We start from the raw sequence: 72,089 nt of genomic DNA, 5'->3' as shown, positions 1-72,089 counted from the left end.
CTAGCCTGTATAAAGCTGAACTTATGTCAGCAAGACTCGGAGGATCCACCCAAGAATATTCTCACAGCTGGACATCAGGATATTTTCCTGGAGGGAGAGATGTTGGAAGGAAAAAAATGCTAATTGTAACCAAGAAATTATGAGGAAAAAAAAAACAAAACAAAACAAAAAAAACAAAACAAAACAAAACAAAACAAAACAAAACAAAACAAAAAACAAAAAACAAACAAACAAAAAAAAAAAAAAAAACAAACCACACCTCTTTCTTGGCAAGTGATGCTCAAACCCCTTTGATGACTGTAAAAACTGCCATTTCTCCTCACACTTCACACTGACATCAGGTGGGGACCTGGGGCAGGGGGTAGCCTCTCCCCCAGTGTGATGGCCGTTGGCTTTGGGAAAGTGGTGCCGGGTGCCAGGCGCTGCGGTGCTGGCTCCGGGTGACAGAGCAAGTCCAGGGGGGAGCACACACCTGCACACAGCAGGATGCCCTTCTCCCCCCCCAGCCCACATCCCCCTGATGCCGGTGGGAGTCTCCCCCTCCTGCGGCCAGGGGAACAGCCAGGGTTTGCTGCTCTGCTCCTTCTCTGGCTCCTGCCTTAGCACCAGGGACTCCGCAGCACAAAAGCAGCTCCGACACACGTGGATGCCACCCTGCTTCCCTCGGCCGTTTTGGCTGCCTCTCTTTCTACAGTCCTGTGAGTTCTGTGATACCATATGTCCTCAAATGTGTGCCCTTCACAGCATCCAAAGGCCTCTGCAGGGGTAGATTTTGGTAGCCATGGGGAGAGTTTCCCTAAAATCGCAAAAGACACCTCAGTTTCACATCTCCAGAGGTTTAGCCTGTGGGAGAGAAAAGCATTTTACCCTCACTTCTTGGAAGAAGTGATTCTGAAGGTTTTTTAAAAGAGATTTAGAAAGTGAGGAGAAATATCTGCTTAAAAATAGCAAAAACACCCTATAAAAATTTTTCCAGTTTTCAGATGCCCCATTCTCACCCTAAGGACAGGCTTTTAGCAGCAGAGAGGGTATTAAAGAACGATAATTAAAGCTGTGGTTGTGCTCTCTATATTTGGGACCATTTGGGAACCAAAGTATTTCTGTCTTTCAAAGATGAGCCTCATACATGAAAGTCCACTCCAGTACTTCTGCCCTGGAAAAGCAACCCTTAATGAGCCCTCTTAAATGCCACAAAGAGGCACAAAGAGACATTAGTGCAAAAAGACTCCATGATTTCTTAGCAATTCCTAATGATGTAATTCTTTTGCCTTGCAGCACTGTTACTCCTGGGTTGTTCGGCTAGAGTCACTTGGGAAGCTTCAAAAAACTTTGGAAAACAGCACTACAGAAAATAGAGGTCTCTCATATCTGCAAGGATAAATACATTCACAGCTCAATTAGTTACTGTGGAGTTAAAATGCTGTCCAGGAAATATGAGGGGTGGAGAACATGGACATTTTTGGAACCAGAAAAGAGATATTTGGAAAATTTTTAAATAGAAACCCTATAGAAAACAGGTCACATGAGACAGAGAAAGGATATCCTCATTTTTCATTATTAAAAAGAAACAACAGTGTAATTAAAAGCAGATTCCAAAATACTCATCTGTTTATTTTCTATAGATGGACAGAATTAGCAATTGGTTAGAAAACACACACACAAAAGGATAAAAAATACAAATACATAAGACTGTAGTTTTCCTTTTAGATTTCCATATCCAAATGCAGACATGTTTTTTCATCTAAGACTGCACGGTCTCTTCTTTTCTGCAGTGAGCTAGTTAAACAGCCCCCCTGCCTCAGCTGGGAGCAGGGCACGGCTGTGATGGTCTTTGCAGCTCTCTGGGCTTGTTACCACTCCAACTTCTGCCGCATCGCACGATTTTCCAAATTCCTTGCTGCTCTTCGCATTACATTTGTACCTTCATTTCCAAGCGCCGAAGGCTGAGCTGGGGGGGCTGGGTGAGGATGGAGAGGGGGACCCAGCCTCTGGCAGGGGGGTGTCTCCCATCCCTGGGCAGTGGAGTTCCAGAGGCGCTTGTCGCCGGCAGCGGCAAGGAAAGCGTTAGCACTCCTCTCCTCCCCTTCCCGCTCCATTTTCCACTCACGCCATCTGGCCGAGTGCGCGGGCTGCTGTCCCCGTGGCCTGGCTGAAGCCACGCCACCCCACCGGCCAGTTCTGGGCTGCTCCCCACCGCCGCTGCAGCACCTTCCCTCCACCCACAGTGCGCCTTTACCCAGGCACCAAGCTTTGCTAGGAGAGCACCAGGGTAGGAAGGAGCAGAGTTTCCAAGTCCTTTCTCCCGGTACGATGCCCCAGCAGCCAGGCTGGGCAGCCTCCATCTCTCCCACAGAGAGGGATGCTGAGAGCCACGACACCATGGGAAGAGACGTGAGGTTGTAGCTTCTTCTGCTTGAGGCACTCTTATAAAAACCTAGAATGAAGACTCATAGACTCTGATCTCTGTTTCTTTAATCCAGTGAAAAATGTCCTGCAAACTTAAATCAAATCCCACTACCCAGGCAAGCTTGTGCCCTCCCTGTCTCGGCAAGCGATTGCAATATCACTGCCTCCAGCCATGTTCTTGGAAACTGGACCATGCCACGAACTGCAGCATCTTGTACAGAGCAGCATATGCCACTGCCATGTGCTGTGGGCTTGCCAGCCTGCAGAGAAGAAGGTGGTGACACCAGTGGATGGCAACACATTCAGCCACACGTGTCTGACCTGCTACCTGTTATGGGTGGGCATCTCCAGGGCCGGTGGCCACAGCCCCACATGTGCCACATCCCTCCTGATGCAGGGAGTCCCTCCAACCCTGCTCCCTGCTGTGGTCCTTTGCACCGCCTTTGATGCGCTTTGGGTCCTCCAGTGACTCTTTCAGCTTGTTAATTTGGCAGAAGAAAGAGCTAACTTCTTGCTGGGTGAGTATGTGCCAGGTTAATGAGCTCAATCTGCCCATGGATGTGTCCAGTGAGTGGGAGGACCAGCAGCAGGAGCACACAGCTTAGCAGGGCAGGGTGCTGAGGGGCAGACACCCCATTTTGGCAACACAGAACTTCTAGATAAGCTCAGCCTGTCTTTTGGGTTGCACCCTGCAATAGCTGGTTCCCCAATGCCTGTATATTTGAAAAGCAAATATTCATAGGCCCGGTGACCTCATCCCCAGCCTTCTGTTAGTAACAATACTCAGTGGCACAAAGGTAGCAGTAGGTCTCCACCGTGGCAGCACACCTTGGAAATTTAGGATGAGCATTAAAACCTTCAGCTGTGCCTGCTGAAGTCCCTAACTTAAATTCCTAACCTTCCTGATACAGCTCTGAATGCATGAAAGAAAGGCTTTTCTGCTAATAAAAATCATCGTTCCAGCTTTTTAAGATAAATTGCTCATTCTGGTCAGTGCTGCTATGCTACCTCAGCAGGTTTAAGTAGTCAAGCTAATTGTGACAGCAGTGATTTGTTTGTTTTGAAACAGACATTTCACTTCAGAAAGTTACCAGCTATATTTTGTTACCATTAGTGCCAGAGAACTTGTACAGGTCAGGAAATGTGCATAGCCAACAGCCTACTCACTTGGAAAGGCATCCATAGACAGTAAAGTTTTATGAACAGAAATTTAATGGCATAGATCTTTCCAGTCTTTCCAAAGAGGCTGAGCTTAAGTGATTATTTCTGATGCTAAGTCCTCATAGTTAGGTATCTGCTGGTAACACAGGCTGCGTCCTGCTCCTCTGCTGTACAACAGTGCCATCTGTAATTAATTGAGCTTCAGCCTCCCTCCATTTGTTTTGTCTTAGCTTTGGGGGATGGTGTCAATTAACAGTTAAAAGAATCTTCTTTCCGATAAATTAAAGAGCATTTTAAAAAATAAATGCCACCCTCTGATAGCAGTTTAGCAGCCGGAAGGACAGTCTATCAGCCAGCCAGAGAAGGAACAGCAGAAATGAATATACATGCATATCCATATGTGGTGTTTGGTTTTCTTGAGCAATTGCCATTTTATCCTGGAGTAACCCTCGAATCATTTGCAAAAGGGTGTCAGATAATGCTTTCTTCAAACCCAAGCCAGCTGTATGTGCAGTCAGGGAGAACCATATGGTGCCTCCTGCGTGAGGCTGATATTTGCTGGGTTATGAAGATAGCTTTAAAGACGGTCTGGCTGACTCATGGTGTGAACCCCGAGCCGCACCCAGCAGCTGCCCTTTCTGCCTGAGAGGTGCACAGACCAAGAGCCACTTTGGGTAGGTTAGAAGGCAGGACATTTTCTGAACTGTGTAGAAAAACTGACCCTCTCCAGGTAAGGGACTTTTTCAGTTTCTCCATTCATACAAAACACTCTCATCAGATAAAGCAAGTGTATTTTTTTAATGCTCTTGTCTTCTTGGTTATGCACTGCATGAATTCAGTACAATTCCTATCCTTCCTTCAGTACAATTCATATCCTAGCCTTTTCTTATCCAATTCTCCTTTACTGTAGTGACTAATTGCTAGAATTCATTGTGAGTTTTGAGAATGGGTGACTGGGCTGAGATTCATCCAAGTGCCATATTTCTATCTGGACAGGACTGCCAACATTTCAGCACAAATTGTCATGCATGTACACTTAAAAAATCACTTTTTCTGTGTTTTAATTGCTTTTACAGTGAGTTTCTTCAACTATGCTCAAAGCCAATAGTTCTTGAAACACTTTCATAAATGCCATTTTTGGGAGGTTTATGATGTTCTCTGTACCTCCTTTATTTTGAAGAACTGTCTCCTTGTAAAATATTATTAGAATAGATGCACCCCTCCACATCCAAGGGCTTGATGGCCTTTTATAAATAGTATTTTTCCAGGGGAGTTTTATACCCAGGTTGAGAGCTACCCTGTGCCTAAGGGAGTTCAAGTCTAGACCTCTTGCTGATCAAGAGGGTGCCCTGACTTCCAGGCTATGGGCTCCTCTGCCCAGAGGACATCCTCTACCCCTCTGCTGAAGCTGTGCCATGCTGCAGAGAAGTTGTGAAACCAAGAGTCACTGTACAAATGGGACCTTTATTTGATCTTTATCCCTGTGATTAGGGCCCTCGTTTGGAAAGGGTAGATATCCTTTCCCACCTGTGCTTCTAGAGCTGCTTTGGTGACCATTCCTAGCGCTAACAACATTAGTGTTAAAATGAACATAGCACTCACCCCTGTATTTGTTCAGAAGTTTGGCACTGGGAATGTGGCATGCCCTGAACACTCATGGGGACGAGCCTTTCATGAGAAGCAGGCAGAGGTATGATTGCCTGACATAGCTAGTAGGAAGGCAAATCTGAACGTGTAGATAGGCACAGCAGAGTGGGCACACTCTGCAGAACCTCGCCTGAAAGCTGTGATTAAACTCCTAACCCAGTATCAGCTTATCCATCTAATTTTTTTTCACCCTCTTCACATTCCTGGGCAAAAGTGAGGATGGAATAGTCAAAAGTAATAGGTTACAGGGAATTAAACAAGGAAAATACGGAGTTGATAAGATAATCAGAAAGAAACTGGAGAGACCACCAGTAGAGGTTAGATCACTGTGAGAAATAGGAATATTAACTGATTTGTACCGGAGTGATGGGATCACATAAGTTTATTATTTTTCCCAAAAAGATTTATCAAAATACTGTAATATGCTCGTAATTTGTCAGCAGTTGTAAAGTCCAGGCTCCTCAGGCAACTTTTCAAATTCTGCATAATCTTCAATGTCTCTGGGAAATACAATGAAATATACCCTGTTCTTAATTGAATCCTTTTGCGCCACATTTTTCACGCAGGCTTGGCTGTTGGCCTTTCTTTGCTAAGTGAGGGTTTCAACAAGTGGTGAAGATGGATGGCCAAACCAATCAACTACAGAATATGCAAAAGGTCAAAACACTCATCTAGCACATTGCGACTGCTTCCAGATAAACCAAGCATAATGAATCGGATAACTTTCTCCTTGAACAAACAAAATAAGGAAACTAAAAAGTAGTTCAAGCTGATAGTGTTTTCTTTATGACTTGAAGTGCTACATGCATAGCCCTGTTGAGTATGAAACAGGATAAAAGTCATTTCCTGCCCAATCCTGTTGAAATAGAAGAGAGAAAAAAAAAGTAGTTTGCATCTATGATGCTGAATAGATTTGTGTCAACAGCTAAGGTAAATTAAGACTGATACATGCAAGCAGAGAAATGCTGTTATCCTCTGTGTATGGCTACAGCTTTCTTCTTCATCAGGGTTTTGGATGAGGGGCTTGTGGCAACGTGACCCCTCTAACGTAGCCTTTAGTCCTGGGTAATGGGCACAGCAAAGCTGAAGGAAGGCAGGAGTGCTTGTGTACTGCTGCTGCCCTGTTCGCTCTTCGTGGTCTCCAGTGCCAGCCTGTCTGCGTTGTAATAACTGAATTAAAGCCTAGGATTTAATGTTTTGGTGGGTGGTGCTGAGGGATTCCTGCCCACCGCATGGCAGTAGCACCAGAACTGTGGGGACTCCACTGGTGTCGGCAGAGCACGGGGGAGGACACCGTGTGCTGCGAGGCAGAGGTGCCCGGCCGCTGGCACTGCTTGCCTTCTCACCTGTACAGACTCAATCCACCTAGGAAGGGAAAACTGTTCAGAATGCTCCAAGGAAGTTTTTTTGTTTCCCAATCCTCCCAAATCTGTATGTGTGATAATTTTAAATGGGTCTCCATTACTTTCAGACTTATCTGCAGTTGCTGCTTGATTGCACTCAGCAGTAGAGAAATAAATATAAGCCGTTATTATTATACTATCTTGAATACCAAGTCTATTTTCATTCCATCTAGCTAATACAAATAGAATATAAACTGGCAGGTTATTTCCTCTTTCTTTTCCAAAATAAAGGAGAGTGATAAGCTGATACTTCATGGAGAGGAAGCTGTGGTGCCTCTGGAGGGTACATCTGTAAAGCCACCTACGAGATGAAGACAATAATCCCCCTGAAGGGGATGTGAACTGGAAGATGTGGATTTTATTTCCATTTTCATCATAGACCATTTGTGTGGATTTGGAAAAATAAAAACCTGGATATTGAAGTGAACCGTCTCTAATGTCTGTGAAGGGGCTTCACCTCAGCCTATGTGAGGTCCTAGTTCCCATTCAAGGTAATATGGAGGTAGACCTTGTTTTGTTAACTTTGGGGAAGGACCTGTGCCCAGTGAGATTAACTTTCTGAGAAACACAAATGTCCAGCTTCTGGAGAAGAGATACTATGATCTGCATTTGGTACAATGGTCATTCTTTCTGCTTTGTGAAAACAGTCTAACTGAGAGAAAATGGGATAGAATGTTTAGACAAATCATTGCTTTTTGCAGATATTATCAGCTTACAACAGCCCCCACTCATTTCAGGAGCCCTGTAAATCTCACTAGGTTCCCAGTGATGGCCTGAGGCATCAAAACATCTTTGCAAGTCTGGGCTCTGGTGTTTAAGACTCCTGCTGGAATACTGTGCTGTTGAAGGAAAAGGGAGGGGGAAAAACAGCAGAAAATAAGCCTCCTTCATCATGTGGAGATGTAGGCAGATGCGGTGAAACGCCAACTAAAATTTTGATTGCAAATGTATAGTGGAGGCAATGGAGCTGCAATGCTTTGCCCCATTAAGACTCCAAACCCTAACACTGGGGTGATTTGACTCACTGGAGGGTGAGGAATGTAATGTGCTGTACTGCTTGCCACAAATAGCATTTGATTTCAAAATGGTAAGTATAGCAGAGTTGTTCCAAGCTGTTCCAAGCAGATAAGATTTAAATCCTGCATGCTAGTTTTACATTGGTGACTAATGATTGAATAGAAGTGCAGAGCAGAGCTGTCTTTAGTTAGGTAATCTCATTGGGTAAATGAGATTTAGACTGTGTTTTCTAGCAAATTTAGGCTTAGAATAAATTATACTCATTTGAAAGGTCACAGACCCTGTAGGAACTGCACTTTGCATCTCACATAGATACAAAATGCAACTGAAGTTAATTCATTGGTACCCAGATGCCTCCCTGAGGTGTGTGCCCCCCACACACACACCTGCAGAGTCATCTGGACATGAGCTGTTCAACATTGATATGTTGCCATCCTGCAGCCATTCACTTGTTGGGCATCTCCAGATAAGTGCACCAACTGGGAGTCATGAAAGCAGCACCCCAGCACCCCTCAAAAGCAAGTCGCCCATCCCTCCCTATTCTGTTCCCTTAAGAGTGTTACCTGAATTTACTGACGTTTTCACACTGATCTCTTTCTTAGCTGCTTCTGTGTTATCACTTTGGGAATACTTTATGAGATCTTCTACTGGCCATGCTGTAAATGCCAAGAGCTAGCTATTAGAAAGAAAACACATTAAAAAAAAACAAAACAAAACAAAAAAAAAAAAAAAACCAAACAAAAAAAAAAACAGAAAACAACCAACTGAACAACAACAATCAAAATAACACCACTAAGCAAAAACTTCCCTGTGTTTTGACATCATATTTCCATGTAAAAACTGATTTATCTCTCATTTAGGGCCACTGGACAATGACATATCTCTGTTTACCTGGATGAAGCCAGTCTTCCTTCACACTACTCTGTGTGAGGGGAGAATTAGGTTTCTGGCTTTTAGCAGTTTTGTGACCTGCTGGAGTGCACTGTGCCATGTAAACCTGCTCATTCTCTCAATATTGAAGCAAGATGAATCCTCAGCAGTTACATTCACATCTTGGCAACTGAACTGAGTATTATCTGGATGTAAATGCATTCAGCCATAACATAGGAAAATCCCAAATCCCAGCATCAAAGGATACTTCTCTTTTTAATGTCACAAAGTCGTAATTCCTTCCTGCCAGCAAATCAACTTCTTAGTGGTTCCCTGCAGATGAAGGATTTTGTTTGATTCCTGTTTCAGATACTTGTGTTGGAAACACCCTTGATACTTATTAGAACCTGCTGAATCTTAAAACACTTTGGTCAGGGAAAAACTTAAAGATATCACCAGGAAGAAGTCTCAGCTGCTTGCCACATGAGAGGATTAAAGATCGCAATTTGTCAAGGGTGTGACAACTATATATCTTAGAGCACATTTACTATTATGCATCTATTACATGGATTCAGGTTTTTTGTCTTCAAGATGCAACAATCTGTTATGCAACAAATATCCACACGTACAGGACCATATGTCACAGGTGAGGCACAGATTCACATGCCACAGATCCACAGGTGAGGCAAGAGGATTTTCTTCTCCTTTGAGATTTCTCCAAGATGAATGATTCCATTTTTCCTAACCCCTACACTGGTTGCAGTGTTGTACCTGTGAGGACATGAATGCCAACTAGCAGTTTCTGGTTCAGCTGCTGCAGCTAGCAGCTTGATTCTACCACAGCTGTGTCTAGACAAAGCCAAAAGCAGGAAAATCAATGTTCTGGTGAAGTACTGAAATGTGAAATAGTTGCCTAGAATTGTAACTTTAGAGGGATTAAAAATGAGCCTATCACAGGCACCAGTGAGCAACCCTATAAAAATATAATCTTTCTTCAAAAAAAAATAAGAACCCGTGTTTTCTGTTGAACACAAACCTCCAAGGCTTGCAGAGCACTTTGCAGTTTCTCCTCCACTTTTACTCTTGCCTCCCACCACTGATCTGGAAAGCCCAGGAAACAAATGAAATGGGTTCAACTCCTCCCTTTTAAGATTCTTGTTATGTTGGAGCTTACGTCCCTTTCCCTCTGACAAAGCTTTAATCGCATCTTCCTCTTTAAGCCTCCTTCCCTATAACATAAGAGCCGAACTGCCAGCTGGTGTTTTAACTTTGTGTTGTAAACCACAGAAAACTATTCAGGTAGTCTCAGAGGGCATAAAACATTAAAAGCTCAGAAAAAAAATATTTAATTTTAATTTTTGATGCTATAAAATTACTGTGATTAATATTATTTACTACTTCACCAATGGCTATTTAGTCATTAGTTTCATTCCTATGACACAGGTAAATAAATGGAAATGAGGAAGACTCAGTCCAGACCTAGGTATGAATCAGTGGCAGAACTCAGGTTCATAATTCATGTCAGTCTTGTCCACAGACCATTAGAAATCATGTTGTTTTTTTCCCATGAGACAGGGCAACATCCCTTGCTTCCTCCAGACAAGCTCATCAGGAAGAGGTAATACCATCTCATGCTTTTCTAAAAAGGAGCAGAAAGAGATAAACTGAGAGAATGAGGGCAACAATCTCTGGATGATCTTTAAAAGTTCTACTTAATTCCCAGAATCATGCAAATACAAGATTTTAGAGGTGCCAGTACCTAAAAGTATATGCCTAATGCCTGATCACTAAGTGAATATTAAGATAACAGAAATCACTTAGGGATCTTTAAGTAACATGATAGGATGATATTTGTACTTTCACTGTTGCTTACCTGTAACCAAGTTCACCAGCAGATTCACAGAGTAAAATACAAATACTCTGATAGCTATACTTTGGAGAAAAATTCATATACTGAAGTTTTCACAGTACTGTATGATTCTGTAACAGTCTTCTATACCCCAGTTACTACAATTTAGTACTGGAATGAAACTCCATTAGAAATTAAAAAAAAAAAAAAAAAAAAAATTTGGTTTTCCTTAAACCCTTTCATCTGTCATTGACAGCAGTACTGTATCTATATTTATTGAATGCACAGGAGCCTGTTTTTCAATTCTCAGTTTAAAATATTAAATTCTTAATTTTTCAGTGTCATGTAAATGAGAACATTCAAATTAACAGGAACTTTTTATAGCTATTTCACAAGTGGCATTCTGACATTGATTTGTTTTGTCATAGAAGATTTATTTTCTCTTAGGGGCATCAAACACCTTTGAAAATTTCAGTCTAATGATTCAATCTTCACTTACATTAGTTTTGCAGGAAAATATGGCTGACAAAGCCAAAGTCACTTAATAACAACTACGATAAAGCTTTATCACCTTAGTATCAGCAGATCAGTTGGATGCATTTCCAAAAGTACTGAGTTGTTTGGTGCGTAGTCCAAGGTAGACTTTTCAGGACCCTCATTTTTAAACAAAAGTTTGTTACGGTACTAATGTGGAAGCTCAGAGACTGAAACTTCCTAAATCACAATAATGTTTTATAATTTGGCTTTTTTATTTGCTTGATTTTAGCTACTCTGCAGAGGAAACTCATATTTGCAAAAGGGGCCTTTTTCTGTCAATTCATGAATACACACTACATGTGTCAACTGTAACTGATTGAAGTAAATTCTTTGGAAAAAGGAGGAATTTGACATGGGGACAGGCAATTCTCCTGTATGAACAACATTTTGCATGCTCCACTATCTTAATTTGAGCAAAGCAGAACAGAGCCATCCCCAGTAAGTGGATGTCTTTGAAAACCATGCCTCTGGTACTTAAAGCTTGCCAGTGTCTCAGAAGATAGGATCATTGCCATGGGTGTCTTTCGAAACTGTCCAAAATGACAAGTTTGAAACTGTCCAAGAAGTTTGGGGTTGTGCTCAGACATGATCCTCAGCTCGGGTGTGCCAAGCACCCCGTGAGAGGGGCACCCCGCACCTCGCTAGCAGAGGAAGCCCACGAGAAAGCCCCTGGACCTGTCCCCAAAGCCTCAAACCAAGGCGTAGTGCCTCTAAAAATACTGGGAATGTCTCAGCCCTTTTGGGGACCATGCTCCTTTGGGAGCTCTGAGCGCTTTAGGTATTTGACACTGTTGTGTCTTCCTCCACTTTGAGGCAGATACTGCTCCTCCCAAATCCCACGCTGAGGGGACTACATGCCAGAAGAAGCATGATTTTTTCCTCTTTGTGTCTTTACCAAGAAAGAGACAACTTAGCCTTCATGTTTTCCAAAGATGATATAACATTACCTTGGGGAGGCTATGTCCCAGGTCCGGTTAGGACTCTGTCATACCGCTTCAGTCTGGAGCACAAGCTTGCTCCTTGCTCTGTGCTATACATTGAGCTCCTTCCAGCAGGAGTTTTACAGCAAGCTCACAGTTGCTTTAAATTAGAAAGGTTGGCAAGCAGCCGAGGAAAGGAGTGGGAGCTTATTTAGCTGAGACAGACAGTTACAAAACTCAATACAAGAGCATCAAGCTTCAAAAAAGTTTTCATGAAGTACATTATTTGTCATCGCTGCATTTAAATTTGTTTTAAAGGATTTCAAATCACCAACAATTACCTGTTGGCTTGAATTTACAACCCTTACACTACCCAGAAGGAGCATGTTGCTTTCCCTGAAAAATCCAATGTCATCTGCTCAAGCGTGAAGGTAAGTTGTAACTGATTCTACTTTCCTATTCTGACTTGTCTGAAATTTATTTGAAGAAGAGAATGTAATAGAGAGACCTTTCAGAAAAATGCAGATTTTTGTCAGGATATGTGTGATTCCATTCGAAATTGACTGTAGTAAGGCTTCAGTGAAATCTGTTTATGTATCTTGTCTTGTAAGAGAAGAGTAATAAACTTGGACATTTACGCACATAAGATTCCTGTCAGAAAGTTGCCAGACAAATTGTTTTAAAATCAAGGACTCAATTTTCTGGCAAAATAATGGTTTTAAATGTCTACCTTTCACAGGGTTTAGGGTGATTAGATTGCCTAAAATCTTCTGAAATATTTCTCTCTAGTTAGCTTTAATCTTACATTCCATCAACCCAAAACAGAGATTATTGGTTTTTTCCCTCGTGAATGATTCCAACATCATTCCAAATCTTTACTTTAACCTTTGTTGCTATGGTTTCATAGAAATTTGTTTTGAAAAAAAAAAAAAAAAATCTGTAAATACCAAATAAATCATTTTGGTTTGGGTTGTGATCTTGCAGAGTTAAGCTCCTGCATTTAACTTATTAAATTCTCACAAATATATCTATTTGTTATTTTGCTGGGGTGTTCCTTCTCTTTGGTTGTTTTTTTTTCAAGGTCATTTAAACTTTTGTGCTTGCACTGCTACCAGCAGTATGCTTCGTACCTGTGTGCAGAATGGGGAGAGAATGTGTGTTGTTAAATATAAATGAAATGCTGAGCATAACTGATTAAACACAACCTTGGTCTGAGTAGGGAAGAGTTTAAGTGGATTAGCAGTTTATTGCTCCCTTTTTTCCCCTGGGTCTCTGGTTACCATTATCTGGGCAAGGCTGAGGCAAGGTTTGCCTGCATGCCAGCTGCCCAAAACCTGATACTCACAATGGTGGCTAATTTCTCTAACTCACTCACTTTCAAGGAAATGATGAAGATTTCAGGCTGAAGTTTTAGGAAAATATGGGTGTGAGCACAACATTATCCACTGCCCTTGGAGATGTGCAAGCTATGGAAATTTGCTAACAGCAACCTGCTTCAGAAATCACACAACTATCATGTTATATAGACTGCTGCATAAAAGAGGCAGAAAATCTCTTCTTCCTGTAGTGCTTGATCCCGGTTTTCCCTGGCCTGGGACAACCTCAATTGTGCTACTGGAGCAGATTTTCCCTGGTGGGAATGGAGGTCTGTCAGTTCCCCTGATGCTGTGTCCCAGTGGGCCACACTCTGCTTAAGAAATGTATTTAAGAGTAGAGAAACATGGAGCAGAGGGGGAAGGGGAAAGGGTGTAGAAAAGCAAAACTGGAAGTGGGAGAGCGGATATGCCTGCCTACTGTCACAATGAAAATCCTGAAAATGTGGTTCCTTTTGAAGCTGTCCCTGGGTTAAGTTTTGTGCCAGGTAGGAAGCCCACCATCACCATCCTCACTGAGCTCTGGAGTGATAGAGCCTAGGGACATTTTCATCAGGTGTCACCTGGCTGAGGACTACATGGCATGGGGACGGTGAAGCATATTCCCCTCTCTTGGTGGTTGCCTATTCTTTGTCCTTCCTCCACAATACCCCACTGATCTGACGAGTATGTGAGAGTGAAGGTGGTGAAGGCTGGTCCTGCTCCAGGATGGCTTCTGAAATTGAGAATCTCAGCCACAGGGAATGCTTCTGTCTCAGAAGCAATAAAAGGGAATGATGCAAACGAAGAACAGAGTATTATTTCACCCCCTCCGTCATCTCCACACTTCACCATTGCACTTATTTATGGTTCAGTCACAGTGGCAAGGTGAGAAGGTAGATGGAAATCCACATATAAGCAGTGTCCTGAAGGCTGGGTTTGAATGTCTGCAGCAGAAGATCTCTGTCCCATTCTCTGTGATAGATCTGACTTATCTTCTTTATCCTCCATCCATTCACAGGTCTGTCCCAGGCACTAGTAAACCTAATTTTCAGAGTCCTTAAACAGATGCTACATTACTCATATTGCCATTGCATGATCAAATACCATCCATGTTACCAAAGACACACATTGCAGATGATAAAATGACAACTTAGATCGACCAGAAAAACTTAACCTCACAGGAGAGTGAAAATCCTAGGACTGAAACCTTTTATTCAAGTAAGAGGAGGTAAAAAAAAAATACAGTGTTTATGATTCCTAGAGGTTGCTTGTCACAGAGACAAGACAGGCCAAACTCCATTTTTTCTGTCGAAGTGGATTCTTTGTTAGTTGAGAAGACAGCAGAGTAATTATGTTATTGCCTTGGCAGAGAAATCTAAGGGTTTTGCATGCTCGTCTTCGTGATCATACCAGGAAAATAAAGACTGCAAGTGAGATAATTACTGGACAGATTTACATTTTAGTTACAGGCATCAAGCTGAAACTGTCAGCAGAATGTATCAATTTCTGCTCGCAGTCTCTCTAAAGTAAAAGGTGCAGATCAGTAGGGTAGTTTCTCTGTTGGTTGAAGAAGAAATCCAGATTACTCTGATTTCTTATTGCTGAAATAAATTGTTCAGGATCTTCATAAATTAGGATTCAGTTTCCATTTTGGTAAAGCAGTGTGGATCTATTCCTGGGTGTCTAGCCTCACACCCCACCTGATGTCAGATGCAAATGGGAAAGCTCAAAGTAATGAATGCAGAACTGAAGAGGACCTGACTTAAGCCTTCAAAGATACTTTATGGTTCCACTAAACCTTGGGATGGGGAGGAGGGGATAGGACTGTACGATCACAGTCTACGCGTCTCTGTGAAGTGTATGAGTTGGGAAGGGGAGAACTGTTTAGTATAAAACCAATCCTTATCAGAGAGGATAATGGGGACCATTTTAAAAGCGCATAATGGGAAAAAGATCCTGGCAGTGAGAAGTATACCGTAATAAAATCATCCAGAGGGAAAAAGTCTCACTGGCTGCGATGTTTCACATAGTCTGGGCAAACCTAGAAGAAATCTGTGGGGAGCAATCTTTCCTAGGCTGAGAGATGTGAGAGTCCATATGTTGTGCTGGCTTAAATCTATTGGCTCATCTTCATTCTATCTACTGGATTTGTCTTCCTCGTCTTTGTGAGTATCGCATCTCTCAGACCCGAATGGGGTGCAGCCTACAGAAGTGGAGGCCAAATCTCAAATAAGATTTAATGGAGATAGTTGACTGTGTTTGGACACCATCAGGCCACCCATCCTATTTTCAGCTTACACTCTCCCCTCCCCATTTGGAGAGACCCCAAACCCAAAATCAGACACCCTGCAACAAACAGGAACATCTGGCAAGAGTCCAAGGTTAAAGCTGGGGAAGGAAGGGAAATGTTCAGTAAGGGGATAGTTTTTTCAGATGTATTGTAATTCATATGCTCTGTTTTATTTCTCTCACTTTTTGCTACATTCTTTCAATAAAGATATTTTTCTTTCAGAAAAAAAATGAGAGTGGAAAGGGTATTAATAATGGAGGTGGGACCTGAAATGTAGCTTAAAAAATGTGCAATAAAAACAGGGAGTGACAATGCTGTAAAAACAAGGAGGGCTCGAGGGGCAGAGCTGAGGAGGTGTGTATCCAGCCTGCTCACCCCACCTCTGTTGGTCCGGTGGGCTTCGTGGCTGGGTCCAGGCTAGCCTGGGAGTCCCATCACCGCAGCTCTGGGGGATTTGATCTGTGAGCTGCTGAGAGAGGGACCTCCCTTTTATTTTTACCCTTTGGAAAAAAAAAGGAGTCTAAACTTTTTCTGGATTTGTCCAGGAAAACTCTCCCTTTTCTTGGAGGGAGACACTCCTTGTGCTGGAACACGCATCTGCTATTCTCGCTAGCAGTTACGACTCAGGACCAAGAGTCTTTTCCCTTTTCAGCAGTCTATAAAAACTTGATGTTACGCCAGCCTTGATAGCCCCACACTGATGTTCCTGCACAGCGCCAGTCTGCTGTGTTTCAGTGCACCTGGGGATCAAGCCCACCACCCCAACGCATCCCAGACTGCTGTTCCAGTCCTTTTTCACTGTCACTAAACAGTGGAAGTGGATCTTTGGGCACTAAGCAGAGAAACACCTAGGTTACTATTTTCATCCATTGCTTATTCTAGACAGCATGTCAGTATTTTTTTTACAGAGCAATTGGCTCCTTTGAGTCTTTATGAGCTCCAGCTCTGCATGGATGTGCTCTGGAAGTTATCTTCCATAGCCAGTACTTTTTTGGTCCCAAAACATAAGAACAGCCCTTGATCACAGCCATGCATTAGCAACCCTCCCAGTCCCACACATCTCTACTTGTCTCCAACTTCCCTTCAGTTCCTCTACCCTTTTCCTCCTATAAATTACCAATCAGGTATTCTCTTTCTCATAATCCTTTCATTTTCCTGGCATGTATGTGTGTTTACCCAGGGGGTCCTCCTTTAGCACCCCTCACAAAGGACTTCTGGGGGGGCCCTGCTGGCAGCTATTCCTCCCCAAAGTGATGGCAGCTGATGGGCCATCCTGTAACCCCTGCTCAAATAACGTGGGAAGGCACTCTACAGCTTCCTGAGAGCTGATTTCCCTGTGGGTGGTGGAAGATCAAGGCTGCTTTGGCTTCTCTTGAGTTGCTGTTTCTGATATGCAGTGTAGACATTCCTGATAGCAAGTGGCAGCACGTATCTGCAGGTGACTTCTGAACACTAGCTTTGAGGTGGGACAGTGAGAAATTATTCCAGGGAGAGCTAGTGATTTTGGAGGTAGGAACAGGATGATCTGCACTCCAGAAAAGCAGTTAGCATAAAGGCCTGGCATCCAGGTCACAGCTCCCACTCCTCTCCTGGAATAAGGAAATTTTCACTTATCTCCCCATCTTAGCTAAAGAGAAAAAAAAAAAATAAAAAAAATTGTTCCTGATTCAACTTCAGCAGCAGCAGCTTCATCATGTTTCTGAGTGCCTCTCATGGGAATGCAAAGATCAAGTAACACTGACAGTCAGGAAGAAGGAAACAGCTTAGACAGGAGGAACAGGGTCTGTGGTTCTGACTAGCTGTGAAACGGGTTCTCCTGCCACATCTCCCCTCCCTCCTGCACGCCCAGAGACACCAGGTCCTCCCTGTCCACAGCTGGCCCCCAGGTCTCAGACGGGCTCTGCTGTACACACAGGTCCATGGGTTTGCAGTGTGTACTTTTTGATTTCTCTAGAGGAGGGACTGAATTTTACTGTAATTTAAGATTTACAGCTGGATTATGCTGCTTTACGTTGTAATGGGGCTTGGGAGTCTGCACTGGAGGTTGCCTCTAGCTTTTTAAGAAGAACTGAGTTTCCTCTGCAGGACTGCCTAGGATGGCTCCCCGAATGCTGATGGGCCATGCACTTCAGTTCTGATTTTGTAGTCTGTTTCAGGCAGAACTGCCATTCAAAATTTCTGTGCGTGGAGATTCTCAGACAGAAATACACATACTTTGCACTCCATCACACCTGAACGGTGCCTCCTGCACTACTGGGATGTGTCCAACTTGTAGGACCTGTACTGTACAGCCAGTTTGAGGGCATGCACTGAACCTGTCTGGGGTTTCTTGCTGACAGATCCAATACATTATTGGAAAATCTTGGTTAAATGCACATAATTCTCAAACTCACCTCAAGAAAATATCCAGGCAGGAAAAGAAAGCATCTTAGGAATGGGAGCCGTTAGAAACCACCCAACATCTATGTTTTTCCCTTTCTGCAGGCATGCTCTGTCCTTGAGCTGCTATCTGAGAGTTTTGATTGCCAAAGGCTGAAAAAAAAAATCTGACCAATGTGTGTAAAACATCTGTTTCTGTAGGACAATAGGGCATATATTAAAACCCTGCAGTGAGATCCGGGCCACACCGAAGTCAAAACAATTCTCGCAGTTCCCTTCAGTGGATGACATAAGGGGATGAACACACTGAGCCCGTCGTGGGTGCATCTCCCTGGATGTCCAGGGTATATCTGGATTGCTGCATCTGGCAGGACTTAGCCCCAGCTTTCCACTCGTGCAGATAATGGCTTGTAGCCAGGAAGGTTGTTTTCAAACCTCATGCATGAGGTGAAAGGCCATGTGAAGTGCTTTGACATGGTGTGTCTCCTGGCCATTCCCAACCTGCCTTGGCAATTGGGAAGTTGTATCACCTCTGCAGGGATACACCAGGCTTGTAAAACATCTCCGTTCCCTCACTTAGCACCATTTTCTTCATCAGAAGTGTGGCTGGGCCGCTTACTGCCATCATTGCTCACGCTTGAGTGAACTCTGTAGTGACTCTGGAATGAGGTTTGGATTCCTTGACATTAAGACTTGATGAATCCATAGCAGAAACAGTTTTGTTTGTGCAGAAGAACTGCCAAGACACCCTTAAAAGGAAGTCTCTGCCGAGTGCACGCCACTGGAGATGCTCATCACTGCTCCGACCTCCCCAGAAACCATCCTGAGCAAGCCCAGGAGCAGCCGTGCACCTCCCCTGCCCCACTGAGCCCCTGTGCGAGGGGAGAGGCCCCGATCCTTTCGGATCCCATGGCCAGAGGTTGGTAGGATTGTGCCCTGGTACAGAATCCCCCCCAGCATCGGAGCAGCCCAGCCGGCCGCTTTGCTGTACGTGCCTCCTTCCCAGTGTGTCAGCGGAAGCAGATGTTTCTAATTTATCACTAAAAACAAACAACTTAATCCCCCAAATATGCAGCAGTGGGGGGTGAGGAGGGGCCCTTCCACTTAAAGCTGATTTATAAATTGGATAATTAAGGTTAATTTGTCCATGAATGAAGCAAACATGTTCAGATACTGTTTCCAGCGCTTCCTCCCTCTAATTTTTGCAAGCCTTAAACATCCAAAGCCTTTTCAACCTGAGGCAGCGGGACACGTTCCTGTTCCACTGGCCAAAAGCGGCTGGCACCACTTCCTTTCATCAGCTCAAATATTTATCTATTTAGGCCTTCAGAACATCATTTATGTGCAATAGATGTTGCAGCCCACCATTGCAGGGGTGCCAAAGGCAGGCCTCAGTAGTAGCTCCAACACACCCTTTTTTGAAGATGTTATTCCACCCCTGGCTGCCCGAGAGCGAAGGCTGGTGTGCGGTGTGGTGCTTGGACAAGGCCACACTCAAAACCCCTGGCAGGGCTCCGCTGAAAGCTTTCAGAGACCCCATTCTCTTCACTCAGCAAAATGGCTGGAGGCATTGATATGAAGAAGCCCAAGTCCAAACCCATTTCAGATAAGACGAAGAAAATTATTGGGTTTACCTATGTTGTGTCAGTGCTGGAGGCCACAGCTAACCTTGCAGCATCTGTATTTCAGCACATGCACATACATTGAACCATCCAGCCTACCAACAATATATGTACCATACTGCTGCCAACACCTACTTCAGACTACCAGTTCCTACTGCTTACAGCTTGTGTTATTGTTCATTAAAAAAGGCTCTTGCCTGGGCAGCTTGGCACCCAGCCACAGCACGTCTGCCATGTACAGGCAGCACTGAAGTAACAGTAGCCTTAAAAAGATCTTAACAGTTCCTGGAGATACGGCAGCAACACTGGCCCAGTCCTGCAGAAAAGCAGAAAATGGGGACTGCCACCGGAGGTCTCTGGCCCTTGGGTGTTCATGAAAGCTGATGGGAAAAAGCAACCCCTACCAGCAGTAGGATGGTTAAAATGCCTGGGCATCCACAAAAGAAAAGCATCTGGTGTGGGAAAGGAGAGAGATCCTCGTGCAGCCGGTGGACCCCCGCCCCAGAGCACCAGCCTGGGGATGCCAGGGCTCAGTGGGGCTGGCCCCAGATGCTGTGGGTCACTCTGTGGCCAGCAGTAGGGTGCTCAGGGAAGCAGGGCTCACTAGCACCATGTTACCTGAACCCCAAGGGTTCACACGTTTATTACCTAAGGGGTAAAATACAAAGAATACTGAGCTCGATCTGCAAATTGCTGTGCTAAACCTAGCCCTGTTTTGCAGTAAATGGACAGCTGTATCAATTTCTTCAACTATACCTTTAAAAATAGGATTTAATTAGATGTCCTCTCCTGGTAAACTGCAGTGCTCCTCGTTTCTCATATGCCGGTGCCTCTCCTGCAGAAAGAGACCCAATGACACAGGCTGTCCCTCCTGGGTGTCTTACACACAAGAATAATCCCCTGCAACCCCAGGCATGTGAGTGCACATATGATATGCATCCATGGCATAGCATGTTGATTTTGGATGTTTGGGGTTTTGGATTTAATTGCATCAGCTTCATGGGTTGTAAGAAAATGCAAAATAACCTCATATCCAACTTTCTACTGGGTCACTGGAAATTAAGCCTTACACTGGAATGGTGATAAGGCTGTGGAATGCTGTTTCAATGACCAGTGCTCCTCTCCTCAGTAGCGTCTTCTGCTGCAAGGAGCATCTCCCGGAGCTGGAGCAGACAGGAAATCCTTCTCCATTTTTTTTTATTAAACAGTAGTATTAGACAATATACCAGGATTGCAAGGAACTTTTCATCAAGCCCAAATGTCGGGTAGGCTAAAGGAAAGAGTGAAAGGAGAATAGAAGAACAGAAGAATAACAGAAGGAAAGCAGGATTGGAGTCAACAGCAGCACTAAGAGCCATCAGTGCTCAGCTCCAGCTACTACACTCCCATCCCTCCAATACATGATAGCCATAAAGTGATCTGGGAAAACAGTGAGTTTGAGAAGAAAACTGAATACAACTGGAACAACACTGGGCTTGAACAAAGGTGAAGAAATTCTATTTTTGGACTAAAGGAAAAACAAACCAAACAAACCAACAACATTTTTTTAACTCAATCCAGACAAGCCTGTATTGCTTAAGCCGTTTTAAGCTACATGCAATGAGAGCACCAGCACCAGTTTATTCTGCAAAGCTGCAATCTGCTTTTCAGTTTTGAAGCCTTCTCCTGAATGAAGAAACCATATTCCATTAGTTTGTATCAGTGATGCAGCCCTTTACTTCTTGCAAATGGGGCTGCAGTTCAAATGGTGATATACACTGTAAGTATATCTTCTCAACCTAGTTAAAGAGGTGTCTTCCCTCATTCTGTACCCATGAGGAAGGGTCAGAAATGCCCTTGTGTCAGAAAGCCTTGTACTTACAGGAAGGAGACTGGTTGCAGCTCATTGTAAGAAAAGAGCATTTTTTCTTTGATGTTTTCAATAGCTTGGTCTGAAATAGCCTCAACCTCACTCCAGACATGATGAAAAGACTGACAGATTTGAAGGAGGAAAGCTGTCTCAAATTTCCAGATATATCTTGAATGTGATATTTTGGGGCACTGATTTCTGTTTCTGTTTTTTCCAAGGTAATAGAGAAGAAAGGGCTACTTATGGGGGATTTGATCTGTTGCAAAAAGGACCATTTTCTTAAACTGTCAAAAGATTAAACATACTGGTTTACCATCATGTTAAAGGTACATGAGCAGCAGATTTTTGATGGGAAAGTGACACAAGCTACTGACAGAAAGCACGATTTCTAATTCCCAGGGTGTGTATTTTGCCTTCCTAACTCCAATGAAGTAGCAGGAGTTGCAATGAGTTTTGCTTTTGACTGAAGACACACCCCCACAATGGAAGAGAGAAAATGTCCTTGCTTTAAAGCATCTCCAGGCTTCATTCATTTTGCCTGGCATCGAAGAGACAAGACAGTTCATTGAAAAAACCTTTCTGACCCTTAAATGGAAGATCACACAGCTCCTCAAGTGCAGACGCAGGACAATTGTATCTGAGTGTGGGATTTGCTTTTGATGGGTTTTAATGGTATGTGTTGTTGATGTTCCTAAGTTATATAGCTCAGTGAAGCATTCAAAAACAAATGTTCAGCCTCCATGGGGTACGGTAAAAAGCCTAAGGATAAGCTTTGATGTGGATATAGAGCCATGGTAGCTGTCAGGTCCTGAGTCATCTTCCAGTGGCACCCACATAACCAGAAAAGGAATATATATGCTTCTGCACATTTTTGAGCCAGAACTTCAGCTGGTGTAAATTAGTTATGCTGCCTTTGCAATCAGTGCAGTAGTACTGATTTATATCAGCTCAAGATCTGGCCATTCAGATTTCAAGACTGAGAAGTTATATGGACAAGATATTACACACCACAGGTTTAAAAAGGAGATTTGTTTTTTACATATTAATGATACATGACAATTAAAATAAATTACAAATAAAACTTCAGAATTCTTTTTTTAATGTGCAATTAGAAACATCAACAGGAATTTGCAGGTCCTGAGTTCTTGCCCACTGTTCACTAGTCCCTATACTAGCTGAGACCACGTGAACAACTGCTGTTAGCATCTCACCTTAAGTGAGATACTGCTGCATTCCTAATTTGTCTGGCTTGGTAAATCTGAGCAGGTACGAAGCACAGTGTCCAGGACAGGAGTTGGCAGTATGGGATATCCACATATGGGTTGCAAAGAAGCTTAAATGGATCACTGCAGGAAGCAGAACAAGTCTAGAATAGATCTGTGACCCCTGCTATATTCTTTTTGTTTTTCTCAAAAGTAAAAGATCATTTCCTAGCTATGTGCCATTTACATATATACATATTGGTGGAACCATGTATAAAACAGTATTACTGACCAAAAGCTGGATGTGAGATCGAAGTGTGAGGGCCATGCATATAAGCCACTTGTTTAAACATTTTCATTTTCATTTTCATTTTTGTCTTTCAAGACGAGACTGTCTTGGCTTTCAATTCTTCCCAAGCCCTTCTTATGTATGAATTGAATTTCAAAACAAAAATTGATTCCAGATGTCTTAAGTATGTTTTTCCAGGTCTGCAATTTAAACAAGCTACAGCAATACTCACCTTCAGATAGTTTTTGATCATTGCAATATGCATTCTCACTGACAGCAGTGGAGATCACGGGGACCTTTCCTGGTTTCCCAAATCAGATTTTATTAATTTGGATTACATTCCAGATTGTCAGAAGGGCTGTGTTTTAAGGAGAATCATTCATCTGATGATCCCTAGTACAGCCGCCCACCGCATGTACAGCAGCAGCATTAACACTTTTTAATTTTCCCCCACTTTCAGCTCCAGCACTGGAACCCATTACATAGCTGGCATCTCACAAGTGCTGTTACTTTGCCCCTTGCCTCAAAAAATGATCTGTAATAACAGGGTGGCTATTAATAACTAATAGCTAACTAATAGCAGGGATACACAGAGTGATGACAGCAGGTAGGATGCCAGCCCTGAGAGATGTCCATTCAATTTCTTACTCTGAAGAGACTATGTGGTTTCTGGCAAATAATGTCATCCTTGTGCCCTAGATCCACATCTGTAAAAGGAGATATTATTTTTTTGGCTTCCATGCCAGGTAAGTATAATTAAATGACTGGGTGATCAGATGCTGCAGTTAGCTGGGATAAGGGATGCAAAATGATAATCACTGAGTCAGTTCCTTCCTCTTGGGGATAATGGAGGTCAGGTGTGCTGTATGGAGTGGAAAGCCCTGGATAATAGAGTCATCATGTCACGTACTCCAGAGACAGCTGCCAGATGATTAGACCTGCTTTGAGCAGATGTTGAATGAGATGAACTCCAAAGGTCCCTTCCAACCCAAATTACTCCTGTCACTCTGTTCCAACGCTGCACCTCTGCAAATATATCCTCCTGGAGCACGGGAGACCATGTTGCACACCCCCAAGGTAGCACTGCAGGAGACAGCTTGCCTCTGTCAGGGACAGACCAGTTCGGTCATGGTGGGCTGAACTGATTCAGGGCAGCTCGGTGCCTCCACCAGAAGTATTTGTGGCCCCTGATCCTAGAAACAGTGTGAGTGCCCTTAGGTACTGTACCTTCACGGAGCCAATCAATGGCATGGTTTATTCCAGATGACCATCTAAAGGTAATGAGAGTTCACCATATTGGGAAAAGTGCTCTCTAGTTCCCATATACCTGCCGTGTCATTTTACATTGCCACTGAATAAGTGTTTCAGTCCTTCTGCCCCAGCCCTTGCATGCAACAGTGAAAATGAGCCTTGTGGTTCCCATTGACCCTGTGTATGTTGTATGGCTCACTAAGTAACTTGGAGTGAGCTTTCTAATAGCCTTGTGAGCTGACATTGAAAATAACAGCTTCTGGGATGTATATCCCTGTGACACCCAAATTTTTTAAAGCTGTGTGTAAAATCAGACAATTTCAAAACAAAATCTGATAAAGGTAGTTTAATGGACTGTGTCACATCAGGCAGAGGGACCTACTTTCTCAGGTCTCAGAGGTCACGTCAGTGTCATGCCCGCAGGGAAGTGCTCCCAGCCTGCAGGCAGCACAAACCAACCAATCTTCTGAGGGGTGTTTGAAAGACAAATGAGAAACGTAAAACTTTAATTTACATATAAGGGTCTACACTTTTACCAGGGAAAAAAAAAAAAAAAAAAAGAAAAAAAAATATTTTAAAGATTTTGATGTAGTAGATCACGACAGAGACTTCACCCAACAAGTCTCATACATTTCTGTTTGTGTTATAGCTTCTGGGGTCCTGGACAAAATTCCACCTTCACATACACTACTGCAACTATAACTGTGACCCCCGGTTTGTGAACTGTTAGCTCCTATATAAAAGTCTGTGAATGCATATACAATATTCAGTAAAGCAGATAATATTTTCAGAACTCTGCCTCCAGTTGTGAGACACGATTGCACGTGGCCACTGCAAAACGCAGTGTCCCAAGGCTTGCAGGGCTTACACACCTGTGTTGTGGCTGAAATGGGCTGGGGGAGAAATGACACCGTCTGTGCACAGGGAGCTGCAACTGCCCTGCCCCATGGCTTCTTACTTCTTCAGGGGGAAGCCAGATCCTTGGGGCAGAAACAGAGTCATGCCTGGGGTTAATTTGCTGGCGATCAAATCGGTGGTGTGTTTTGGACATCCATACTGGAAACAACAAGATTTCATTCTCAGAAGTGAGACAAATATTCTGCTTCCCTCAAAACACTTCACAAAGAAGCAGGTAATAAGCCCCAAGAAGTTTTTGAAGTTTAGCTTCTTGTAATTACGGACAGAAAGCTGGATGGGATCCTGATACGCCCCACTCATGGGGCTGCTGTCTGAAACCTGGGCGTGTGCGAGTAGTCCTGCGTGCCAAGCCTTGTTCCTATGAACCAGGTCACAAGGCCTCCGCATCGGAAAACGGGATTAAAAATGAAAAATCCCAGTTATTTTCTAAAAATAGAAGAGTCGAGCTGGGAGAGAGGGGGAAAACCTGTGCTTGCCAACGGCTTGGCAGAGTGGGAAGAGGCCTGGCACGGCGGGTGATGCCAGGCTGAGCCCCGCGTGCCCGAGCAGGAGCCAGCGCAGGCGAGGTCAGCACCCACCTACGGAAATAAGCCCAAGGTGTAAGGCTTGACCCCACTGTGCAGAAAAGGTGTTTTGGTATCTGAAAAACAATACTTGCACTCACACTAGTTTTAAAGCAACAGCTTTCAAACCTGAATTTTAATTTAGGGGGGAAAAGAAAATCAATGCAAATACTTTGAAATTCAAGATATGCATCTATGCTTTGATAGTGCCCCATAGTTCGAAAATGTTAGTGGAGAAAGGGAAGGGGAAACAGCAGGAAGAGCTGAAAAGAGGTTTTTTTATCGTACACTTAGAGTTTCAGTATTTGACAAAAGAAGTGGATATAAATGGAAACTAAATTGAAACTGAGACTTCTTTCGTTCAACACAATATATCACTGCTACTAGTCAGCTACAACTGGGAGAGACAACTGAATTACCAGAAAACAACTTTGAAGTTGTACATGTGTTTTAGTGTCTTAATAAAGTTGAAAAAAAAAAAAAAAAGAAGCAACAACAAAAGCTGAACCCAAGTCTGAGGTTCAAGAAAAACTTTGATAACACACATATAAAATGTGTAGGGGATTTTTCAAGCCCATTGTCACACAAGGGGAATAACACACTATACAAAAGAGATCATTTGATCATTCTTTATTAAAAACTATTATATGGTTAAGCTAGAAAAGCATATTAAAAGTTTTGAGGGCTTCCTTTTTCTTTATGTTTCATAAAGCCAAGAATATTGCATTTACAATATATTGAAGTTTGGTTTTAGACTGGGAGTTTGTTTCCCTTTTTCCCTCTTTTGCAACTGAACACAATGGAATGAATGAGGACTTTGATTTTCTTTCTTTATTATCTCTTTGCTATTCCTTTTATTATGTCTAAAATATGGGGCTTTTTTCATCCTCTCCATAAAACCTCTGTCCTCATTATCTGGGAATTGAATGACTATGTTTAAAGTAATGTCTTTATTCTTGTAAATACAATTTTACAATTTTAAATGGAGCAGGGAACTACTTCTTTGCTGAAACCTTACATTTAACTATTTTAAGCTACATCATTATCTTGCTTTTCATATTTGTCTCACTATTTGTTCTACTGAGGGCTTGCTTCAAACGTTATGCTTGTTTTTGTGAAGTTTGATAGGTTTAAGTAGACCAAAGGAAAGAGAGAGAAAAAAAAAAAAAAAAAAGAAGTAAACAGATCTTTTGAAGGAGAAAAAAAAGTATCTGAAGAACAGTCATTTTGCTTGCAGGCGATTCATTACATTTATGATGTCCAAAATGCTAAACTTCAGTCTGGGTTACATTTCCTGGCTGAGATACAGAGATTCTCAGAAAATCGAGGTTTGAAATAGAAAGTCAGCAGTAACCTCATCTGGAACACAAGGAACCTCGGCGGAGGGGACAGAGCTGAGAGCGCTGCCACTTGGGAGCTGTGAACTGAAATAGAGAAGCCTGTCATCTTTATTTTTAAAATATGTCAACAAAATAAAAGCTGAAAACACACACTGTGTTTTCATTTTGCTGTGCCTGCGCTGGAAGGATTGCTCACATACCCTACCGGCACAGAGCATGACATGCCACAGTTTCTGCGCTCCGATCGCTCACTCTTATGTTACTGCTCAAGTATGCATTCAGAAAAGAGCCAACAGATATAGCAGATTTATTCTAGTTGTCGAGGTCAAGGACTCCTTTTTTTTGTTGGATTCAGCTGAGAGGGAACTCTTTCCTCATATCGCCAGACAGGCTTTCTGCTTTGCAGTCTACTGTCGGTGTGCACCACTGATAAAAAAACATGTGAGAATATTTTTAAAGGAAATTATTTATCAGTCTAAAGCACCGGTGAATTATGCACTGTTTCCAGTGCCCAAGTTAGGGCACTTTCAGCAAAGCACAGTATCTGCATGCACTGCAATTCAGAGACTCCGGCCGCTGGAAGCTCTTGCAAGCCATGTAAGTAAAGGGCTTTATTTCGCTGAAGCAAACTTCGTATATTCTCTTGCCTCATAAAAACCCTGACATAATCTAAATTTGAGATGAATTTCCTAATGCTAGTAATGGTGTTATCTTGCTGTAGCTTTGAATAACGCATGTATGTTGGCACAATAAATAACTTACCTTCCTAGAAATGTTTTGCTTGTGAGTAGTGTAAGGAGCAAAATCTGTACGCAGCTCGGGCAGGCTCTGTTTGCTTTCCTGATCGCTGACCATTTCTGTTCTCTGGGATCAGCACAGAGAACTCTGATTTCTTCAATTTCTTGTTACTCTGATTTCAAGGACAATGGCAAGCTGGCAGGAAAATGCAAAACCTGTGCAAAGGAAACCAAAGAGCAGAAAAGCAGTTTATAAAGTGGCATCAGTAAACCAAAAAGTGGTGTGTAACCCTCATGTTGTGGTCTCGTGGGATTTTTATATGTTTTATAGTGAGGTTTAAGAGGTCACAGATTATGTGACTAAGAGGAACATTAAATGATAGAAGAAATATTTTGATTGCTTTATAAATTTATCTTGACATTCATGCTCATATTTAAGTTAATCACTTTCTGCATGGTTATTTGGTGTTTACTGCAGGGAATGGATCAATTTTCTCTGAGCTTCACAATGTAATTTAAAGTCATGAAATATTTCCTTGTTCTCTGTGCAGTTCATATATGTATTGGCATCAATTGGCCTGGCAGACAGGCATTAAAATCCCAAATTTCTCATGTCTGTGAGATCCTACCTGCCTTCTTGATGGCTGCCCACATGCAGATAGGGTGATAAATGATTGGAAACTGGCTGTTGTGCCAGGAGGCTTGATTAGCTCTACTGACAAGGTACAGGTGGGATTAATCTAAGGCAGAAATTTCACACACTCAGGGTTCCCAGTATCTTCCTGTCCGGAGAGTCTCTAGCTCGTTTGAATTCCTTGCAGCCTTTCCAAAAGCACCTAATCCCTCTAAATTTTCACCTTCTATTTGGCTCAGGCTTCCTTCCAGTTCCCAACAACTTTTAGCAGGTCCTTCCCTCGAGACCTACAGGTCTGAAAAATGCAAACTCTGCCTATCACAGTGGAAATCTGGCGCATACCCACAGGGCAATACCAACTTTATATATTGTAAATACACCACTGCAATCACCTCTTGCATCAGGGGCTCAGAGGAACACAGACACTGCCCCAAAGAGTTTACTACCTCTCCCAGACCTACTGTTGACCTTCATTTCCATGACAATGCAAGACCCACGTGGGGAAAGGGGCACTGTCCATCAAGGGAAATGCCCATGGTTCATCAAAGTCCATGTGAAGGCCATCCGTGACATCAGCCAGGCAATCAGACCCAGGTGCCAAAGTAACAAGGAAATTAATAGACACGCAGAGCTGTGGAGCTGCATCATGCTGCTCCCAGTGAAGCTGGGGTGTCACATCCCTGAGCAAGAATGGGGAAAGTTCTGTAGAAAGAAGTTTGCAGGGTGATAATGATCACGTGTTGGAAGTGTATTGGCAAGAGTGAGTCAGAGATGTAGGGGATCAGTGTGAGACTTCTCTGCTGATGGAGGAAGAAGATGTTGCTTTTCAAGAGTGTTTGGAAAATGAAAAAAAAATAATTTTCAGTACAGAGATGGGTAAGAGCTGGGGTAACTTTTTTTTTCTTTGCAACTCAACTCTCGCATACCTAGCTGGTGTAACTGCACTTCAGGGAGAAAACAGCAGTTGTTACATTTTTGGAATTTATGTATATTCATGTGTTCCATTAGTCTCTTGGCAAATGCATCTTTTGAGCTCTGAAGCTTTCTGAACCTTTCATATAGTCCTTTGCTTTGAAGCAACAGATGTCTGTGATAAGCAGATGGTTATGGCTTTGAATTTGAACATCTTTAAATACTTTGTTGTCTATATTTTATGGGGAGGAATGTACTCTGTCTCACTATGCAGAACTGATGCATTTAATGAAAAGTATCCATGTCTGAATGCTTGATGTCACTTCCTAGCTTGCAAACTAATAAACCACATGTTTTTCGGGATTATTTGTTGTGAGATATTTTCACCCTATTACTTAACTTGTGTTTTCAAGTTACAAACCAAATGTAAAATGCACTCATCTGATGTGAGCTCAGTCAAAACAAATAAGCAACAAAAATAGTCAAAGGAGCTGGTCCAGTTGTGAATTGCATTCTTACTCTCATGTATACTGTGAGCAGGATGAAATCTTCCTCTTGCAGAACTTCCCAGAGGAAATAATACAGTGCTTATGGTTGTAAGTGGGAAAAAGCCTTTTGATCTTTCTTATTCTAAAATTTCTTTTTTCAGGAGGTACGGCTATGAAATTTGATGAGCAAAGAATCTAAGAACATAAGAACTTAGACCAGGGATAAATTGGGGAACAAAAATAGAAAGAGTAAATCTCAAATAAGAAGATAACTCTCATTTTCTTTCAAGGAGAAGAAGCCAGATAAACAGATTTCATCCAAATGTTTTGCTATTGGATATTCATTTACTGCTCTAAAAGCTATAGTTTTTCTCTCCCTCTCTACCTGACTTTCAGACCTGAAGTGTTTGTTTTTCAAAGAAATCTCTTAAGACAGCCTGTGACATATGTGAACTGTTTAAATTTGAATTAGTTGATCTTAAGAATGGATTATTGCACAGACTGTTGAAGGCTTTGTTGATTATAATGACACAAGATATGTTATTGCATGGACTCAGTGCTTACACCAAGCACCACACCGACTTGAAAGAAGAGAAATGACTGATTTCAACCAAGCTTTAGAATTTTTACCTCCATCTTGACAAGGAACAGGGCTGTTGAAGGGTTCATGGTGCTGGAGGGGTTCCAGAAGAGCTCAGTGGTGATGCAGGATATGCTCCTTCCCTCTGTTTTTTCCTCTTTCTCCACTCCCTCTAGGAACCTTGTCCTTTCTCACTTCTTCAGGATATAGTAGCACCTAATGCCAGGCTGTCCCAGAATACGGGTTTTCCTCTTCTGGCACCTCAGATCAGCCTGTCTTTATTCCACAGCACCGTGGCTGGTGTTCAACCTTGCTGGAGAAGAGAAGGCTTGGATGGAGAAAGGGCCTGATGGGGTCAGCACACCTCAGCGTAGCTGGTGGGACAAAATGTCCACTGTTGGGACCTCAGTGGCCAATGCCCATCTCTTCAGGTACAAGCAAAGTAGCCCACATGTAAAAAAAGCACATAGGCTGCTGACCCTTGTAGTCTGTTGCCCAAGGCTAACAGCTGCTTTAATTACTGCCTTGACTAGCTATGCATTTCCTGGTGGTTTCCTCACCCAGATGTCTTCTGGGACTGGTCATTACCCAAGACAACAGTGGACTAACAGAACCATTAGTTTGACCAGAGACAGCAGTTCCTTCAGTTCCACTTTGAAAGTCTGAAGATCTCTTCTGTTTCCATGTAGGGTTTAAAAGAAAAGAAAAAAAGAAAAAGGAAATTGTTGAAGAGTTCTATTTAACAGTCTATTATTTGACAACGTGGGGTTTAGAAATCTACGTATAAATGAGAAGGAGTTGTGAAAACTTCTGATTGATGGGTTTTCTTTCTTTCTGACAATTCTAACTGTTTAAAGGCTGTAAACGTTCAAATACTTCAAAAACTGCAGGTGGTACTCTGCTACCCGACAGCAATGTAACTCAGAGAGAGGCTCTCCAAAATAAATCCTTGCAATGATATGAAGAGATTACATTCTGATATGTGCCAGACTTCTCTTGTATCTAAATATGTGTCTGTCTATGTGGAGCTGTACTATCCATTACTGGTCTGGTGCATCACCTCAGCACATATGTATTTATTTCTCTGAATACCACCTCTTGAGTTTACAGAATTGAGGACTGAGACAAGACTCAATGACTGTTGAATCAAGATCATATTAGAAGTCTGAGAAATGAAGGCAGTTTTCCTGAATTCTGGAAATACGTGTCCATCCATGGCCACCCATAAATAAACAGTTTTTTTGTAAAGAGGGAAAGAAAACAACTTTTAATCCTTGGTGTGCTGCTGTGTGCCTATAGTCTTCTCATAAGGACAGAAGCAGAAACAAACCCTCTAAACGTGCCAGAAAGCTCTCAAACTAAATGTTGTACAAGACAATCAGCAAAACTGACTGTGAAGGACCATAAATAATAAAAATCCAGAGGTGGTCAGTATGGAGAGCCAAGCCCAGTTACCGTTACTGTGGTTCCTGTAATGCTCTTGGCAGGCAAGTGGTGCAGCGGCATACCAGTTTGCAGATGGAAGGCTAGTCTAGAAGCTGCTCTAAGCAAGCTGCTGAAATGGAGAAAAACAATGGGAACACAGCCTTTTTTGTTATAGGAAAATGAACCTGCTGGAACAGGTGTTGTCATCTCTAGTTATTAGTAGATGTTAGCTAATGCAACCTATCTTTCAGTGACTGCCCATTTCCAAAGTTCAGTGAAGAAATTAACATACTTGATATGTTCTATGTAGGGGAGGGCTGAGGTCTGCTTGTGTTCATATTTGAGAGGGAATTATTTCTGTTATATTTTTAAGGTTTCTTCTGTGGCTTTTGAGATGTTTCCTGTAATCTACCATTACATTAATGTAACATCTGCATCCAGCTTTTTCTAAAATAATGGTGAAGAAGACTATGTGGTAATTAACATAATTATTCCTCTGAACTTCAGCTCCCTTTTGGTTTATCAGCTGATGTTCTAGTAAGTAGTTTCTGCCTTGAGGAGCTGTTGATAGATAGTTCACTGAGATAGCTCAGTATCTCAGCTACCTTGTCCCTGAGATGTTTCTGATAACACTGAGAATAAAGTCAGTGCTCACTGCAAATTGACTTTGGCAGTTATCCATAGTTCAGATCCTTGACAGCACTGAGAGGCTTTGATGGAACATGTGGGAAAAGGTGACAGTGCAGGGAGTCAAAAGAAAGCATTTGGGCTGTTTTGGGTTTTTTGTGGCAATGGGGAACCAAATTCAGCATCACATGGTTGCAATAGCAAGGGCACTTCTAGCACAACCTGACCACTACCTAAGGGCATGAACAACCTCCCACCTACCTGCACAGTGTCATTAGCATGTCCCCTGAATCTCCTCCCTCAGGGGGAAAAAATGAGACTAGGTAATCCTGGAGGATTACAAAAAATCTTCAGGGTTCAAGAGAGCAACAACACAAGTGTCTGAGCATCCCAAGCAGGGAGAGTAATTCAGAGTTAGAAAGCTGAAGGTGTGGACACTATGTGACCATGTTGGGTTGGCCATACCATGGCTGCCATGTTCTGCTCCTTAAGAAAAATGCTCTGTATTCATGGCCATTCGTTGTTCAGGAAGGAAAATAATCAGATTCCCTAGTCAGATTGAGCACCAACTGTCATAGAAAAAGAGGATAAGAATCCATATAACTGAAAATTAAGGTATTTTATCATTATAATTATTGACAGACACCACATACTCCTAGATTTTTATAATCTACAAATGAGGAGTCATCCTTCTTTTATCTATATCTGCTTCTGAACATTATTTAAATTACTATAGCTCAGTTGAGAATCAGAGAAAAAAAAAACCAACAAAACAATTTTTAGAGGTTCCTGCTTGATTCAAAGTAGTTAAGGCCAAGAAGAAAGATACAAATGAACATAATACCTGTGGGGGTTGACGAGTGACTTAAATACACTGGTTTTTAAGAATAAGCATGGACTCAGCACGTGAGGGAGTTGTCCTCATGTTCATCTTCCTGGTTGAAGAGAATGATAGCTTCAGGAAGACAGCACGCAGAGATGATTGGATGAAGGTGTTGCCAAAGACCATCCCAGTAGTGCATCTCTGCTGTGAATATCACACTTTAAATTAGTCAGCAACAGCTATGTCATCTTGATTTGCATGCTAATACAGATGATGCAATAAGGCTCTAGAGAGATGGATCCACAGTTAGCTGGCAATAAAATTTTTGGCTTTTATGAATCACTGAAATTTCAAAATTCTCAGGGGTGTACTTCTCTAACTTTGTACCTTGCCTCTTAAAAGAAGAAACATCCCGCTGTGGCCACATCTATTACATCACCTCTTTAAGGAGAAATGGATGTCACACTTATTATTTCTTTCTGAAAACAGCAGGTGCAGAAACAGAGTTTTGGACATTTTTCATACACATGAGCTATGACAAAAGCTTGCTCACCATCAGCCTTCTTGTTGAGAATAAGCTTATGTTATGGTTGAGAAAAAGCTATGTTTTAGGGGCTACTGGACCCTGAAACAGAGCACCAGGCCCTGTTCCAGAAAAAAAAACAGTTCAGGGAGAAATATGAAATGTCTCCTCATAAGATTAATGTTGTTTCCAAGACAATCTCATGATAGAAGGTCTCTGAGCTACATGGCCATTTCCAAAGTGTGGAAGGACCCTGGATCCTTGCAGGGAAAGAAGGAACACGAAGGTCCAGAGAGGCACTTCTGCACATGGGCTGGTGGTGACTAGCAACTGGTCATCTCCCTCCTTGTGGCAGATTTCCCCCCTCAGTATAGCCTTTTCTCAGTCTGTTTTGTGTTTTTTTTCCTTTTCCACAGAAAGAGTTAAACAAACTCCTCCAGCACCTCCTCACTAACAGGGAAATTTTCTGTGTAGGATTATATAAATTGTATTATGTTAACATTTATGGAAGTTTTGACCACACTTCTGTGGTCAGGGCTGTGTGTGTATTTGTTCATATTGATTTCACTGTAATGCTAGCTTGTTGACCCTTGTTGTAATGAGGTCTTAAGTTTTCTACTATTGGCCTGAGGTGGTATTTTCCCTAAACTGACAGTGCGTTACACATCGTAGTACTGTATCACTTTGCTCTGTCTTTTAGGGCTCAGCTTTCATGCAGGTCCCTAACGCTGGTCTTTAAGTTCATGGTCTAATGCAGACAGGATGGTTAGCTAATTTCTGCTTCAGATTGCTTCTACCATCTTTTTCTCATTGCTGCCAGTGTTTTCTCTTGCTTCCCTGGGGACACCAGATGCATCTAATGAGTCAGCTCCAGCTTCCAAACTGAAACAGTCCATGGACAGCAGCCATGTGTTGTTCAGATGCTTGCATGGGAGGGAGAGCTCTTTTTCCTTTTTCTCTTGCTGAACCAATTCACTCAATAAGAACTTGTATTAGATCAAGTTGGCATTGGTTTTAGCTAGCCCCAAACTTTTCTGACTTTCTCCTTAATTCCAAGCTTTTATTATAGTCTAAAAGAGGAGAGTTGCCCTAAAAGAAAGCTGGTGCATGGGACAGTGTACCTTGCTCACAGCTTAAATAATACGATAAGAAAAGTATTTAATCCTAGAAGTCACAGGCTGTAGTTGATGAAAAATAAGACAACAGCCAGAGACATGCTTCTCTCTAATGTTGCATAAGTAAATATAATGTATAATGTACTGCAACATCACAGCAGGTCTCCCAAATTGAAAACAAGAAGGGATAAAAGACTATCATACCTTGGCTCTTAAATCCCTGAATGTGTTGTCTGTGTTGATTAGTTACTTTGATTTGTGTTTCCCCGCACATCTCATTTTTCCCTTTAATAAGAGTTTGGCTTGTAAATTGTCACTTGGATTGATAGTGTTTGCACCAAACAGTGTAATTAGGCTGGAGTGATGGAATATATTACATTGCTTGTTTTCCATTATGTTTATTCCAGATGGTTTTTGTCACTGACTCTTCTTCTGAGCAGGGCTGTTAATAAACATAGGATAAATCTAATGAATAAATTTGCTGTGCTCAGTATAGATCTGTGGTGGTGGCTGAGATGGAGTAATGCCACTAAGTAACGGGCTCTCATTAGAACTAAGGAAATGTTAATTCTCAGTCACATATGAGAGGGAAACTGAACCCATGGACAGTGAGGGGTTGAAGAAGATAAGTACATTGGGTTTTTTTTCCTTTAGAAGTCATCCATTTAAAAGTTAAACTGAGGTTATGATGAGTTCACAGCTGTGGTGCTTTATTGCTTCTCTGGAGAAGGGAATTGTTTTATGGTAAAGCTACAGAGTAGGCACCTGTGTTCAAGCCTTTCATTGCTGGAAAGCTCTGTGGCCATGAGCAAGCTGTTTTGGTCTTTGTCTCGGTTCCTGAACAAACACTTATTTTCTTCTGCATCTTAACCGTCTTGTATCTTCAGATAGAAGTTGTTCAAAGTCCCTGCCTCGGCTGGAGATGCAAAAATTATTTTAGAAAGAGAACTGGAACATTTTGGAGAAAAGAACCCCTTATGGGATGGAGACACAAAGTGAAAATCTACATGTCACAAGGACTTGTCTTAATCTGCTCATTTGCTAAAGTGGTGTTGCCTGGAAAGAAATGAAAGCTGTGACAGCAGACCTTGGAAAAATCATATCACTTAAGGTGTTTTCCAGGATCTGCCTCTCAGTTTTTCCATCAGAAAGGAACACAAGAAAACCCATGATGAAACACAACATGGTCTACCCTACCATCTTTCAAAAGTTTTAAAAGATGCATTAGAAGAGGTGACCATGGTTGCTCAGAGTCTTGATTAAAGAGCACATTTTTTAAAAGATCAGCTAAAAACATATTATAGCAAATAAATTTTGTTTCTACTAACATTGCCCACTTTCTCTGAATTCTTTCAGGAAGCACATAAGCCAGCGGCTGCCTGCAGTACTGTCTTTTGTCAGTATGAGTGGCTTCTCGTGCTCTGTTAACTGCTTAGCTCTGCTCTGAGCAACTAAAAAAGCATCTCTGTCTCATCAAGGTAATGCAAGGCAACATTTCCCCAAGTGAAAAAACAAACTGTGAACAGAAGAATGTTGATTTGCCAAGGTTCAAAATAAGCAATTTTCCATCTGGTCTCACATGGGCCCAGTAGCAGCAGTCTGGGGAGCCCAGTCAGTGCTGTGAGCTGGGTGGCAGTGGGTCTCAGCCACAACGGATTTGAGCGCCTTCCCCTCTGCCAGCCTGGCTGCAATCGCCTCCTGCCTTCGCCTGTTGCAGTGGTCACCAGTTTGGAGGGGAGAATGGAATGGCACTTCCCCTTATGAAATGGCAGAGCATCTTCCTCTACATGTTGTTTCTAGCCACGTTCTGGAACTGGTAGTGAAGGACCTTCTTCCTCAGGCTGGCATTACTTTTAAACTAGGGATCTGGGCTCATAGACAGCACAATGGCTGTCATTAGCAACCATACCATATATTACCAACTATACCAGGCATCTCTTCTGTGTGCCTCTCAGAGATATGCCAGCTAAGCTGCAGCTGGAGAAATAAGAATAAATACTTCTGTTGGCTGGCATTTGTGACTATTTCTCAGAACAGGAGGGGACAAAGAAGGGGGAAGAGAAATAAGATGTGTGGGAACAATAATTCAAGAAGGCTACAAAGGAATGGTGAGCTGAGAAATGCAGGGAGGGAACACCTGCTTCAGTCACTGAGGTATAAGGAAAATGAGGATACAGCCCATACCCACAGCACTGGGTGTCCCGCCGGGCCAGGCTGAGAGGCATGAAAGCGTTAACCCTTCTGGAATCAGTACAGGACATTCCAGCACTTGAATTCACATAGTAAAAATAAACCTCGTGCAAGGCGTGTTGCCTATGGGGTTTATGATCTGCTTTCTGATTCAATCATTTAGGAATGCAAGGCCCTTCTACCAGGTCTAGGCTTTAACAGCGCCCTCACTTTGCCATTTCTGAACTGTTGCTGAAGGTGGAGCACGTCCATGGTAATGAAGTTACAAAGGTCCATGTCTGCCTGCAGCTATTTCTGTAGGGCCTGATTCACCTCTGGACTATGTTGTAGCAGCATTTTTTTAAGACAGGACAAAATGACAAAATGCTTTCCCTCCTGTCTGTCTTACCCACCATACTCTTCCTAAACACCACTGCATTCCCACTTACATGGCAGGGCAATGGTGAGTCTGTCCCACGGAGGCTGAGTGTTCGCTGAGAAATAAGATAAATGAACAGTCTGTACATCAAATTCCTGTGTGTAAAGTTGGCGAGGTAGGAGGAGAGTTTAGCTGCCCCCAGACAGTTCGCTCTGTATGTGGTGTCAGACTAAAGCGCAGCAAGGTGCAAGTTGGACAACAGCTCTTCCAGGCAGGCAGCCACTCTGGGTTTTTATCCTGTATTGGCCAGGATAGGACTTGGCCTTCGTATTTGCAAACAACAATAGTTCCCACTTCTGCCACTGAAATCTTTGTTTACCTCAGTTTTCCTGGTGCTTGGAGGCCTCTGGTGGGAGTTGCTGCTCATTTTACATCTTTCTCTTTCACCATCCATACTTTCCAGCTGACCTCCATCAGATGCTCTTGTGTCACTCTTCCCATCTGCAGGTGTTCCTTTGGGTGGCAGGTGGCTCCTTGATTTCACAGTTATGCTTCCTCTGCTCCTCAGACCCACTGGGCTGATTTTTCTTAGAATACAGAATCCTTGAGGCTGCCAGTACTCTGCAATTCTTGTACTGAGACATGGTCTACTAAGAAAGCACATGGGAAAAAACTGTGGTGTTATTTTTCCTTCTATTAACAAGTGGAGAATATGTAGTCATCAAGATATTCTCATTGATTTATTTATGAGTAGTTCCTACATGAGGGAGTGGAAGAGAGAGTTGAGGAACATTGGACCAATTTCTGTTTGGTTACTCATTGGAAAACTAGAAATAACCATGGTGTAGTCCAATGCTTTACTCTGGATTTACACCAGTGCCAATGAGAACATAATTTAGTCCACTGATTTTACATCACATCCCAGTGGACATGAATAATACACACAATGTGTTAAAACCTATCCGATTGCTTATTAAGAGTCCAATAGTAATGGTATTTACTGAGGATTATTTAAAAATGCATTTTCTTTCTTCACTACTTCTATCTTCCGTCTTTTGGTCTTCTGCTATTGTTGCCATAGCTGCTGAGCACCTTGGCCATAAAAAATGAACAGCAATTACAAAGTCTTTGGTGAACTTTGTGAATCATTTGGCATTTCTCATTTTATATGTCATAGTATTTTGTTGTCAGCTTAGATTTCTTAGTCTTGTCTTTTTAACTGCAGGATGCACTACTATGTAGAGCTTTGAAAGAAAAAGAATGCATAACATCCAAGAGTTATGTCATGAACCAAAATTTATTTTATCTCCTTTATGAAAAGGATGACCACAAAATTTTAGCCTGTTAAAATAAATGTTGATAATAATTATTTGATCTCTGCATTGACTTTGTTAATACCATTCAGAGTGGCATTTAAGAACTGTTAATGAAAACTGTTTTATTTAAAGATCAGCTGCATAGCAACATTTGTAGCAAACTCAAATAGAAAAATGTTCTAGGTCTATTATTAGGCTCTATCTAATTCTACTCATGCCATTAAAGATGCTTCAGAAAATACTGCATGCCTGGTCCAGGTCAGCTTCTCTGCTTATAGTTTGCATAATCCTATAAACCCAGTGCACATGCCTGACTTGATTCACATCAATACTCCCTCATAGTGATGTGCTGCAACACGTGCAACATACTTGAAGTTGATAACCCTTTCACCAAAAAAAAAAAAAAAAAACGAGGAGGGAAAAAACGCCTGTGCTTTCAGTCGAAGGAGTAGAAAGCAGAAGAATGACATTAGGGCAGGAGCTGCACCTTGCACTGAAAATTTCTTGAGCTTTCTCTGTTTATTTTCATCTCCGTGGCATGCTAATGTGTTAGCTTTATAGTGTAGCATGCTGCCAGAGCATTGCTACAATTACACTCGATGCCAGATGCTAAAAAAGCTTCTTCAAATATTACTAAATAAGGTATTGTGCATGTTCTACATGCACAAAAATAAGTAAATTCCCTGAGCAATAAGAATAAGGGCATCTCTTCAGTCTATTAGCTCTGTGTCAAATGCTTGTATTTTATGGTGGTTTTCTTCCCTTTCATTTAATTCTCCAACTTTCAATCTCAGTTTGAGTTGTTTGGGTTTTTTTTTTTTTGTTTTCTGAGACTAAAATAATCTCTAATTTTCTATTGCTTTATTATGGCTTGAGATTCATGTTGTTCCATTTAAAGGAGTAACAACATACCAAGATTTCAGTACTTAGAAAAAAACAGTATCAGAAGGCTATTTATTTGTAATAAAATGATGCTAAGGGCTAAAAGTTAGTACTGCTGCTGGGCATGTTACTGTAGTTCCTATATAAAGTGTTTGTTTTCAGGATCATAAACCACTTTCTGCAGGTTGCCATGATGGGTAACTCTGCCTGTCACAGTCTCTGGCCAGGAGGAGAGCACTGTACTAGCTCAGCGAATATGGGCAGGCCCTTGTTATGAAGGAGGACAAGCCATGGGTCCCAGAGCAGTATGATTATAATGCTAGCATCCAAAGCTGGAACCCTAGAGACTTTTTTCCACAGCAGCATACTCAGCACTAGGGAAAACTGGGAAAACTAAACAGCAGCACACCTGCATCAGCCTGTCTCACAGCCTGCTCCTGGAGGGACCATGCAATAGCATTGGGGCAATACCAAAATTCTTGCTCATTGTCTTCCTCCTGCCCCATCTCCTCTATCACAGCAGGCTCCTACAGAAGACCCAAGGGCCTCCTCACCACTCGCCTGGTGTATAAAGACATCAGGGCTGGCCTTCCTTGCGTTTTCAGGTTTTACATCACATTCTGCACCTGCTCGTCCTGCACGTACACAGCAGGCGCATCGCTGTAGGGGATGGGTGCTGCCATATGGCCTCTCCTCTACGGAGGGTAATGCATCACAGCCAGCGAGGCCCTGGCACAGGGGCACCACAGCCATAGCAGAACACAGGAACAAGCCAATAAAATATCTCACTTAATTTCTGGTCCATGCGAAGGACTCTTGGATGCTCCTGAGGCTGCACAGTGCTGGCTGTCACCTGGCTGCGGTACGGCTTTGAAAAGAGTAATTGAACCTGAACTCAACCCTTGCATAAACCATTTTCTACACATCTTCTATTTACAGCATTAGCTCTCCCACAGGATGCCAAGATCACTTTATTTGCTGTTTAAAATCTTAAATGGAAATTGAAAAGTCTCCAATATCATCACTAAAACGTGCAGTGGGAATAAGCGGAAAAACTAAATTTATCACTGGAAAAACAAAGCTGATACTCTTGGAAATCAGTTTGGCACTGCAGTTACAGCACTTCAGTGTCTTATTTTTGTTATGAAAATTGTTTTTCTCAGTTTTCTTCATGGCCAATCAGTAATCATTTGTTTTGCTGGGTGTGTTTTGCTCTGACAGTTCTCATGCCTCTCTCATTCACAGTCTGATTCTTCAGTTTGCTAAAGGATAGCAGATAAAACTAAGTTTCAGATAAACCAAAAATTACGTTTATGCCATAAATACCCTCTGTGATGATGGGAAGACATACAGTCAGTCTCTTTTCATTGGCAGTGAAATCAGTGTATAAAGCACGCTTGAATATCATTGTTCATTGTTGCAATATTGTTTTCTCAGGGACATCATGCCAAATTCTCTTTTTTCAGTACTGTCCTTATCTGAACCTTTAAACCCTTTCTTTCCAAATGATGAAAAGTAGTTCCCAGTATACCCTATAAAATCCTCTGGCTCTCCTTATGGTATTCATATCCATTGCACTCAATAAAGGGAAGGGTAAAAAGAAATATATCATCTCGTGACCATAGCATTCATACCAATTGCTGTGGTGAAATTTTCACAGTCACTAATAATTTACAATAGATTCCCTATCCTTTTCACTTAGCTCCTAACACAGAAACGTCTTAGTTTCTGCTCTGCCAATATCAGAAGCCATTATAATCAGATTGCATATTTCAGTGGTAAAATCACCAAAGATCTTGATCCTAGGGATGTAAAAGAGACATTACCTTTCGCAGCAGCTGCAAAGCACTCTGAGTAACTAGCAGTTTTAATTACAAATAAACAAGCGAACCAGAGACTGCACCAAAGCTTCAGATTTGGACTGAAAGTTGCCCTCATCTGGAGAGAAGCTGGACTGCAGGTGGGGGTCAGGCCACACAAGCCACCATCCATCAGGCTGTTTCTTTAACTCAGAAGGATTTCAGAGAGCAGCAGCTGGGCTGTTTTCACTCCCCATGAAATTTCCATAATTAATTATACTGCAAACGGAACAAAAAAATGTTAGTCCATTTCCTCCAGTGGTTTTACTTTCTTTCAGTAACATACAGCAACATTTCTTTCAATACGTTTTGAATTTATTCATATTCCATCATCTTATTATAACCATCACAGTGGCACAGCCATAGCTGGGTGATGCAGGATGGACAGACCAGGAGAGCTCTTCCCTACAAGCAGCTTTCAGGAGTCATCAGTATTTTTCTTTTTTACATTTGTGCTTTATGGGTATTAATTAACTCCTCCTGCCCCACTGCAAGGCAGGAAATCATTGCCCTTCATACGAAAATAGAGAAATGAAGCAGATTATGTGATTCCCAAAGCTAGAAAGAGAGTCATTATCAGGACCAAGATGAGATCTGATGATTTTTCTTAGCACCTGGTCCTGTAATGCAATTAGCAGAGCAATCTACCTTCCCCTCATCTTCTGCTGTGTTATCCTCCACCTGAGAATGGCACTGACTTCAGCAATGCTTGCTATTTGAAGCTGCATTTTGCTGCTCAGGTTAATTTCCAGATAATTTGCATCTAAGAGAAATATTAAAATATGTCTTTGATTAAAAGCAATGTAAGAGTCCCCTTTAACTGTAGCATGACCCCAGCACTTAGTAATTTTTCAGAAACAAGCTGATGCCTATAACAGCATTTTTTATGCCATCTAGTGGTCATAGAAAACCAAGTGCCAAGCTCAAACCCAGTGTGCCACCCAGCAAAAGTGCCACAGCATATCTAGGTCCTGCTCTGACTGTCCCTGCCCTGATTAGGGCTGCTTGTGACTCTCTTTCTTTTGCTGCTCCTGTTGCCAGTCTTCTGCTTGGATGGCTGCAAGCTGTGCTGCTAAAACTCTGGAAAGCTTCAGTAAGAAGTGGCCTGAAAACAGACTTAAGTAAATGGATATTCTCGGGAGCGCTCTCAACTTACATAAATACCGTGTTTCTGTGGAATAGGGAACATGGTTTCTTCACTGCTTGGAGCGTGTGAAGGAAACTGTAGGGACTGATGAAACAACCGATAAATAATAGTAGCTTATATACACAGAAGATTAGTCATTAGTTTCCTGAGGAGATGGATGCAACCAGCTGCCTTGGAGAACAGAGCTGGCTGCCCCGCCAGGCTGACCACCTTGTCTCTGCGGGGGGGACAAACAACACCCAGGCAGGACCTCAGGGATGGGGCTGGGACCTGGGGTTTTATCCAGCCACCTTTTTGATTCACTTCTTGAAAAACACAGATACGGACTGATTTCAGCATGTAACCATGATCTTTAAAAGTGCAATCAAAATAAATATTCCTCTAGCAAAGGCATTACGTATGCTTAATTAAAAACTGGCTTGGAGAGTTAAGGAAAGCCAGACAGCACCATCAGCAATAGTGACATTTTTCCATCTTTTCAGTGGAAGCAACACTACCTCCCTTCTTTAATAATAACCAACTGTTGAACAATGAAAAGAAACCATAAATACAGCATGCTTGAAAATAGGTCAGCTAAATGGCTAATATCATGGCCACACAGATGTTTTTGTAAGGCAGTTAAGGTGCTTTTAAGCTAATACATTTTAACTGAGAATTGTCATGAGAATGAATATGATAGTTCCTAATGCAGATGGGGTTTAAGGCACAAAAAGTATGTTAATTTGTCACAGTTGACCTTAGTGTTACATGAAAAGTTTAATACTGTCTGCTAAGATAGTTTTGGCCAAGTGAAGCTAGCAGCTTACCCGACTTGGTCAACATTGTGTCATACTTTGTCTGTACACACATTAACACTTTTGGTAAAAATACAACAGCTTGACGAGAAAAGCTTCCTTGTTTGGACTGGACCACCTTTGACAATCGTTTGTCAACTCCTGTACCCCTAGCCCAAGCCAATGCCAAGACCTTGGTAAGTGAGCAGCTCAAACCAGTTGAGTCCCCCGCCACTCTCCAAAACTCCTTGCCCACAGGTCACCCCTGATGGCTTTGGCAGCAGGACAGGTTTCTGCTCCCACCTCAGCACAGGAGGGCTGCAAACAGATGTCCAACCCCAGATCCAGCTGTGCCAACCCAAGCTTGTCCCCTGTGCTCCCATTGTCCCCGGGCCAGTTAGGGCTCCCCACTCCTTGTCAGACACAACAAGCCAGACCAAACAAGAGCTCTCTTATTACTACTGTACAGGCCAAACTGGCTCATTTTGGTGGAAAGAGGCCAGGAAATGCACACTGGAGCACTCAACAGAGCTGCTGCTGTGCCAAGGAGGCCATCAGGGGCAAGTAGGTGGTGACTTCTCCAGCCATCACCACCTGAGATGCATGTCTGCACCCTGTTTAAACTGAAGAAGATCTGGGACAGCTGTGCCAGCAGAGCTGCAAGGGCAATAACCTCCAGTGGTGTGGCTTGTAATCTTCATCTGGCACAGCTCTCTACAAAATGAACATCTGTCCGCAGCCTAAAGATATGTTTCAAAACTGATTTAATTAGACCAGCGCAAGCACCCATCTGGACACTTTTAGTGCTTTGGCTCCCATTCACCTAGCAAACAACAATGGTCGGTAAAAATTGTTCTCACCTGTCCCAGCTGCAAAGTGGCCAGAAGTAATGGAGGATGTATCAGCCATGATAGCATCTTAAACTTTTGACAAATACGTCTGTTGAACCCTGATGAGGTGCTTTAGGACACTGTCACCCGCTGAGACCTCCTGCCCAAGGTGACCACAGCCACAGAAAGGGCAGCGGGAAGAACATGTGCATGCAGCCATGCAAAGCACAGTGTCTCAGCTGAAACAGCTGATTTCAGTGGGTCCAGTGAGTGTAGGAATGGTTTACACTGCACTGTGCCTTGGTCAGCCATGTACTGCAAATGAACCCTTCCCTTACCCATCTGGCTCTTACATTCCCCTACACAATGGTACTGGATAGCAAAGCATGCAAGTGCTCCCCGTATGATTTAATGCAGTGTCGGGTGGATTAAACAGCCTATGAAAGTGTCTAATCTACAAAGAAAGGGAGCCCCAGCAGAACAGCAGTAACAAACTGCAGAGGGATAGTTAGATTTTAAATTGGTACACACATCCCTGCAGCAAGAGCCTCACTATATCCTTAATTTATATAGCCTGACTATATCCTTAGCTTATATAACTCCTCTTTCCATCTTAGGCCAAATAAAAATAAATTGGTTGATTCTAGATCAATTAAGGCATCCATTGAGGATCTGGCATTTATTTCACTAAATTATCTGAAAATAAACCAATGCAAGTTTTTGCGTAAGTGTTAGAAAAATATATTTTGAGGCTTAAAAGAAAAAAGATCATGTGTGACAACTGAGAGCACAATCATTTTTTCAGCACCATTTGGACGCTGCAGATAACCCACGTCTCTAATAGATTTTTTTCCTAAACTCTCAATAAAACCCTACAATTTAAATTACTTTTAATCTACCTCATGCTTACTATCCATTGTTAAAATCCTTTTTAAGAAAAACAATTGGAATTTTAACTATGTACAGATGGCAGAGATAAAATTCTCTTTACAAATCTGTGTTTAAAATAGGATCTTCAGGGAGAGTACTGTTCATGTTTGCTAATGTTTTTCAGGCTGTCTATTTGTAAACAGAAGTCAAAGTTTTACAAGCTTTAGTCTGCAGTAAAAGTAGTCCAGAAGAATGAAGTCCATGAGCATTAAAACCCCCTGATACACTGGAGCTGAATTATCTTACACAGACAGGCCACAGCAAGGGGCAAGCAATGAGCAGAAGGGAACAGATGTCCTTCACAAAATTTCTCTTGTTTTTATGGAGACATTAGTATTGGTAGCTCATCAAATGGTCAGATTGGACTTCATGTTCCCTTTGCTTTTCCCTGGTATTCAGACTAGACCAGGATGGCAAACAGGAATGTACATAGGCAGATAGGGAGACCTCAGGGTTCCTGAGCTGCCTGCTTTTTCTGGGAAGTGGTACAAGTTCATGGGCAAGAGGGACACTGAACAAAGCCTCCATCTGGCCTCTCCCCACGGTGGGTTTTAGCTGCTGTTGCAGGTGAGAATGTTGAGGAGCCTCAGCCATGTCCTGCTGCTCCTCAGACAAGACTGTCCCCTGCCTGCTGTTGGAAAGCAGGTGTTCCCCCAGGCAAGAGCACAAAATCCCCTTCTGATGTCGCAGAGAGACTTGCATAACCTCTTGCTTTATTCTCTGGCTACATTCATTTTCCCCTCAGAGATATCAAAATGAAGCTGTGCAAAACCCAGGAGCGACCAACTATTTGTCATTCGGAAACAGCAGCAGCATCGTTTCCATGTGCTCACTACAGGCAGCAGGTCTCAGCTGCCCGTCCGCCTCCAGCTCTTTGTGCTTTTGGGCACAGAAAGACTTGCAACGGCCTGGCTCTCCCCAGCCCTCCCTGTGGCATCCGCCAACAGGGCAGGAACAGGAAAGGTTTAAAAAATGATAGAAAAAGGAAACCCCACAGCTTACAGATGAAAATCCAAAACAGACCAACCTCTTAGCTTAAAGAGATCCTTGTTTTTGCCAAACCCACAACATTTGCTAATAGGCAGTGAGTCATTATTGCCCTTTCTCCACAGTTGAAGGCCTCTGGAGCGGGGACTGTTTTGGCTGTGATTCCTTCTGCACAAGTGGTACCACCTGCAAGGCATCTCTGTTTCCAGGGTTTGAAAGAGAGGACTAGTCTTCAAAGTCCACAGATGAGGGGAGGGCAGCAGCAGTGCATGGGGGGTCAGGGTTATACCCTACACCCTGTGACTTTCCAACAGGTCCTTCTGTAACTGCTGGCATACTGCATCCCTGTCGTGGTTTGAAGATAGACCTCAAACAGGGAGAAGTGACTATGATATCCGAGCTCACCACAGCTTGAACATTCGCTACAACAGTCTACTTTGGCCAGACTTCTGGCAGGAAAAGCAAGTTCCACATCTGAGATTTCCATTTAAGGACTTTTCCCAGCCATCTTTCAACTCAGCCAGCTGTAGCATCATGCAGAGGGGACAAGCCTTCACACGGTCACCTCCTTGCTACCACTCTGCTCTCCAGACAGGCACCCCTTTCTCTCTGTCCCATGTGGACATGGTGGCAATCTGGAGGGACATACAGAGTTGTACCAAGGTGGCCCTGGCTGCCCCTGGGCTTCGCATGCTACTGCATCTTTCCTTCCTCCTCACCTCCAGCCTCAGTGTCTGGCAATTAAAGAGAAAACCCAGAGGAAGCCACATCCCACTAGACAGGGAACTAAGGGGAAAAGGGTCTTTTCCCTGTATGTCTGTTGGGAACAGGACAGAATTTGACCTTTGGGCTCCGGATGCTGGGAGGAGAGCTCAGCAGTGTCAGGTTCCCGGCAAGGAGAGGTGAGCTTTGTGCTGGCAGGCACAGGAGGAGAAGGAGGAGGGAAGAGGAGAACTACCCTGACAGGGAAGGGCAAATGTCATCACCCTGTAACCCAGCCAGCATTGTGGCTGTGAGGACATGCGGTCATCGGCGACACCGCTGTGTTCAGCTGGCTACTCGTGGAGAGCAAAGCAAGAGCCTGTATAACCTGACATTCTGTGGTTAAAACAGATAAATAAACAAACTTGATTGTGAATAATAATGAGACACATCTGTATTAAGAAATCATGATTGTTTTGCTAAAAGTGTGCCAATGAAAGCAGTATTTTATAGAGTATGTGGAAGACTGTTCTTTCAGCTGTCTATAGCAAACACATGAGAGCTTATGTAGCTTCGATGAATTCAAAGAGTTTTTTCTTTCTATAGGACCACCAAAATCTCCTGGAAAACATTATATTTACTTTTTACCGCTTTTCTTGCCTTTTAAGTGTAGCAGAACGATGATCACTACAGTGGGGAGATTCTGTCCCATGTTGTACATCTTTTGCAGAGACCAGGTAACAAAATCTGAGGCAGCTGCCTTTTTTTGCAGCTGTACTTCTGCATTTTTGTTAGAGATGATGGGCTTGCACTGCTCTGAGGACATAGCATGAAAGCTGCTCTTGTGCGTCATTCAGAATCTTGCTTACTAATGCTAATACGCCAGAGGAAAAGAGTAGATGTCTCTTACAGTTTAGTGGACCATATCAACATTAGAACTTTTAATTGTAAATTGAAGATATTCAACAAAAAAATATTTATGGCAATCATAAGGAGTCCAGAGTTCCTGCTTTTCTGAGAAAGATAACATGCTAAGGAGTAGGTAAATCACTGTCTCTTATAATGCAAGAAATATAAGGAATCAAATGAAATTATCAGTTAAAACACTTAAGAGAAACAAAAAGGTTTAAGGGAGACAAATGTGTTCTGTGCATAATTAATCCAACAGATTTACCAATGAGGAATGTTGTGAAAAGTCAGAGTTTAAACTCTTTCCAGGCTTATGGATAAAGAGTTCAGCAAGGCTGACAGAAAGCAAGGACTCAGAAAATATCTCCAGTTCAGACCTCAGCTGCAGAGCACTGGAACTGGAAGATAACCTCCCGGCAAGCATCGCTGTCTGTGCACTTCCCACATCCCCAGGAAGAGCACAAGAGCCTGCTACAGAATGCTGCCAGGGAGAGAGGGTACAGGGCTAAAGGGCTTTTGATTGTATTTACCAAGAGCATTCGTATGTAACATTAATCCCAAAACCAGAGACATAATGAAATTACTATTATGGATGACTTCATAATTGCCCCAAGAGAACAAACTAGGACACCAATTAATTTTATGGAGAAGGAACAGCAGCGGCTTATGAACTTCTGCAGAGACCTAGTTTAATGCATTAACCAAATAAGCAGAATAGATAAAAACTGTAAGAGAGAACCTGTGCCAATAAAATTGTCTCTAAATGAAGTGTTTTGATATTCTCTCCCTTGAGCTGATAAATTTATAAAACTTATATTTTAACTTTACAGTGAGTGTACATATATATACATGTATATATGCACATACATACATTTAAACTTTCCCAAAGGCAGAGGAAAAACAGAAGCCTCATAAGAAATCACAGCATCTCACAGGAAGAAAAGGCGAGTTCTATGCAGGAAACATATGATGTTTGAGCATAGGAGAGTTTTCAATTGCAATTATCCTGTTCGAGACACATGTATTTTAAGCAATAAACAAAATCATAAATATCAAAATAAAACTTTCTGCAGTGCCCAATGAAGATACCTATCACAAAGATAAAAACAATAAAACAGCTTATTACATGCCAGCTTTCTCTTTATCACCTAGAAACAAATCTAAGTACATCGTTAATTCAGGCCATCAGAGAATAGATCTGTATTAAAGAAAATTAACTCCATCAGTCATAGTCAAATAGAAAAAAAAACTATTTAATAATATCTTTGACATAAAATGCATCCACCACACTCCAGGGCCTTGAAGAAAAGCTAAGTGAGAACAAGACCCCTTTGGCTGGTAAAAGTACAGATGCATATGTGTACACATGCACACACACACATTTGTCTGCAATAAAATTATGCCCTGGCTGAGGGAAAAGCAACTGCCTGAACTGATCTGAGAGACTTTAAATTATAAGAATTTTTTTCATTTTTATATCTTGATTCCATGCCATAAAACTTAAATAGTTTTATCACTGAAGGGAAAGGTCATTTTAACCAAGGCAAGAGAAAGCTTCTCCATGTTTTATGTATTTTTAACTTTACTTGCAAGTCAATACATTTTGAATCTCCATAGGTTTCCATTAAAGTGGAAATTGAAAAACCATTTACCCTGATGGAAACTTGAAGTTAATATGCTCTAAGTATTGCATGACTCCTCTTTTTTTATATATTTTATTTGTATTAACAATTATGTAAGGAAATCTCTGGGGGACAGATCATTAGAAGTGATTCTGGCATATTGCTTGTCTTAAACTAGCCAGAATTTCTTAAGAAATAAATTTAAATCAAGGTTGCTGTTTAAAATGCAATAAGGCTCATAGCAGACAGCTGCCATGGAGTTGCAACTGTAAAATAACACTGAGTTTATTGTTATCATTGTAAATTATATCAGCAGATATTTGAACGAAAAGCCTAAGAAAAGCTCCAGATATTATAATAAGGCAAAGTCATATTCACTGATTATGGAACTGCAAAGAGAATTATCTATAAATCCTCTTCTTTTTAAGAAATATGCATGCTTGGCCATAACCTACCACATCCCCCTACCTTGGTCTGTGTTTGCGCTGCAGGTGCACCCCGAGACTGTGTCACCTGCGGACATGACCCTGCAGTCCCTGTGTGTCCTGTTTACTCCTTCCCCAAAGGAACCCCTCCGGTGCTGAGCCTGGGCAGTCCAGCTGGTCCCCCCGGGCACAGTGCACCACACAGCTTAGGGTCCATCCAAATGCACATTTGCTGGCTTCGTGGACTAACCTCATCATGCTGCTCTGGAGTAAGATGTCTCCATCTGTGCTATTTGCTACAGAGTGGCATCTTAATCAAGGTGGGGAAGATCAGCTGGATTGGGGAACTCCTAGGGTGACTCAACACCCCGTGGTTCAAGGTTAGGTGGGACTTGTTAGCAGGCTGAGATCAGGGCAAGTTCAAGTGAAAATGAAATTAAATTGGTTGCTAAACACTCTGTGGCCTTCAGACCATCCAGGAATGACACTTACATCACATGGACACCGTGCTGAAATCACCCTGAAGCATCACACGCATGCAGAACAGAGTCAAGGTAGAGTCCACTCCTTCCCAGTGGGTAAGGAAAGTCAGACTTTCCTACTGAAGAGTGGCAAGTTGACTCAGGGCTGCAGCTTCTTTGTGCTATTCCCTGGACGGACCTGATTAAGCAAACACTTCTCAAATAGGATGGATTTCAAAAAACAGTCAAATTATTGTTGCAAGAACTTAAGTGAGAAAACACCTTAAGGGCCAGCTGTAAATACAAGGCACATGGTTTCAATGGAGCTATGCCCAGCTACATTAGGCCCAAATTTTGTTCTTAATCATAAACAAGAATATGGCTGATGCTCTGTTACAGAGTCAGAAATGACCAGTTATCAAACGCTAGACCTCATCTGCACTGTAATGAAAAAAAACTGCAGGAATTATGCTGGCTTCATCCATTTTAATCTCCTATGAGAGAACTGATTTGAAATATGAAATGGCAGTTCACAATTATGTAAAAAAAGCAGAATCCGAAAAGTGCTTTTGAAATAAACTGTTTTTACATCAGCAGAGTAATATTTCTGATACTACTGATGTTACTGTTTTACTGATGAAGAAACAGAAGCATGTAAGATTAAATAATTGCCATGGAGCAGACATTTCTGATCAAGGAACAGAAATCAGATCTCCTGAAAGAAAATTCAGTGATCTGTTTTCTTTCTTCCTCTCTGTGAACCTGATCAAACACCACTAATAAGAGAGAGATTTGCATTTGAATTCAGTAAGTACAGAATCAGCCTGGCAAATGATTATGTGTATCAAATTGAAGTTAACACATCACAGGAAAAACTGTCTTTCTTCTAAGTAAAATTGTGTCAGACAAATTTGTGTCAAACAAAAGAAGATAAAGCTCTCCTCTCTCTTCTCCTCGCTTTTTTCTTGGAGATTTCAAGCTGCCTGACTGAAACATCCAAGTCAGAAATATAGAGGAAAAAAGATTAGTGTCAGTATTACTTCATTAAGAAAAAGCTCTTATAATAGATTTTATATTTTTTAATGTGTTGTAAAACCAATCCAAACATTTATTCAAATAAGCAAGCTTGACACATCTTCACAATAGCTAACAGTTTATGTATTAAAAATACCCAAACAACTGAGACTGAAACCCTGCAAATCCAAACAGTCCACCATCAGGGGACTGATGAAAGCAAGAGCAAATCCTGAAGGATGGGAGTTGGCTATGTGGCTCAGCGAATGCTGCAGCGGGGAGAGGGATAAGGATCCATGTGGAATTGAATAGACCTGTGAATGCCTTGTGCTGAAAACTGTTATTTCTGTATGTTTAGAGTGGAGTCATGCTGCCAGCTTGGGATCACAAGGCTTTGTTTCCTTTTTGAAAAAGTACAAACTGTCAGAGCCATGAGGGCACCGACATCCCTGACTGTCCCTGACAGCCTCTCCTGGGGCATCCCACCACCCTGTCCATGGTCCAGGACCCCATTTCAGCCCAGCTGACCCCGACTCACAGGCTGACATCCTGATCTGGCCTCAGATGCTGCAGGTGTCCCCAGCTGCCTCCAGGCTGCCCTGGTTCCTGCTGGGGTGAAGAGATGGGCTTTGGATGGTGACACGCTGCCCTGCCACCCTGTGGGGAGCTCCATCAATCCCAGCCCCAGGGAGAAGCCAGCCCATGCCTGACACAAACACCTCCACAAGATGTGAAGTTGTAGAACATCAGGGCCATCAACTAGAAACACAGGTCCTGTGTGAGCACTTGCTGGGTACCAGCGGGGTTGCCAGAGGGTGGGCTTGGGTGGAGCTGGTGTTCCTGTGGAGCCTGGTGGGAAGCAGGATGCATTGCCCCTTCGGCACTTCTATGGGAACACAAGTCTGTTTCAGTAAGAAAATACCATAGCATAGAGAATTTAAATGGAATTTTATTTTACTGCTCCAAACTGTTTAGAGCAGTCTTCCTAATGTACATGTTCTTCAGTCTCATGAAGAGGTCAACCTCGGTGAAAATCAAATTGTCACTTAAAGGTTTGATTTAATCAGGAAGAAGCATACTTTAAAAACGTGCTATTACCCAAAAGCAGACATTACATAAATTTCATTCTATTTTTATATCTTCCTGGCTCTGATCTCTTGAATCTGACATTAACCATAACAATCACACATGTGACTAAACCAGGCCAAATTCTCCTTTTTCTATTCCAGTATAAATATAGAATAATACTGTTGAAGTAATAGCTTTGAGGTAGACTCTCTCCACGAGAAAAGGATTTTTCTCCAAACAGCCAGAGTCAGGAAAATATTTTGATTTTGAGGTCAGATTTTTATCTCCTGCACTGACAAGTTAGAGCACCAGTGTGGAGGAGACCACCAGGGTTGACGTGAGACCCTAGTAGTCCCAGAGGCTGGGGACATACGTTAACGTGGGTGGCATTTTGAAAAGCACATGAGGCTTCAGAGCTTTCGTGCCATTTTCAAAATGCTGTAGGCTTTCAGAAGTTCAAACCCCACTGATTTATAGTAAGGCTTAAGCTTTTAAATGCATTTATCATTTGTGCTGATGAGACACAGACTCCTAAGACTCACACCTCTGTGAGATTCTGCTTCACATCCATCATGGTTTAACTCCAGCCAGCAACTGAGCCACACAGTCGCTCGCTCAGCCCCTGCCATGTCAGGATGGAGAAAGGAAACAGAAGAGTAAAAGTGAGAAAACTAGTGGATTGAGATAAAGACAGTTTAATAGGTAGAGTAAAAGCCACACGCACAAGCAAAGCAAAACAAGGAATTCATTCACCACTTCCAACGGGCAGGCAGGTGCTCAGCCATCTTCAGGGCAGCCGGGCTCCATCATGCATAATGGTGACTTGGGAAGACAAATGCCATCACTCCAAAATTCCCCCACTTCCTTCTTCTTCCCCCAGCTTTATACGCCAAGCATGATATCACATGGTACGTCATATCCCTTTGGTCAGTTGGGGTCAGCTGTCCCGGCTGTGTCCTCTCCCAACTTCTTGTGCCCCCCCGGCCTCCTCACTGGTGGGGAGATGTGAGCAGAAAAGGTCTTGAAGCTGTGTAAGCTCCGCTCAGCAATAACTAAAACATACCTGTACTAGCAACACTGTCTTAAGCACAGATCCAAAACATAACCCCATACTAGTTACTACAAAGAAAATTAACGCTATCCCCTCCAAAACCAGCACAACAGCCACAACATCTCCCTTCAGTTTGACTCTCCGGTTTCATGTTGAGACTGTCTCTTTGGTGCTCATGAACATGCCAACAATGCACCAAAGAGCAGAAGACAAAGACCTTGCAGCTAACTCTGGGCAGTGGATAGTGCAGTGCCCTGTGGACATAGTCCTGTAAGAAAGCTAGCAGGATTTTCATGGCTACAGGTTGCTTGGACATTGAGCCATCCAAGGTGTGCACAGCCTGGGTCTCATGTTGCTGTGTTGAGTACCTGTGTTGCACAGTACTACTACTGCAGATATGCCTAAAGAGACCCTCTTCAGAAACTCTAGGCTAAAGCAGCCTCTCATGCCCAGTTAGTACATCACAGGTTTTATGGTTCACCCATTTGGACTTAGGTAATCAATTGCCCCCAAGATGCATTTTCTATGTGTGAAAGTCATACGTAGAAGTTGGAACTTCTAGGAATTTCTGTAAATTCAGTCCAAAGGTCTTAGCACCACGTCATGGTTTGATCCCAGAGGGTTACTGAGCTGTCAGCTCATTCCTTCCCCCTCAGGAATGGAAAGGAAAAAATAAAACAAAAGGGTCAGGAATTGATGTAAGGATAGGGAGGGATGACTCTTCCATTATGGTCATGGGCAAAAGACAGACTCATTGGGCAAGAAAAAGAACATCAATTTAATTTAAACAGCACCAACAACAACACTTAATTTACCAGACAGAGTAGGACAATGAGAAATACAATCACATTTTAAGAATGCCTTTTCCCCACCGCCCCTCCCTTCTTCCCAGGCTCAGCTTTGCCTCCCATTTCTCTCCCTCCTCCTCCACAGCAGTGCAGGGGTGCAGGGGATGGGGGCTGCAGTGAGTTCATCACCCGTTGTTTCTGTTGTTCCTTCTTCCTCAGGGGGAGGACTCCTCACACTCTTCCCCTGCTCCAGCATGGGGCCCCTTTCACAGGAGACACTTCCCTATGAACTTCTCCAATGTGGGTCCTTCCCACAGGCTGCAGGTCTTGGTGAACTGCTCCAATGTGGGTCCCTCCTGTGGACTACAGTCTTCCCAGCAATGAATTGCCCCAGCACAGGCTTCCCTCAGAGTCCCAGCCTTCTTCAGGCACAGCCACCTGCTCTGGTGTGGGGTCCTCCGTGGGCTGCAGGTGGGATCTGCTTCACCGTGGACCTCCATGGGCTGCAGGGGGGCAGCTGCCCTCTCACCATGGGCTGCAGGGGAGACTCTGCTCTGGCACACCTCCCCACTCCCCTCCTCCTTTCTTCCACTGACCTTGGTGTTTGCAGAGGTGTCTCCCCCACAACCCCTCCTTCTCCCAGGTTCTCCTTCTTAAATAAATTATCACAGAGGTGTGGCCACCATTGCTAATTGGCTTGGCCTTGGCCAGAGGTGGGTCAGCTTTCAAGAAGTTTCTCACAGGGGGCCACCGCTGTAGCCCCTCCCCTGCAGCCAAAACCCTGCCACACACATAAACCCAACCCATATCACAAAGTTATTTTTTACCTAGGAATATTTAGTTCCAGAATGCTGATTTTCTAAGTCTGTTTTCAAATGCACAGTTGTACAGTTATCTTTTGAATGTTCTCAAGCTGGAACCTGGGAACTGTAGTGAGTTTTTTTCAGGACTGGTATTATCTGAGCACCGCTGTGTAGTTCTGTCATTCCTGGGAGCACAGTTTGTCTAGCATGGAGCACTTCAGAAGTTCCTGATTTTGTGCTGCAATATATAAACTCTCAGTAATAAAATCCAGAGTGGTTTAGGATAATTAAATTCATATTATAGGGCTTTTACAATGCCTCACATCTTCTAAGTGTCATATAAATAAAAACTAATTAGTCCTCCCCAGTCTTGTCAGACATGCATACTTATCCAGATTTTGAAGTTAGAAAATTTATACTTTACCCTTTATCCTTTATATCTTTTATGCTTTATCCTTTGTACTCTCCAGTATGTTAAGGACTGTTTACAATATCACCTGGATTGAAGGGACCACAGTGTTCTGCAAGCCATTTCTAGCTGGGAACTTGCCTGTGCAGGAAAAATTTCCAGTTCACCTATTGGAAAAGTTAATGACTTGCTGTGTTGCAACAACAGTGCAGAGACCCTTGGTACACTTAAAAATACTGCTAACTTCACTATGACTGTTTGCAGTGTGAAAAAACTTACTCATCTCAAGCCCCAGGCCCCAGACACATCTTCTTCCATGTACAGAACAGGGACAAGAGGTTGCCAGTCAGTTGAACATGGCTGCTCCCTGCCCCAGGTCACAGTCTCCAGTGCTTCCTTATCACAGAAGCTTATGGAAGCCTTCCCCAACTTGCTTCAGGGAAAATCAACCAGCTATGTCCTGCCCAAGCACTTAAATTGCTCCTTTCGTCTTTGACTAGTTTGATGTAGAATATGGTCCCTGGCTGGATGCGTACTTTTCTGCAGTGTTCCCAGAAAGGCACAGTGCCTGTGTGACATCAGTTGATGAATTTCCAGAAGAAAACAATGTGCTGGGGGAGGAGTGTCCCTTTCAGGCTCTGGAAGCTTTCTTCTCTGCATGATTCTTTTTTTAAATAGCGAACACTGCTCTTTGGTACAATATGCTGTCACCAAGGGAGCAACTGGGTGAAGGAGAATCCATCTCAGGGGTGCCTGTGATCTAATAAATGACTTTAACCTTGAGGCAATAAGAATTAAGCCATACCTAGGGACTAGAGCATATTCATCCAGAAACCCAGTAAAGTTCCCAAAGCTGTTCTTGCTGTCTGTGCCCTGAGCTCACTTTGCTGGCTGGTCCCCATCACTCACCCCTGTGCAAAGTGACTGCTCTCATGGTGGGAGCTCTTTATGGACTTTTGCTCACAAAGCCCACATATAAACACAAGTGAGCACAAGGGAAAGGGCAGTGGAAGTCTGTCCCTTATGACTTGTGGAAATAATCTATGACTTTTTTTCTTGTTTGTCCTCATGTGCCTTGCTGTCTGACATTGTCTTTATGCATACTGTTCTTCCTCTTTCCATGCCCCCTGAAATGGTTTTCCCAGTCTGTTCTCCATTTCCCTTCTATCATCGCAAGGTTAGGAAAGCAGAATGATCTAAGATAGGAGATGGAAATTCTCCTGGCAGGGGTTGGGGAGGAACCAAGAAGAGGAAGCCTGCCTGAACTGAAAGGCACTCCATGGGAGATCGGCACACTACTCTAGGCATCTATCCACATCTTTAGATGCCTACATACTTCCACGTGCTTGAATCCAGTTCAGATTCATACCTAACCCTGTAAATCTCAGGTCATCCCTGAAAACAGCTTGTGATTTATGGCTCCTGTCTTTTTTTTATTTTAAGAAAATAGAGAAAACTTTTTAAAGAAGCTTGTACCAGATGCATAGGGACAATTGTATCCTGAGTCTTCCAGTGTTAAATCCTGGTCGTTTTTCACTATATTGCAAGCAAACATATTATTGTCTCCACGTTAATAGCCAACTGTAAGCAAATGGCCTAGCTTCTCGGCTCTCTGTCAAGACAAATTCTGTCAGGTTTCATTTATTTGTGCATTCTGATACAGCTGGCAGTGAAACTGCTTTGCCTGCCAGCCCTTATGTTAAAATTCTCCCAAGCTGAGTCAGACTATCTCACTGATGCACACTTTGACCATCTTTTAGGGCATTTTTAGGTAAAAAACACCCCCTAAATAATGGGAATGGCTGGAACCAGAGAGACTATGTTTCAAGTCAGACACTGAGAAATAAAATGTCTTCCAATCCTTTGATATTTTGAAAATCAAACACACTGAACTTCTGGTCTTGATTATAAGTGCTCTATTTATCATGAATGCTTGAGATGTGGTTGAAGAATCTGACTGCATTCAATGTAGTTACGAAGGAGACTGTTAAAACATGACTGACTATAAACTTAAGTAAGTGAGACTGTTAAATGTCAACATTACTAACAAGGCCTTTAAAGATTGGGTTTTTTTCAGAAATACTTAGCAAATGTTCCTTCCTACTGTCTGACTGATCCCTTCAGACACCACCAGCCATTCTGGGACAGGGCATCAAAAGTTAAAATTGCTCAAAAAGTGTCAGGTCACTCTTCCCTTCTTACACATGGGAAGTAAAGACAGTATAAAGCCATGTGAAGATTGCTGGATTGTGTAGTTAAACTAAGGAGTGTGGTGTTGGCCAGCTGTGGTCTTGATTCCTTAGAGTAAGGCATGGTCTTATGGGTGGGTGTCTGGAACTGCAGCATAGTTCCCCACAACAAAAAACAAGGTGAGAGATGCATAAACCTGTGCCTGGCTAAAGGTGAATGATCAATGTAAAATACCTGGGAAAGAATCTATAATTAAGACTATATTTTTAATAGCATAAATATCATACAGTACAAATAAACTGCAGAGCCTAAATAAATAAACTGCAAGCCACTGATTCTGAGGCTTTGTAGAAAGGTTAGTGGTGGTGGCTTGATGTTAAAGACTCTCTGCCCAGCACCTAGCTTCAATGGGAATGTATCATACGAAGTGTCTTCTCAAGGTAGATCATAGATTCATAGAATTACACAATAGTTTTGGTTGGAAAGGACCTTTAAAAGTCATCTCAAGGTAGATCATAGATTCATAGAATTACACAATAGTTTTGGTTGGAAAGGACCTTTAAAAGTCATCTCAAGGTAGATCATAGATTCATAGAATTACACAATAGTTTTGGTTGGAAAGGACCTTTAAAAGTCATCTAGTCCACCCCCCTGTGCAATGAACAGGGACATCTTCAACTAGATCAGGTTGCTCAGAGTCCCGTACAACCTGGCTTTGAACACTTCCAGAGACGGGGTATCTACCAACTCATAGGGCAACCTGTTCTGGTGTTTCACCACCCTCACTGTAAAAAATTTCTTCCTTATATCTAGTCTGATGTATGTACCTGAATGTACCTGATTTTAGTTTAAAACCATTACCCTTGTTCTGTTGCAACAGGCCCTACTAAAAGTCTGTCCCCATCTTTCTTATAAGCCCCCTTTAAGTACTGGAAGGCCATAATAGGGTCTCCCCCAAGCCTTCTCTTCTCCAGGCTGAACAACCCCAACTCTCAGCCTGTCCTCACATGATAGGTGCTCCATCCCTCTGATCATTTTTGTGGCCTCCTCTGGACCCACTCCAACAGGTCCATGTCTTTCGTGTGCTGAGGACTCCAGAGCTGGATGCAGTACTCCATATGGGGTCTCACCAAGCGGAGGAGAGAATCACCTCCCTTGACCTACTGGCCACATTTCTTTTGATGCTTCTTTTGATTTTTTAGCTCTATCACCTTAACAGACTGCAACAAGTTATTAGGTCCAGAACAACTTTTTAAGTATTTTTCCAATATCGAATGAATCAGATGGTCTTTTGAGTTTATCCACAAGCACAGATTATGCTGCTTGTGCAGCGCGAACAGTGACAGAACAAATTAATCTGCCACACTCACTTAGAAAAGTGGTTCCAGAAATCACTGCACATTAGAATTGATCAGCATGTCCATCGTCTTCCAGTGAATGCCTTGGCATGAACTCTTGCTCTACCTAGAGGATTTGGAACCTATTGAAATGCCATTTTCTAAACTTGGAATAACTATTATAATCCTGTATTCATATCGTTCTTGTTATTATTTTTGGTGATGGTTTTGATGAATATGATTGTTATTGCTGTGACTAAGAATACCATGTGCTTGTTCTGGCTTTCAGTATTTTGAAAAAAAGAGCGAACTCCTCAACTCTTGTTTTTCTCTGAAGAAAAATTATTTGGCATTTAAAAATGACATTGTTTCCTAACCCAGTTTATGGACAAAAGTTTGTATCTTTGAAAAGGACAACCAGAAGCCAGGACCAAAGTGTAATTTATGACTCACATTCTGCCTGCCCGTTAACTCTCTGTGATCAAGTATTTCACTGCAACATAGGTGACTCCTGAGAAAGTGCTCTGGGAGGTCTATTCCACCTTCTAGCTTCACAAGCTCGGGTGAACTGAAATCTCTGATTTTGGCCTTCTAATGCAGTCTGAAATTTCAAAAGCACAGCCATATGTTATCATTCACATTTACCATTACATTTTCCCTTTTAGAGAACTCATCAGGAAACAGGGGGCATGGGTTCAGCACTGTACATCCTTCCTTTGTCTGAGGAGATTCACACTTTCCAAGAGACTGCTGCAATAACAGAGGTACCTTCCACCTCTCCTTTTAAAACTGGATCATTACACAGGAAGAAATGCAAGAGTCTGAAGCCAAAGGGCAAGAAAAGTCCTGATGCTGTGGCCTAATGCATGGTTTCCCAAATGTCATTTGTTGGGTACCACTGTAGGAAGCAGCCTTCTGTATTCTCCCCAAGCCTAAATTCAGGACTGTAAACATCATCACCTGAACATTATCACTATTTCCCCCCAATCCCAGCTCTGTTGTTCTTCCTGCAGTTCTACCATTCTGCCTCACAGACTCATCACTCCTTAAGACGCCCATCCCACAGCTGAAAGCTCCACATATTCCCCTCTATGCCTTCTTCTTCCCAAACTGTTTCTCCAGCCACAATGCCCCAGCGATCTAAGGCACATCCCCTTCTCAACAACCCCATTCCTCTCACCTTCCCCAGATGACTTTTTTCCCATGGCCTTAGCAGAAACACATGTCCCAGACTAATTAATTTCCTGTAGGCACATAAGAAGAGCAGAGGAAGCCTGGGAGGTGGAGACAGCTTCACGCATCAGTAAGTTACTGGCCAGCCAGTGACAGGAACAACTGCGTGCAGGCTCCTACTCTGATTTGTAAAAGATCCTGGACACAGGCAAAACCAGCAGTTGTTGAAGTTGTTTTTATTTGGCTTACATGCAACACAATGTGGGAACATCCAGCCTACTGATTCAGACTTCCATCTGGCAAAGGGCAGTTTTTGTTCCAGTCCTTGATCCTTAGGTCGTGTCTGCTTCTTATCCATCAGCTTTGTGTAAAATGCACATGCAGTCTTAGGCATGAGCTCCTTCCAAGCTGCTCCCTCCTAGCTATGTGCTTGAAGTTGTTCTTCTCCACAGAGCGCTTTGTTGTTGCTGATTTAAGTCCTATGAAAATCCACCGGCTTTATCTGGGTACACTCAGTAGTACGTAAGAGCAAATGTCACTGTGAAGTTTGTGCTTGTAGCTAACTACTGCCTTGGAGTTATCATTTGCTGCTCTGCTGTAATGTTAAGCATTCATATGTTAATCCACTCTTGGAGGCTGTTGTGCCTGACTGTACTGTAAGGCTTTATCAAATGACAGCAAAATTAATAGTTTGGTTTCTGCCAATTTGATACAAGATGCTTAATATGAAAAGCAGAGTATACATCACTGAAGGGAATTTTTGAGCACTGCATATTTCTCTCTAACTACAATATTTTCATGCTTTTTTTCTGTATTGCCATTGTTACCAAGACAGTTTCTAATTTTCTATTCTGTAAAACAGAAAAGATTCTTCATAAAGACTGTGTATGTGTATATGCTGGTGTTTTTCCCTGATGAATAGATTTGACCATGCCATATACCAGCTGAAATATCATGAACTGCAAATAAATGTAATAGTTTGCGTTTTTAAATCAGTCAGTCAATGCCAATCAGTATCACAGAGAAGAGAATGGGAACAGCAATTTTTAGATTAATTCACTTTGCAACTTCTTTAACTGAGTTTGAGAATGAATCTTCAGTTTCACTGTAAAATAAGGCAGATGGTATTTCACAGATATTTTTCTGAATCCTCCACTTCATTTCTTCTTTTGTCCCCATAGAAACCAGTGGACTCCAATTTCCTTGAATGCTGTAAATTAGCTCTGAAGGAATGGACAACTCCAACAAAAAAACCCACACAAGACTTCTGAGAAGCCAACAAGGGAACTAGAAAAAACAGTTTAACTTGCAAAATCTCATCTGACCCATGACTGACACTCTGTTAATGCAACAATAATTTAAGACACCTTTGTACGTCAGGTACTGAAACTCCTCAGAATGTTACTGTTTGTACAGTGCTTTTTTCTTCAGTCTCCCAGTATATAGTGGAACAGAGAAATCCCATTTACATTCAATTGTTTATGAAAAAACCCAAATACTATATATAATGCTTTAAACAATTTTCTTGCAAGATACCACAACACAGTTCATTTCATATGACAGGCTTAAAAAACCTAACCTGTTGGCAGCCCATTCACACACCATCTGTTCCCCGCAGGGCAGCTGCCTGATTCAACCTGACCGATTAGGGGGACATGGTTATTTGTGCTGTGGTAAACTCGCTGACTGGTATCCTTTCTGCAGGCTCAGCAAGTCTGTGCTGCAGTTATTGAGGCTGGAGATTCATTTACAACCATAAGGGCAAATTTCAAAATTAAATCAAGGTGTTTGTCCTCCCTAGAAGAGACTAATCCTATGTGCACATCCTCCTAGAAAAAATGTAACTCCCTCCAGCAAGAGGGATTTTCTCTGTAAAGCTTATACAGGTCCCAAAGACAAAATAAACTATGCAAGCAAAGGAAAGCAAAGGACTTTGCATTGAAAAATACAGATTCTAACGTGTCAAAATTTGGTCCAAAAAGGCTGGTATTCACCAGTTATCCCATGTCAGTGTACAGGCTACTTGAAAGACATACAGTAACCTATACAGTGGACAGAAAAACGTTCAACCTGGCAGACTTTCCTCCTTGCCTGCTACATGGATTCTGGTAATGCAGAAATCCCAGGTTGATCTCTGCACATGTACCTGTGCATAATGCACTGTAGTGTCACACTCATTAACATATTCAGAGCCAGCTGCATGTGACTAGAATGCCATAATATGCATAAATAGTCTTATCTGTATGTATTTTTTCCAGATCCAAGGATGTTTGTGTTACTTTACATTACAAGTTTTGCCATCTACACAAGCGAACAACCTCTTCAAGGCCAGCTCAAAGGAGAAAATTACTACACCAGATACATTTGTAGCATCCCTGGTTTGCCAGGCCCTGCGGGTCCCCCCGGAGCTGGTGGATCCCCGGGGCCACACGGACGCATTGGTCTTCCAGGAAGAGATGGTAGAGATGGCAGGAAGGGAGAAAAAGGTGAAAAAGGGAGCACAGGTATTGAATATTTGTGTAACCTAACACAGTAGTTCAACAAAGTGAGACCTTTCATCATCACTATTATACATACACACACACACACACACACACACACACATATATATATATATATATATATATATATGATGAATGTGTGTATGTACCTGTGCGGGTTTAAGTGTGATGCATGTATACATAGTGAGAGAAAGAAAATATGCAGAACTATTTTAGATATGTCTAATATACATATACGGAAATCTGTGTAAATAAATGTAAATGCATAATCTTCCTGTGCATAGATGATAAGAAAAAGTTTGGGAAACATTAAGCATGTGTAGTGTCAAATAAATAGCTTCATTTGTGCCGTTATCCAGGAATAGAAGATTGGCAGGTATTTAGACACACACTAAAAATGCTCAAATGCCAGGAGATATTTAGTGTAAAAGTATCATTAAATAGCTAGCTACACCACTGTCCTTCCTGTCAGCAGTGCCCATAGTTCAGTCAGCAACGGATCAATTCCAAATAAAATTCTTCAATGTGTGATCAAGACATATGAAGAAAAGTAGGAATATAGGAACAAAGGACTCCCGGGCTGTGGTGTCCAGTCCTCTGTTCCAACCTGCCATTGCTTTCATAAACTTACTAGAAGATTCTGAAAGTATTTTTGGAGTATTTTGAAATTCTGATCATGTATTTCTTGTTTGTTGAGGCACACACAGTAGCCCACACAATCACTTACTGAGATGATATGTACAACAATTAACTAACTTAAAATGTTTTTGAAGGTTTAAGAGGAAAGACTGGGCCATTAGGACCAGCTGGAGAGAAAGGAGACCAAGGTCAGTCTGGTAAAAAAGGACCTGGAGGATTGACTGGTGCCAAAGGTGAAGTAGGTCCAGCTGGACCACCTGGACCTAAGGGAGATAAAGGAGACCGAGGAGAGCCAGGTGCTCCAGGGGTCTGTAAGTGTGGAAAGATAGTGCTGAAATCGGCCTTTTCTGTTGGCATCACCACCAGCTACCCAGAGGAAAGATTACCAATTGTATTCAATAAAGTCCTCTTCAATGAGGGGGAGCATTACAACCCTTCTACAGGGAAGTTTATTTGTGCCATCCCAGGGATTTATTATTTTTCTTATGATATTACCTTAGCAAACAAGCATCTTGCAATTGGACTGGTTCACAATGGGAAGTACCGGATAAAGACATTTGATGCAAACACAGGCAACCACGATGTAGCTTCTGGATCCACAGTGATCTACCTTCAGCCAGAAGATGAAGTATGGCTTGAGATCTTCTACACTGACCAAAACGGTCTCTTTTCTGATCCAACATGGGCAGACAGTTTGTTTTCTGGATTTCTCTTATACGTTGATACAGATTACCTTGATGCTTTATCGGATGAAGATGAGCTCTGAAGCAGATGATGTCTAATGGCATTCAAACTGGATACCCCAGGACAGGATCTTATGTAGCTGGGAGGGGCACAAAGTTGAAAAAAAAAATAATCTGGGAGATTATTTTTGCTTTGATAGGAACCAAATCTGAGCTCCTAACAATCTTTCTAGAATCCAAGCTGGATTTTTTATCCAACAGCAGGGATATCAAAAGGAACTGCAATCAACAAAAGACTGAATCACTCCAGGAATGACTCCTGAAAGTTACTTTTATAATACTATTTAAACAAATTTAAGATACTGTACATTGGATTTTATGTAAAATATATTAAGTTGCAATGTAGAATGGATATTTTGTATATGATATTAAAGTAAAATTGAAAAATTGACAACAATATCATCTTTGATCATTTTAAGACAGGAAATACATTAAAAATAGAGAAAACATTGATTTCTAAAAAGGAGAGGAATAAAATAGGAATGTCCATTTCAGGATGCCAGATCACAAGGACAGTCCCATCTGACATTAACAAATGGTATTCATAATCAACTAACTTTCTAATAAATACATGAAGATTTGTACTAGCTGAGGATTGCCCGATTACAGTCATAAAAGAACAGAACAAAGGTATTAAACATATAAAATAATTAAAAACTGGGAGGTCTTAAATATTGGAGTTAGACAATCAGTATTAAAGGTGGGTATTTTCAGTGTAATTCCAAGTGGGTTTGCTATTTTTTTCAATGCTATTTATATCTTTATGATAAATGTGGAAGAAAATATAAACTTTTTGCTGAAGGAAACTATGGATGCCAAAAAAATGATAGAACAATAACCAGTAATGAGAATAAATTATATGGAACAAACCAAGTCACATCATTAAAGCAGACTTACTTATATGGCCAAATGCAATGAAATAAATGTAGGTGACACACAAGATGAAAAACTGCATTCATGAAATCAGTGAACTTGGAAAAGGTGCATGGGACTTCATGGATAATCAGCTAAATATGAGTCATGAGAGTAGGCTGCTGCTACAGCCCTTTGGATGTATGATAAACAGAATTACAAATAGGAGTAAAGAATAGTTACTTATGAAGCTTTTACTTCTGTCAGTTTCAAAAACTTACTTGAAAATTTAAAAAAAAATGGTTGCAATTCTACCACTTCAGATTACACAGGGTCAATTTATTTTTATTGTCAATGAAGTTAAGAGGTGTATTGATCACAGTTTGCAACTACCCATCTGGAGAAAAAATTTCTGGCAGTAGCTGCCACTTTTTTCTATCAGATAGGAGCGCAGCAAGATCCACCAGTGAGAAACTGTATCAATTCCCACTAGAAATGAGGAACCCATTTTACCAGTGGTGATAATCAATCATTGTAAAAATATCTAGGAACATCATGAGTTCTCCAGCTTTCAACACCTTTAAATCAAGTCTGGCAATCTTTAATTGGGTGCTCTTACTTTCCAAGAATTTACAATCTTATTTTACTCATGCTAGATTTACAGAAACCTGCTGTTTCTAACAGTTATTCAGATACTTTCAAATGCTGGTGGTCTGTGCTGCAACTTCTGATTCCACTTTATTTATGACCAAGGTGGAGGGAAGTTTCTTGGTTTCTTCTGTGTAATTTACTCAGTTAAGAAAATTACAACCAAAGAAAATTACACAAAAATACCACTGAGATTGCAAAATGAGCACTACAGTTATGCATGGAACATTAATCTATGCACCCTGCATCTGTGCCCCCATTTTCCCACGCATTAACACGGACATCTTTGAGTACGATTGCTGCTTTATGCAGTGAACAGGTGCACAGTCCTGTCCACAAATCAAACTGTCAATGCCTGTACAACCCTTATTTTATTTGACAGTGAGAGATGTGTGGTAGAAGACAAAAGTGGATTATTTTTCTAACTAGACATCTGATTTATTCCTGTTATACAAGGGCTGCTTCCTGTGAAAAATATGGAACAGAACACTTTTAGATTCAGTTTATCACCGTGCTGTACAATCATTTATACATCTGCAAACTAAGCACAGTATGAGTGCAAAACGCAGCCCAACCATCATTTACAACAATGATTGATGCCAATGCTTCACAGACATCAGTTCCTATACAAGGCACAAAGACTATCGGCATCACTCGGTGCTGTCTGCACTGAAATTCCACAGGACAGAGCAGACAATCATATTAGGCCCATGACTTCCAGGAAACATCATTCAATAGATACAGGATTGGACCTATAATACGTCTTATAGAGCACAAGCAGCTAATAGAAGTATTTAATTACATGTTTATTTAAAAAATATGGAAATAGGTTTGTGATATTTGAATAGAAAGTTTATGTTAGGAGTAACAAGTCAATTTTTATTAGAATTAGAAAATCTCTAAAGCCAAACTTAAGAAAATAGTATGACAGATTTTATTCAGACTCTACAGAAGTGTATTTGGTAGTTACAATAAATCTGGAAACTTTCAGACAAAACTAATTTTTCACAACTGGACAGAGAAAATATAGGGCTTTAATAGTGAAATTTTTCTGGTTGCAATCTTAACTAAAAGCAAACTGCTTCCATGTAATAATCTTGTAAAAATGAATAAAATATAAAAGAGATATTTTAACCACACCTATGTTGAAAATGACATCATGGGAATAAGTAAACTAAGAGTTATTTCTTCCCTTTACTTATTAATTTTAGATTTATGTTTGTATATTCATAGAAAAGTCATTTTAGCCTCCCTAAGTTTTCCCATTTGGATTCTGTAGTTATCTGAACAGTTTAATATTTTGGCATGAACTGTGAAAATAAGTAATTCTGTTGAATTATTCCTAGAGGTTTTGGCAAGAATCTTTTTACTACATGTATGGACAACATATGTATACAAGTAGCATGTGTCCCTGCCCTCATTCAGGATCTTAAGACATTATCCTAAAGTAAATCATAGTTATTGCTATTATTTTACTTGAAAATAGATCAACTTTGATGACATGATATTTCACTAGGAGTATTCATCTGTCTAAATTTGAATTTATATGGAAAATATCTTGGGATGAAGTCTTCCCACTATCTATGCCAGTAGGTGGGGAGGCCTGGATTGGTTTCAAGATGTTGTAGGATAACAAAGAGCAAAATCTCCTTGGGATTAAATTTGAAATTAAAAAAAGGTTTCTACACAATATATATGTAATTCTACACATGCCATAGTGCCATATAAAATTAGGCATTCAGACCAAGTTAGTCATCTAGGCTTTGCCTACAGTCAGCAGAAAGAAATTAGTATCACCCAGGAGGGGTAATTAGTAACTGCCAGGAGGAAGCGTGTCTCTGCTGCAGCACCAACTCTTGGGCTTCCTGACTGAGACTGCAAGAACTCATACAAACCTGAGTCCACCAGAAAACCTTCAAATGATATTAAGAAGATTAGTGTTCCTGAGACTCATAAGTAAAAAATATATATATTCACTTGGGATATATGTGTGTTAATATGCACATGTAAAAATAGAGCTATTTGAAACAAAATAGCTCCCCACAATCTTTTACTATTTCAGATTTTCTTTTCACTTGGTAGAGTGACATCAAGGAAGAAGTCAGTCACATGTTTCACTGCTGAACATTTTTAACTTAGATAACTAATTAATCATTAAACTTCATCTTCAAATTGAGATAAGTACATTACTTTGAATAAAAACCTTCACTTTCTTCACTACTGGTATTTATGTCCCTATAGTTTAGACTGTTATACAATTTTTTCAGGAGCAATAGGTCCTAAAAATTTTTTTACTTTGCTCAGACTATATGAAGCAAATAGTTACTAAGGGATATCAGCACTGAGAACATTATCTACATTCTTCAAATCTATTTAAATCTATCTAATACCACATATGTATTTTGGGGTAGGTAAAAATATATAAAACTCATAAGCAACTTATTTAATTCCTTACCAAGTATGTTTCATTAGTTGGTGCAGTTCAAATACTACTTTATTTTTATTTACCTTCCACATGTCACCCACTAGGTTCAGTTCATATTCATTCACTAAGACATTCACTGGATAATTTACTTTTCACCAATTGGTTTAATTTATCCATTGACAGGTAATTAATACTCAGGATAACTATACTGATGCTATACTAGGCAATTTGGTCAGTAGGAACTTCGGTTTTATGTGGAAATGTAGCTTACCTTATATATGTATTTCAGTAGGTGATGAATCCCATCCAAGAAATAATACATGAGAGTAAAAAGGAGAAAAATAAGAGTTGAGAAAGCAATATACCATAATCTTTCTCAATGAGTAATACATTGCTTCCAAGAGGCAATTTATTCCTTTCAGTATAAACCATTTAGACTTCAGCTCAGAAAGCATTTAGAGGTTACATTCACTTCCCTGTTAACTCCTTAAGTCAACACTCCGAAGTGAGGTTATGTCAGTATTTCTGAATTTCATAGACATGATTCTTCCTCACATCAGCATGAAGACATTTGCAAGTACTCTCACAAAATTATCAGACTCTGATACTTGGGTTTGTCCTAGCTGCATATATCAGATCAATTAATCAAAGTTACTACCTAAAGCAAAAGAAAAATTAATTAGACATATTATATGCATATCTTTTAACAGTAAATAAATGCAAAGAAAAAGTGTTTTGGATTATTTAGCTTATATCCCTCAATTCTGAGTATAATTATTTTGGTATAATCCAGCAGCTACCTGCTGGAAAATGTCTAAGGAGATTTTTCCTCTATGCAGATGGTTCTTGCAGCAGCAAGTATTAGTATAAAATTTATCTTATCTGACTTTAATCTCCAAAAGGTCAAAGATCATTTCCTAGGCTAAATTAGTTGCTAGCTCTCCTGTCATCAGTACAAAGAAACATATGGGGTAAATTTCTGTTTGGATGACACTGTATCAGACACCTACTTGAAGGAGGAATCTCCTCACATTACCTGTATCTATGTGACTAACTTAGGTTCGCCTTTAACTTTGAGATAGCAAAAGTTAAATAAGACATCTGCTCTTAGAGAACAAACCGCTAAGTGGAAAAATTTATAAATTTGACAATTTATATATCTCACAGTGAGAGAGAAGATGCAGATTGATGAGAACACAGAATTACCCTTATAAAGATGGAAGTGACCTCTTGACAAACTTTTTGTAAAGTACTGCTCAAGTTCCTCATGGGACAACTTCAATTGCAGTAACTTGGCTGTCCTCCAGAAAATTTTACTGTGTACTAAGGTGGGCTAGATAATCCTCTCATGCCTCCAAATTCAGCACACTTAAGTATATAAAATTATTGAAGTTTTTAAGGATACTTAATTTTAGGTCCAGAAAACCTGAATGTATCCTGGACTGTTTCTACTTATACCAAAAAATTATAAATTGGTTTCTTTTCAACTTTAAAGCACCTGCCAAAATCCTAAACACAATGCGAAACATAACACAATATTTGTAAAGTCATCTCTGTGAAACAATAGCCTTGTTTATGTGATGTTAACAAAGGGACAAAAAATACTGAATTATTGAAGAACATGAATGAACTAGGATTCTCAGCGGTCTCTAAAGTGAATTTTTAGCAAGAAGCAGATGAGATTTCTAGAAATGAGTGAATTGTATGATGAAAATCTTCCAACAGTCCCTTTTCTTTCTATACTTTCAACAAATTGTTATCCTTAGGCTCAGAAGACAGTGGAAAGGATTTAAAATTTTTGAGTTGAAGAATAAGCTCTTTAATCATCTGAAAACTTGCCCATCACTGATGCTGATGTCCCTTCCATGTACCACCTGCATTCACCCACACTCTGTCAGATGTTCTGGTACGTGAACATGGATTTCTAAACAACATGTGACAAATTTCAGTAAATGTTATTTGTGATTTCTGTCATGTTAAGAGTAAGGTGCTATCAGTTTAAAATAATCAAGATGAGCAGAGTTTGTTCTTCCTCATTTGTAGCTTTCCTGAAACTAGGATCACTGTAGAGTTGCACATAGCACTTGAAATTCTTATTCTAAGAACACAGCAACACGTACTCTTGTTCTGTAAATGTTGTACATGGTTTTTAAGATTTGTAGTTCTGATTCTATTTTTATTTGGTTTTACAAGTTTTGGCTTTGATTCTAGGCAAATAAAAAGAGGCATGTCTGGTAATCCAAACCTTACATTATCCTCAAAGCCTGAGAATAAACTCTATCATTCATTGCCCACTATTCATTTTAAAACTGTTTTAATGCTGAACTTGGGGTCTGTGATCCCTTAGCCTGCCCGCTCCTGGGGCAGCCTGCACCATGGTCACTACGAGCTGCCTGTGCTAAAAGCCATCCTTGATCACCATTGACAAAACAACGGTTTACGCCCAAGTGTGACAGTGTCACATCTAGCAAAGTAGAGCTGCTCACATCATCTTATCTGGAGCACTAAATCTGCTGTCCAGTGTAATCAATGACATTGGGCTTGCCTTTGTTTTTATAATGCTGACCAAGGTAGATGAGTTGTTCTCTGCCCCAGGAAACATATGTGCTTTGAATTCTGTATGCCTCCTGTGAGTAGAGTCATTGTACTGATACGTGTTTTTAAGCAGCTTTCCGCCATGTTAAGCAAAGGTTCCCCACTGCTCCTTTAGAATTAGAATTATATTCTAATATATTCCTTTATAATTAGAATTAAATTGTAATGTTCCTTACATAATGCTGCTCGTATTTGTCCGTCATTTAAACTGTTTGTAGAACTGTTTCTGAGACTGGAATAAATTGTTGGGACATAGACTTATCAGCAAAACAAGATGATGAACCCGAGTCCTTGCCAAAGCTTTGTGTGAAGGTTCACCCACTGGACCATTTTCACAGTCCCACATACAGTGAGACTTAGCAGCTAACAGAGATTGTGTACTGTATATGTTACCCTAGGAAATGTGTCTTCTGATTACATTTCTTTCCCATTCTTGAAAGCTGTTGCCATGTCAGAGGTCTTCTAGCTGTGATAGTTACTCTTTTCGCAATTAAAAGTGCATACTCCAAATCTTTTTATCTACTATGACTATTTACTTCTTCCCATGATCTCCTTGCAACAGTATTCAGAAAGGGGAAACAATTTACCATTTCTTTTCATGTGATTCCAGCTACTAAAACTCTGCAGTAACAGATGCTCAGATGTTACAGGGACTGTTTATGTAAAGACAACTATAAATAGGTCTAACAACAACTCCATTTAGTATCAGCAATGTTGTTTATTCTGGTTGTACTAAAGATACTAATATACATGTTAACATAAGAAATTACTTTGTTAATAATTCAGTGCAGCAGAAAAGACACCTCTCCAGACCTGACAGGAAAACTATAAATTGTTTTGTACCTATAAAATTTAGGAATTGTATATAAGACAATCCACATTTCTACAAGCTATCTGAGAGCGCTGATATTTCTGCCATTCCTAGTATCTACATAACCTGGTTGTGAGCATTTAACAAGCAGATAACGCATCCCTCCACTGCTTCTCTAACCAGGGCTTAAGGACTGTATTTCCCTTTAAGCAGGATCTAGAACAACCCTAATGAAGCCTTTATATCCTTATTTTTTTCTGCTACAGAAGTATTAAAGTATATTGATAACTTTATAAAGTTATGATTTGTTTTACTGTTTACGTTGGTTTCAGGATCTGTCTTCCTCAGACTGAGAGTTCACTGATACATTTTTTAATCCTGGCGTGGCAAAAAGCCTACGTTTGCAAATTACAGCTGCTAAGAGATTATACCTTTTTTAACTCTGCTATGTTTCCCATTATTTTTCCCAAAATGACATGCTAAGAAGTTTGCTGAGGCTTATGCTGATTTGTAAAGGTCATCTGTAACAAATAATGCATTGTTGTCCCCTTGATACAGCTGTGGTTAATACTCCAAGTACTTTAATGCATTGAAAAACAGACAGTACTTGGAAAACAACTGTCTACAAACCATCCGCTTCAAGGATTTATCCCTACATGACTAATGTCAGGGATTTTTTTCAGAGTGAAATTAATCTAAACAAAAATTTACTTGCTGAAATGCTGGCATATAGTCTGAATTAGAGGTTTAACAACTCCCTTTAGTCAACAGAATGAGACAGGCTCTTCCACAAATGATATTCAAGAATCACTGCTCTAAATTGTACACATCCCAAGAAGAGTCTGTGCCTCTCCTCTACTTACAGAAGAAGTATACAGAAATTTAAGTCAGATAATTTAACAAAATTAAGTACTTAAAG

At 41.5% G+C, this 72,089-nt stretch overlaps 1 protein-coding gene across 6 annotated transcripts; it reads left to right on the top strand.

Annotated features, from left to right (window-relative positions):
* The first annotated feature begins 27,085 nt into the window (after positions 1–27,085).
* Positions 27,086–64,230, top strand: C1QTNF7 (C1q and TNF related 7). Of its 6 annotated transcripts, XM_032984556.2 has the most exons (5): positions 27,086–27,465; positions 59,449–59,547; positions 61,138–61,336; positions 62,215–62,460; positions 63,231–64,230. In XM_032984556.2, exons 4-5 carry the CDS (start codon positions 62,223–62,225, stop codon positions 63,860–63,862), a joined length of 870 nt encoding a protein of 289 aa, XP_032840447.2. In that variant the 5' UTR covers positions 27,086–27,465; positions 59,449–59,547; positions 61,138–61,336; positions 62,215–62,222; the 3' UTR covers positions 63,863–64,230. The 6 variants fall into 6 exon arrangements, with proteins under 6 accessions (XP_032840447.2, XP_032840449.2, XP_032840446.2 ...); XM_032984558.2 differs by lacking the exon at positions 59,449–59,547 and having other exon boundaries at positions 62,215–62,442; XM_032984555.2 differs by lacking the exon at positions 59,449–59,547.
* The last annotated feature ends 7,859 nt before the right edge of the window (positions 64,231–72,089 follow it).

This window comes from Tyto alba, unplaced genomic scaffold (genome assembly GCF_018691265.1).
Source record: "Tyto alba isolate M040663 unplaced genomic scaffold, T.alba_DEE_v4.0 Super-Scaffold_6, whole genome shotgun sequence".
Lineage (NCBI taxonomy): Eukaryota > Metazoa > Chordata > Aves > Strigiformes > Tytonidae > Tyto > Tyto alba.
This window is presented reverse-complemented; position numbering and strand designations above follow the sequence as displayed.

Excerpts from the sequence above, each read along its gene's own strand:
- C1QTNF7 (XM_032984555.2), top strand. The coding sequence starts at position 62,223 with ATGTTTGTGTTACTTTACATTACAAGTTTTGCCATCTACACAAGCGAA. Across the intron at positions 62,461-63,230 it reads AGGTGAAAAAGGGAGCACAG|GTTTAAGAGGAAAGACTGGG; the intron begins GTATTGAATATT and ends ATGTTTTTGAAG.